Source organism: Hyla sarda, chromosome 3 (assembly GCF_029499605.1).
Source record: "Hyla sarda isolate aHylSar1 chromosome 3, aHylSar1.hap1, whole genome shotgun sequence".
Lineage (NCBI taxonomy): Eukaryota > Metazoa > Chordata > Amphibia > Anura > Hylidae > Hyla > Hyla sarda.
The window spans coordinates 332,963,700-333,035,788 of NC_079191.1; the positions used below are offsets into that span (position 1 = coordinate 332,963,700).

Consider the following 72,089-nt stretch of genomic DNA (forward strand, 5'->3'; position numbering starts at 1 on the left):
TTCTGTAGGTCCATATGATTAAAAAAGATACCCAACTCATATAGGTTTGATTTTGTTTTACTTGTTTTAAAAATTATAACTTTTTGTATGAAAATTAGTCCTTTTAAAATTGTCCTCTTCTGACCCCTATAACTATTTTACTTTTCCGTATATGGGAATGTCTGAGGGCTCATAGTTTCTGTAGTTTTTATCAGTACAATATTTGTTTTGATGTGACTTTGTGATTGATTTTTATACATTTTTAGGGTATACAAAACGACCACAGTGGCTATTTTTTAGTCCCCATGGGGGACTATTACATGCATAGCATTGATTAGTGCTATCGGTGCTCGATTGCGCCATGGCTGACTGGAGCACAGGAGAACCGATAGGACAGTCCTTTTAAGCTGAACGGGACAGTGCATGATCATTGTTTTTAAGACATTTAAAGGGTTAATGGCGGGCATTACCAAGGTCTGTGATGTCCGCTGATAGCCATCAGAACCATCTTGCTATAACGTGCACTCAGCTCCTAAGTGCGCGTCATAAAGGGGAGCGGGCACAGGTGTACATGTATGCCCTGTGTCCTTTAGGGGATTAAATACAAATATACATAAAAACTGCACATACTGGGGGAGTTTTATGAAAACTTGTGCAGAAAAAAAGTGGTGACGTTACCCATAGCAACCAATAAGCTTGTTTCTTTAATTTAAAAAAAGGCCCCTGAAAAATAAAAGAAGTGATCTGACCTCAGCCCACATATGAGTTTCCTTGGGTGACCGCCAGCACAAGCTGCAGCAATCAAACACCACACCCAAAGCCAGAGGATTCATAGAGGATGTAAGCAACTCTACAAAATCACTTCAAAGCAAAAAAAAAAAAAAAAAAAATCCTGTCCTTCATTATGTTTCTTATATATACCAGCAATGTACTGGTATAACATTTGCAAGGGAGTTTTGGAGCATATGTAAAGCTTATTTTCTTGTGTATTTGAAGCTTATTTTATCTTTATAAGAAGCATATTTAGTATTCCAATTGATTTCAGTAATAATGATAGTAATACACATGTACTACAAGCAAAGTAAGTACCGTATATGCTGCTTCTTATTTTACACACTGAAAGAGGTTTAAAACAATGACTTGCATCTTCCCTGGAGGTCAATGGGAAATGGATTAAAGGCATTTTATGTGTTTATTGTCTTTGGGCTGTAACATGAGTTCAGTGGGTGTGTGTGTGTGTGCGTGTGTGTGTGTGTGCGTGTGTGTGTGCGTGTGTGTGTGTGTGTGTGTGGGGGGGGGGGGGGGGGGGGGGTGTGTTGCATAAACACTCCCCTGCTAGAGCCTCACATAAGAAGGAAAGGCTCAGTGAAAGGGCTTTTACTTACTATTCCTTTTACACAGGAGAAACATGTCAGGATCCGAGGACCCAAAACAAACAAACCGGGAGAAATTCCAAGCAGAAATGCAGAGGACATTGGAGAAGGCAAAGACCATGACTCCTGAGGAGCTGAAGTTTTCTTATAAGGGGATTCTGTATCCCAGTATCCTATGCAGCGAGGCCACTTTTCAAGCTATGGAGGGTTTTGAAGCCAGAGAAGATGATGTATTGATCATAACATATCCCAAGTGTGGTGAGTGGGGGGAAGGGACTACATGGACTTTAATGAAACAGTAATGCACGATTCTGTCTCTAGTTCATACAATCGTCTCAGGGCTCGTTCACACTGTGCACTTTTAGCTGGCGGAAAGTCCACTTGCAGCAGGGTCAAGTGTATACCGGACAATACAGGAGAATAAAGCCCTGATCAGACCCACAGGCAGAACAAGTAAATGTGGTGCGGCACAGGGTGTGAAGGAGAGGTGTATGGGGCAGATGTTATTAACCCCTAGATGTTTGTGATGCAAGGGGGCGGTTTTCTCGGTAATCACCAGAACGGTAGCACCGCTATCCCTAGGTTAGGCAGAGTAATAATAGTCCAACACCAGGTTAGGGTTAACAGTAGGGTAAACGGTAGACAGATAGTAATAGTCTTTACAGCTAGGCCAGGATCCCAGAGAGGTGGCCAGTAACACAGAAGGACCTTGCAGCTTGCTGAGACTTGTAGTGACTTTGACAGACTTGCTGACTATAATAGACGTGACTATAGACTTGACTTGACAGTAGGTAGTGACAGCAGACATAGAAGACTTGACTTACTGACATGTGGCTGTAGGCTAGGCTTGAGGCCTCCAGATGTGCTGGACACTGGCTCTGAGAGGTCTGGTCTTTACTGTACCTCAGCAGAAAGAGTGCGATTGCAATGGCTCCCCCTCTTATAAAGGGGGCTGAGCCAGAAGCCCATGGGTCAGACTGCAGGTCACCTGGTTAGCTGGTGCTCTCTGGGTAATAAACACATCAGGGGAACACATTATCATGTGACTTACTCAAAGGTCCTTAAAGGGGTACTCCGCCCCTAGACATCTTATCCCCTATCCAAAGGATAGGGGATAAGATGTCTGATCGCGGGGATCCTGCTGCTGGGGACCACCGGGATCTCAGCTGCAGCACCCCGCTATCATTACTGCACAGAGCAAACTCGCTCTGTGCCTAATGACGGGCAATACAGGGGCCGGAGCATTGCGATATCATGGCTCCTCCCCTCATGACATCACGATCCCCCCCCCCTAAATACAAATCTATGGGAGGGGGTTTGCCACACCCCCTCCATTAGACTTGTATTGAGGGGGGGAGGGCTGCAATGTCACAAGGGGCGGAGATGTGACATCACAATGCTCTGGCCCCTGTATTGCCCGTCATTACGCACAGAGCGAGTTTTCTCTGTGCAGTAATGACAGCGGGGTGCTGCAGCCGGACCCCCGCAATCAGACATCTTATCCCGTATCCTTTGAATAGGGGATAAGATGCCTAGTGGCGGAAAACCCATTTAAAGGTCCTTTATACATAACACTCAAAACACTATACATAATATATATTATGGTGGGGGAGACACTGCAGGAGGGCCCCTAGGACACAGAAGAACTCAACCTGACAGGGCCTAAGTACTGTATGGGACTATATCCCGTACTGGAACATCTTTCAGCTCTCCTGACCTTTATTCAGTAAATACTTGTATTGCACATTAAATAATTGTAGATATCTGTCTTAGAAGTAATTCTTACTCACTCATGCATTAGCCCAGATTTTTTAATCAACTTAAAACCAAAATTGTCTGTTTTGGCCAATTCCAACCAATGCTTTGGTCGTCATGTCCATGGGCCTATTCACAGTCAACTAAACTGTTGCTCTATAGCTAAAGAAAGCTAGTTGTGTCATAAAACATCTCTGTGCAATCAAGGCACTTTAAAGGGGTACTCTGCCCCTAGACATCTTATCCCTATCCAAAGGATAGGGGATAAGATGTCAGATCGCCGGGGTCCCGCTCCTGCAGCACCCCGCTATCATTACTGCGCAGAGCGAGATCGCTCTGCACGTAATGACGTGCAATACAGGGGCCGGAGCATCGTTACGTCACGGCTCCGCCCCTCGTGACGTCACGGCCCGCCCCCGTCAATACAAGTCTATGGGAGGGGGCGTGACGGTCGTCACACCCCCTGCCATAGACTTGCATTAAGGGGACGGGCCTTGATATCATGAGGGGCAGAGCCATGACGTCACGCTGCTCCGGCCCTTGTATCGCCCGTCATTACGCACAGAGCAAACTCGCTCTGTGCAGTTATGATGGCGGGGTGCAGCAGCCGCGATCCCCGGGGTCCCCAGCAGCGGGACCGCGGTGATCTAACATCTTATCCCCTATCCTTTGGATAGGGGATAAGATGCCAGGGGCGGAGTACCCCTTTAAAGCCGCAATTACTGTCCACCTAACTGATTGTCAACCGATTTGGGGAGGGGGGGGTCTAATCGGTTTGGATGCCCCGTCGGAGGTCAGCTCATCATACCCAGGACCCTCAAGGAGCAGATCTGCTAATAGAGCCTACCTTACTGGGCTCTATCAGTAGATAGATGATACCACGTCGTCACGCTCCCTCCCATAGACTTGCATAGCGGGAGGTGACGTCACACGGGGGCAGAGTCGTGACGTCACGATACTCCGCGGCGTGCAGCTCAAACAGGTGGGTGGCTAATACAAGATTGCGGGGGCCCCCAGTGAGGGGACCCCCGCGGTGAGACATCTTATCCCCTATCCTTTTAAAATGGACAGAAATGTCAGCAGAGAGCACTGTGCTCGTGATTCAGCAGAGAGCTCTGTGTTCCAAAAAGTAAATAATTTACTCTGTAGTATTCAGCAGCTAATAAGTACTGGAAGGATTAAGATTTTTTAATAGAAGTAATTTACAAATCTGTTCAACTTTCTGGCACCAGTTGATTTACAAAAAAAAAAAATAAATTCCCCCGGAGTACCCCTTTAACCTGTTAAAGACCAAGGGCGTAAACTTACGCCCTTAGTCCCGCTCCCGTGATATAATGCGGGGTTACACGGTAACCCCGCATCATATCACGGCGGGCCCGGCGTCATAGTGAAGCCGGGACCCGCCGCTAATAGCGCGCGGCACTGATTGCGGTGCCGCACCCTATTAACCCTTTAGTCGCGCGGCTAAAAGTGAAAGTAAAATGTGCCGGTTAGCTCAGGGAGCTGTTCAGGATCGCTGCGGTATAATCGCGGCATCCCGAACAGCTGTACTTCAGGAGGAAGGTCTCTTACCTTCCTTCCTGCAGTCCGATCGCCGAATGAATGCTTCAAGCCTGAGATCCAGGCTTGAGCATTCAATCGCCGAAAACACTGATCCATTCCTATGGAGTTGCATCAATCAGTGGTAAAGATCAGTACATGCAATGTTATAGTCCCCTATAGGAGCTATAATATTGCATAAGAAAAGTGTAAAAAAAAAAAATCATTAACCCTTTCAATTATCCCTTCCCCTAATAAAAGTTTGAAACGCCCGGCATTTCCAAGAATTAAAAAAAAAAAACTGTCTAAATAAAAAAAACATGTGGTATCGCCGCGTGCGGAAATGTCCGAATTATAAAAATATACCGCTTTTTGAACCGCGCGTTCAATGGCGTACGCGCAAAAAAATTCTAAAGTCCAAAATAGCGTATTTTTGGTCACTTTTTATATCATGAAAAGATGAATAAAAAGCAAACAAAAAGTGTGATCAATGCAAAAAGTTCAGATCACGGCGCAAAAAATGAGCCCTCATAGCCCCCTGAACATGGAAAAATAAAAAAAGTTATAGGGCTCAGAAAATGACAATTTTAAACGTATAAATTTTCCTGCATGTATTTATGATTTTTTGTTTTTCAGTAGTAATACAAAATCAAACCTATAGGGTATAATTTAACCGTATGGACCTAGAGAATAAAGAAAAGGTATCATTTTTAACGAAAAATATACTACGTAGAAACGGAAGCCCCCAAAAAGTTACAAAATGGCATTATTTTTTTTTCAATTTTGTCGCACAATGATTTTTTTTTCTGTTTCGCCGTAGATTTTTGGGTACAATGACTGATGTCATTACAAAGTAGAATTGGTGGCGCAAAAAATACGCCATACAGATTTTTAGGTGCAAAATTGAAAGAGTTATGATTTTTTAAAGGTAAGGAGGAAAAAATGAAAATGCAAAAAACGAAAAACGCCTGGTCCTTAAGGGGTTAACCACTTAAGGACCAAGGGCGTACAGGTACACCTTTGCTCCCTGGTACTTAAAGGGGTATTCTGGGCAAAAACATCTTATCTCCTATCGAAAGGATAGGGGATAAGATGTCTGATCGCGGGGGGCCCGTCCCTGGGAACCCCCTGCGATCTCCCTGCAGCAACCCGCATTCTATGCGTAGCTGCGTCTGAAGTTTTGGAAACCTCGGGGGTTCCGAGACGGGGACGTGACGTCACGCCATGCCCCCTCCCATAGAAATGAAATGGAGGGGGCGTGGCGTGACGTCACGTCCCCGTCTCGGAAGCCAAGAGGTTTCCGAAACTTCAGACGCATAGAATGCGGGCTGCTGCAGGGAGATCGCAAGGGATTCCTGCGATCAGACATCTTATTCCCTTTCCTTTCAATAGGGGATAAGATGTTTTTGCCCGGAATACCCCTTTAAGGACCAAGGGCCCAAATGCCCAGGGGGAGCATCAGACCCCTCCATGAATTCACACCTGCGGTTTGCGGCGATTCTGGTGATGCGGGTCACGTGTGACCAGCTGACCCAGAGATAACCCCCCCCCCCCAGGATTGCTGCTATTGACCGGCCAATAGCAGCTGGCAGGGGAGGGGTTTATGGCCCCTTCTCGTGGCTCTGCCAGCTCACTGAGTTCATTCAGCGGGCAGAGCTGCAAGATGGAGCCAGGGACCCTCCTCTGTCAAGATCGGAGACCCTCAGAGAAGAAGAACCCTTGTTAGAGCAGGGAAAGAATACAGCAAAGGGACACTTGTTTATATACATCTTGCTCCCTTTGTAATGCTTTATATCTATGCGTCATAACAAGATGTTCTTTTTGTTATCTTTTCATATATTTGTTAAAATGCCAATAACAATCTTATTGAAAAGTTAAAAAAAAAAAAAAAAAGTTTTTTTTAAATCCCCACCCCCCCACCCGACCCCTTAATAGGACCTAAAGGGTCCGCAGCAATTTTTTTTTTTTTAGTGTAGCCCGGGCCCTATTAGGGGTTCAGGGCGCTGCATTTGGCACCCCATTTTTTTTTTTTTTTTTTTCCCCGTTACAGTTACACCAAGCACACACACCACATACTCCTCATACCATCATCCCTCTGTTCACATCCCTTGCCGCCAGATCCACGTCCGCTTGTGGGACCGTGCGGAAGAACCAGGGAGGCCTCTAAATTTGATCCAGACACCTATGCCCAAGGGTGAGTCCCGTGCCCTTAGCCATGAAAACCTGTTGCTGGTCAGGTATAAGGATAAGAGGGATGTCCTTATGCTGACCACTATTCATGGTAACGACAGCTCACCTGTCCCTGTTCGAGGTACCACACCGGTCCTCAAGCCTGATTGTATTCTGGACTACAATCGGTATATGGGGGGAGTTGATCTTTCTGATGAAGTCCTCAAGCCATACATGGCCATGCGGAAAACACGTGTATGGTACAAAAAAGTTGTGGTCTACTTGGTACAGGTTGCCATGTACAGCTCTTTCAGTACACTGGAAACACAGGGACATACCTTCAGTTCCAAGAAGAAGTCCTAAAGGCCCTGATCTTTGTCAACCGGGAAAGAGCAGGCCGGAGTTCCGAAGGAACTGAAGTTCTAGGTGTCAGGGTCGTCCCAGGCCAATGCTTTCCAGGTGAGGTCCCCCACACTGGAAAGAAGGGACGATCCCAGAAAAAATGCAGAGTGTGTAACAGGAGGGGGATTCGGACCACCTATCAATGTGACACTTGCCCCGATCATCCGGGCCTCTGCATTAAAAACTGCTTCAGGGAGTATCACACTTCCATGCAGTACTAAATTATAATTTAAATTTTCCATAATTTGACCCCAATGCACCAAGTCCAGAGTACATTCCAAGTTTTAACCCTATAAACCACAAAATTGGCCAAAAAACCTAAGACCTCTGGGGGTATTTTTTTTCTCTGGGTCATGGGTCACTGAGTCACTATCATCCGGGACTTTTTATGTTGCCTCAAATGTGCAGCGCTCTTACTCCACCTGAGCGGGTTGCGCATTTGAGGCAACAGGTTAGGGATGGCCACATACATCACATTTCCAGAATGATGATTCAGAGCATAGGGTTTGGGGTGGGCATATATTTTTGTTTTGGCTATGCTCTGGGTCATCATTCTGGGAGCATAACCTGTTTTACAATATTTTGTCCCACTGTACCCCATGTAACGCTCCTTGAGGGGGGGGGGGGGGAGGGTCCCGCTGTTCTAGCTCCAAAGGCAGCTATGCTTAAGCTCAAGGCACGCTGTATACGCCCAGACATGAGGTATATCCTTACTCCATGAAATGTATTGACAAAATTACAGGGACATTTTCTCCTTTTGCCACTTGTGAAAATGAAAAGTTTGGGGTAACCCCAGCATTTTAGTGTAAAAAATCTAATTTTTCATTTTCACATCCCACTTTAATGAACATTTATCAAACACCTGTGGGAGGTTAAGACTCACTGTACCCCTTGTTACTGTCACGATGCCGGCTGGCAGGAGGTGGATCCTCTGTGCCAGAGAGGGATTGGCGTGGACCGTGCTAGTGGACCGGTTCTAAGTCACTACTGGTATTCACCAGAGCCCGCCGCAAAGCGGGATGGTCTTGCTGCGGCGGTAGTGACCAGGTCGTATCCACTAGCAACGGCTCAACCTCTCTGACTGCTGAAGATAGGCGCGGTACAAGGGAGTAGACAGAAGCAAGGTCGGACGTAGCAGAAGGTCGGGGCAGGCAGCAAGGATCGTAGTCAGGGGCAACGGCAGGAGGTCTGGAACACAGGCTAGGAACACACAAGGAAACGCTTTCACTGGCACAATGGCAACAAGATCCGGCGAGGGAGTGCAGGGGAAGTGAGGTATACATAGGGAGTGCACAGATGAACACACTAATTAGAACCACTTGCGCCAATCAGCGGCGCAGTGGCCCTTTAAATCGCAGAGACCCGGCGCGCGCGCGCCCTAGGGAGCGGGGCCGCGCGCGCCGGGACAGGACCGACGGAGAGCGAGTCAGGTACGGGAGCCGGGGTGCGCATCGCGAGCGGGCGCCACCCGCATCGCGAATCGCATCCCGGCTGGAGGCGGAATCGCAGCACACCGAGTCAGTGGATCTGACCGGAGCGCTGCAGTAGCGAGAGTGTAGCGAGCGCTCCGGGGAGGAGCGGGGACCCGGAGCGCTCGGCGTAACAGTACCCCCCCCCCTTGGGTCTCCCCCTCTTCTTAGAGCCTGAGAACCTGAGGAGCAGACTTTTGTCTAGGATATTGTCCTCAGGTTCCCAGGATCTCTCTTCAGGACCACAGCCCTCCCAATCGACCAAAAAAAAGGTTTTCCCTCTGACCTTCTTGGAGGCCAGTATCTCCTTTACTGAGAAGATGTCCGAGGAGCCGGAAACAGGAGTGGGAGAAACAAGTTTGGGAGAGAAACGGTTGATGATGAGTGGTTTAAGAAGAGAAACGTGAAAGGCATTAGGAATACGAAGAGAAGGAGGAAGAAGAAGTTTGTAAGAGACAGGATTAATCTGGCACAAAATTTTGAAAGGACCAAGATAGCGTGGTCCCAATTTGTAGCTAGGAACACGGAAGCGGACATATTTAGCGGGGAGCCATACCTTGTCTCCTGGAGAAAAAATGGGGGGAGCTCTTCTTTTCTTATCAGCAAACTTCTTCATGCGTGATGAAGCCTGTAAGAGAGAATTTTGGGTCTCTTTCCATATGGTGGAAAGATCACGAGTTATTTCATCCACAGCGGGCAAACCAGAGGGCAAGGGAGTAGGGAGGGGGGGAAGAGGGTGACGGCCGTACACCACGAAAAATGGAGATTTGGAAGAAGATTCAGAAACTCTGAAGTTATACGAGAATTCGGCCCATGGTAGAAGATCTGCCCAGTCATCCTGGCGGGAGGAAACAAAATGCCGTAAATAATCACCCAGGACCTGGTTAATTCTTTCTACTTGCCCATTGGATTGAGGATGATAAGCAGAAGAAAAGTTTAATTTAATCTTGAGTTGTTTACAGAGAGCCCTCCAGAATTTTGACACGAATTGGACGCCTCTATCCGAGACGATCTGCGTGGGCAACCCGTGAAGACGAAAAATTTGTACTAAAAATTGTTTTGCCAACTGAGGCGCAGAAGGAAGACCAGGAAGAGGGATGAAATGTGCCATCTTGGAGAATCGATCAACGACCACCCAAACAACAGTGTTGCCACGGGATGGGGGTAAGTCTGTAATAAAGTCCATACCAATCAGAGACCAAGGCTGTTCGGGGACAGGCAGAGGATGAAGAAGACCAGCGGGCTTCTGGCGAGGAGTCTTATCCCGGGCACAGACAGTGCAGGCCCGCACAAAATCAACAACATCCGTCTCCAGAGTCGGCCACCAATAGAAACGAGAGATGAGTTGCACGGATTTCTTGATGCCCGCATGGCCTGCGAGATGGGAGGAGTGACCCCATTTGAGGATTCCGAGGCGTTGGCGTGGAGTGACGAAGGTCTTCCCTGGAGGAGTTTGCCTGATGGAGGCTGGAGAAGTGGAGATCAGGCAGTCAGGAGGAATGATGTGTTGCGGAGAGAGCTCTACTTCCGAGGCATCCGAGGAACGAGAGAGAGCATCGGCCCTAATGTTCTTATCGGCAGGCCGAAAGTGAATTTCAAAATTAAATCGGGCAAAGAACAGAGACCACCTGGCCTGGCGAGGATTCAGCCGTTGGGCAGACTGGAGATAGGAGAGATTCTTGTGATCGGTGTAAATAATAACTGGAAATCTTGATCCCTCCAGCAGATGCCTCCATTCCTCAAGTGCTAATTTAATGGCTAGTAGCTCTCGATCCCCGATGGAGTAGTTCCTCTCCGCCGGAGAGAAGGTCCTAGAAAAAAAACCACAAGTAACAGCATGCCCGGAAGAATTTTTTTGTAGAAGGACCGCTCCCGCTCCTACTGAGGAGGCATCTACCTCCAATAGGAAGGGTTTAGATGGGTCAGGTCTGGAGAGCACGGGAGCAGAAGAAAAGGCAGACTTGAGCTGTTTAAAGGCGTCTTCCGCTTGAGGAGGCCATGACTTAGGATTGGCATTCTTTTTGGTTAAAGCCACGATAGGAGCCACAATGGTGGAAAAATGTGGAATAAATTGTCTGTAATAATTGGCGAACCCCAAAAAACATTGGATAGCACGGAGTCCGGAGGGGCGTGGCCAATCTAAGACGGCAGAGAGTTTGTCTGGATCCATTTGTAGTCCCTGGCCAGAGACCAAGTATCCTAGGAAAGGAAGAGATTGACATTCAAACAGACATTTCTCCATCTTGGCATAAAGTTGATTGTCACGAAGTCTCTGAAGAACCATGCGGACATGCTGGCGGTGTTCTTCTAGGTTGGCAGAAAAAATCAGGATATCGTCCAGATACACAACAACACAGGAATATAAGAGATCACGAAAAATTTCATTAACAAAGTCTTGGAAGACGGCAGGGGCGTTGCACAGGCCAAAGGGCATGACCAGATACTCAAAGTGTCCATCTCTAGTGTTAAATGCCGTTTTCCATTCATCCCCCTCTCTGATGCGGATGAGATTATAAGCACCTCTTAAGTCCAGTTTGGTAAAGATGTGGGCACCTTGGAGGCGATCAAAGAGTTCAGAGATAAGAGGTAGAGGGTAGCGGTTCTTTACCGTGATTTTATTAAGACCGCGGTAGTCAATGCAAGGACGTAGGGAGCCATCTTTTTTGGACACAAAGAAAAATCCGGCTCCGGCAGGAGAGGAGGATTTGCGGATAAAGCCCTTTTTTAAATTTTCCTGGATGTACTCAGACATAGCAAGAGTCTCTGGGGCGGAGAGAGGATAAATTCTGCCCCGGGGTGGAGTAGTGCCCGGGAGGAGGTCAATAGGACAGTCATAAGGCCTGTGAGGAGGTAGAGTCTCAGCTTGTTTTTTGCAAAATACATCCGCAAAGTCCATATAGGCCTTAGGGAGACCGGTTACAGGGGAAACCACAGGGTCACGGCAAGGAGTACTGGGAACCGGTTTAAGGCAGTCCTTGAAACAAGAGGTACCCCAACTCTTGATCTCCCCAGTGGACCAATCCAGGGTTGGGGAATGGTGTTGAAGCCAGGGTAGTCCAAGGAGAATTTCGGAAGTACAATTGGGGAGGACCAAAAACTCAATTTTTTCGTGATGAGGTCCGATGCACATTAGGAGAGGCTCCGTGCGGAAACGTATGGTACAGTCCAATTTTTCATTGTTAACACAATTGATGAAGAGGGGTCTGGCGAGACTGGTCACCGGGATGTTGAACCTGTTGATGAGAGAGGCCAAAATAAAATTTCCTGCAGATCCGGAATCCAAGAAGGCCATAGTAGAGAAGGAGAAGGTAGAGGCAGATATCCGCACAGGCACAGTAAGACGTGGAGAAGCAGAGTTGACATCAAGGACTGTTTCACCTTTGTGCGGAGTCAGCGTACGTCTTTCCAGGCGGGGATGACGGATAGGACAATCCTTCAGGAAGTGTTCGGTACCGGCACAGTACAGGCAGAGATTCTCCATGCGGCGTCGTGTCCTCTCTTGAGGTGTCAGGCGAGACCGGTCGACCTGCATAGCCTCCACGGCGGAAGGCACAGGAACGGATTGCAGGGGACCAGAGGAGAGAGGAGCCGGGGAGAAAAAACGCCTCGTGCGAACAAAGTCCATATCCTGGCGGAGCTCCTGACGCCTTTCGGAAAAACGCATGTCAATGCGAGTGGCTAGATGAATGAGTTCATGTAGGTTAGCAGGAATTTCTCGTGCGGCCAGAACATCTTTAATGTTGCTGGATAGGCCTTTTTTAAAGGTCGCGCAGAGGGCCTCATTATTCCAGGATAGTTCTGAAGCAAGAGTACGGAATTGTACGGCGTACTCGCCAACGGAAGAATTACCCTGGACCAGGTTCAACAGGGCAGTCTCAGCAGAAGAGGCTCGGGCAGGTTCCTCAAAGACACTTCGAATTTCCAAGAAGAAGGAGTGTACAGAGGCAGTGACGGGGTCATTGCGGTCCCAGAGCGGTGTGGCCCATGACAGAGCTTTTCCAGACAGAAGGCTGACTACGAAAGCCACCTTAGACCTTTCAGTAGGAAACTGGTCCGACATCATCTCCAAGTGCAGGGAACATTGAGAAAGAAAGCCACGGCAAAATTTAGAGTCCCCATCAAATTTATCCGGCAAGGATAGTCGTAGGCCTGAAGCGGCCACTCGCTGCGGAGGAGGTGCAGGAGCTGGCGGAGGAGATGATTGCTGAAGCTGTGGTAGTAGCTGCTGTAGCATCACGGTCAGTTGAGACAGCTGGTGGCCTTGTTGCGCTATCTGTTGTGACTGCTGGGCGACCACCGTGGTGAGGTCGGCGACAACTGGCAGAGGAACTTCAGCGGGATCCATGGCCGGATCTACTGTCACGATGCCGGCTGGCAGGAGGTGGATCCTCTGTGCCAGAGAGGGATTGGCGTGGACCGTGCTAGTGGACCGGTTCTAAGTCACTACTGGTATTCACCAGAGCCCGCCGCAAAGCGGGATGGTCTTGCTGCGGCGGTAGTGACCAGGTCGTATCCACTAGCAACGGCTCAACCTCTCTGACTGCTGAAGATAGGCGCGGTACAAGGGAGTAGACAGAAGCAAGGTCGGACGTAGCAGAAGGTCGGGGCAGGCAGCAAGGATCGTAGTCAGGGGCAACGGCAGGAGGTCTGGAACACAGGCTAGGAACACACAAGGAAACGCTTTCACTGGCACAATGGCAACAAGATCCGGCGAGGGAGTGCAGGGGAAGTGAGGTATACATAGGGAGTGCACAGGTGAACACACTAATTAGAACCACTTGCGCCAATCAGCGGCGCAGTGGCCCTTTAAATCGCAGAGACCCGGCGCGCGCGCGCCCTAGGGAGCGGGGCCGCGCGCGCCGGGACAGGACCGACGGAGAGCGAGTCAGGTATGGGAGCCGGGGTGCGCATCGTGAGCGGGCGCCACCCGCATCGCGAATCGCATCCCGGCTGGAGGCGGAATCGCAGCGCACCGGGTCAGTGGATCTGACCGGAGCGCTGCAGTAGCGAGAGTGTAGCGAGCGCTCCGGGGAGGAGCGGGGACCCGGAGCGCTCGGCGTAACAGTTACGTTCCTTGAGGGGTGCAGTTTCCAAAATAGTATGCCATGTGGGTTTTTCTTTTGCTGTCCTGGCACCATAGGGGCTTCCTAAAAGTGACATGCGCCCCCCCCCCCCCATTTCCGCAAAATTTGCAAATGTTACTCCTTCTCTTCTGAAGCATTGTAGTGCGCCCGAAGTGCACTTGACGTCCACACATGGGGTATTTTCATACTCAGAAGAGATGGGGTTACAAATTTTGTGGGGCATTTTCTCCTTTTACCCCTTGTAAAACTGTAAAATTTGGGGAAAAACCAGCATTTTAGTAAAAAAAAAAAAAAAAATCCTTTACATATCCAAAGTCGTCAAACACCTGTGATGTTTTAAGGCTCACTGTAACCCTTGTTACGTTCCTTAAGGGCTGTAGTTTCCAAAATAGTATGCCATTTTTTTTTTTTGTTTGTTTTGCTGTCCTGGCACCCTAGGGGCTTCCTAAATAGGACATGCCCCCCAAAAACCATTTCAGAAAAATTCACTCTCCAAAATCCCCTTGTCGCTCCTTCCCTTCTGAGCCCTCTAGTGCGCCCGCCGAACACTTTACATACACATATGAGGTATTTCCTTACTCGAGAGAAATTGGGTTACAAATTTTAGGAAGATTTCCCTCCTTTTACCCCTTGTAAAAATTCAAAAACTGGGTCTACAAGAACATGCGAGTGTAAAAAAAAAAAAATGAAGATTTTGAATTTTCTCCTTCACTTTGCTGCTATTCCTATGAAACACCTAAAGTGTTGACACTTACTGAATGAAAGAAACTAGAAAACCTCTACATGTAGATCTAAAGAAAGGTCCCAACATATACAAAGTGTATTCATAGATGTCTATTGTCATCAAATGGCAAATGAGGGCCCTGCATAGTTCATATGTCCTTTTTCATACCCCTTCTTCCGCAATATTCCCAAGCAATAAACAGCAATAAAATAGTACACTAACAAAAAAACAAAAAAAACTGACCTAGTACAGAACCAAAAAACAGAACACACATTGTAAAAACTGCACACATGCTTCACCAGCCGATTATGACATTTTGCCAATGTATTTGTTGAACAGGCGGCCAAATTGTGATGTCAATGTCTGTATTTGATCCCATTTTACCAACATAAAAATAAAAGGCCAGGGCTGGGGACGAGGAGTAGGCAGCCATCCAGGGATATGTTTAAAATTGATAGATTTAGGATGAATTTACATGTAGTATTTTTAGCCAAAACCAGGTGCGGAATCAACAAAGAAATTTTGGAATGTTCGCTCATCATCATTGTTCAAGATAGGAAAAACATGGTTGCTCACTTTCAAAAACTGTATGGTATCTGTCCAGAAGGAGTGTGTGGTATTGCAATTAAGTACAATTTACTTGAATTGAAGGGGTACTCCGGTGGAAAACTTTTATTTTTTAAATCAACTGGTGCCAGAAAGATCAAAAATTCTTAATCCTTATTAGCGGCTGTATACTACAGAGGAAATTCTTTTCTTTTTGGATTTCTTTTCTGTCACGAACACAGTGCTCTCTGCCGACACCTCTATCCATTTTAGGAACTGTCCAGAGCAGGATAGGTTTGCTATGGGGATTTGCTCTGAATAGTTCCTGACATGGACAGAGGTGTCAGCAGAGAGCACTGTGGTCGTGACAGAGAAGAAATCCAAAAAGAAAAGAATTTCCTCTGTAAGGATTAAGATTTTTTTTACTAGAAGTAATTTATAAATCTGCTTAAAGGGGTATTCCAGGCCAAATTTTTTTTTTATATATATATCAACTGGCTCCGGAAAGTTAAACAGATTTGTAAATTACTTCTATTAAATCTTAAAGGAGTAGTCCAGTGGTGAACCCAGTGGTGAACAACTTATCCCCTATCCTAAGGATAGGGGATAAGTTTGAGATCGCGGGGGGTCCGACCGTTGGGGCCCCCTGCGATCTCCTGTACGGAGCCCTAACAGCCCGGGGTAAGGGGGCGTGTCGACCTCCGCACAAAGCGGCGTCCGACACGCCCCTCAATTCAACTCTATGGCAGAGCCGAAGCGCTGCCTTCGGCAATCTCCGGCTCTGCCATAGAGATGTATTGAGGGGGCGTGTCGGCCGCCACTTCGTGCGGAGGTCGACACCCGCTATCTGGCCGGAGAGCCTGGCCCCCGTAGAGAGATCGCAGGGGGCTCCAGCGGTTGGACCCCCCGCGATCTCAAACTTATCCCCTATCCTTAGGATAGGGGATACATTTTTCACCACTGGACTACACCTTTAATACTTTAATCCTGCTTCACCATTAGATGCAGTCAAGAGTGGCAATCGCTCAGTGATGCAGGGCACCAGGCCAAAAATCCTAGCCAGTGCTAGCAATCGGCTAGATGTGTGTTATCAGTAATATAGCACTGAATTATATTGATTCAAGAACATTCAACTTGTTGTACAGTACAAAGGTCTTTTTATTGAAGTATAACTACAAATTGTTTGGAGCTATGTTACAATTCCCAACACTGCTCTTTGCTGGGAGAGGACAGTGTTATAAAATAAAAAGATGAAGGAGATGTTTGTGGGGTCTTAACAGATTCTGGACAAGAAGACCTAATATATCTAAATAATATTCTAGAAATGACTCTAACTTCATACGTGATACCATTATAAGTGGGGTATAAGTAAAAAGATACAGTATGTTCGAACATAATGTCCCCTCCTGACTTGTGTAACAATAATCTGTACCTATGAAAGGCTTATAAGATATTTCATTCCTTTAGCGTAGACAGGGCCAGCCCTACTATGGGACCCGGTAGGACCATTGGTCCCAGATGGCACTTTTCAGGGGCAGCACTTTGCTGCACCCCCTGTTTTTGTGCCACCTAGCTCCATGGCCAGGCAACCTCCTACTGCTCTGCCACTGCTCATAAAGTGGTCGGCGCAGCCAAGGCTGCTTAATAGCACAGCAGCCACTTTAACTCAGTGAGCCTGCGGCCGGCCAGCCGGGGTCTGACGAGGGATGTCGAGCAAGTGACATTTCTATGCAGACCCGCGCGGGAGGACATCAGTGACGTAACTCGTCAGGCTGCTGGCAGAGAGAAGAAGCGCTGCGCAGGCCAGGTGAGTGTGTCTATGTGTCTGTTTGCGTCTCTGTGTGTGTTTGTCTGTGTGTGCTGGCGGGGGGGGGGGGATGTGTAGAAACTGCTACCTAATATGGGGAAACTATGCTACCTAATGTGGGGAAATATTTGATAGAATAATATGGCACTCACGATTACAATGCACTCCGTTTATTTCTTATTTCAGGCCAGGTGAGTGTGTCTGTGTGTCTGTCTGTGTCTCTGTGTGTGTCTTGTCTGTCTGTGTGTGTTGGTGGTGGTGGGGGGGGGAACTATGCTATCTAATATGGGGAAACTATGCTATATAATGTGGGGAAACTATGCTACCTAATGTGGTGAAATATTTGATAGAATAAGACATCACTCATGATTACTATGCAATCTGTTTATTTCATATTTCAGGTCTTCAGATACAGGTAAAAGCCATTACCTGTATCTGAAGACCTGAAATATGAAATAAACTGATTGCATTGTAATTGGGAGTGCCATCTTATTCTATTAAATATTTGGATGTCGTTGAATGCTTTTGGACTGGGCACCATGTATGCAGCAGAGGGGTTATTACGGGCAAAGGTGTATGCCGCAGCACACACAGTGCGATACCACATGTAAGCAGTGCCAACAATTTCAGTTCTATTGGGACTTTTTTCTAATGTGGAGAATCTATGCTACCTAATGTGGGGAAACTGTGCTACCTAATGTGGGGAAACAATGCTACCTAATGTGTTTTTATTTTTTTGTTTTTTTGTTTTTTACACTTTTGGACCCTGGCAGCACAATGTCTTGGGCCAGTCCTGAGCGTACAATACAACTTGCAAAAGTTAAATCCCTTTGTAACATATTATATAGTCTTGTGTTACAGTCTGTATTATATTTCAGATCTGCATTCACAGTTTTGCTGCAGCAGAGCTTACATCTTTAAAGGGTACCTCTCATCAAAAAAACTTTTGCTATATTATAGATTAATGTATGCAGAATAACTTTACAATTGCATGTTATTAAAAAATATGCTTCTTTCTATTTAATTTTCCACTTTGAAGAAATGACCACCAGGGGTCTCCCTACCAGTCCTGGCAGCAAGCATTTCAGACTCATGCTGGAGTCCTAAACACTACGAGCTGCCAGTCTGCTTTGTTCACAAAGGAGAACAATCAGAGCTGCCAGCCTGCTTTGTTCACAGCCTGTTTGGCTGTGAACAAAGCAGGCTGGCAGCTCTGAGTGTTTAGGACTCCAGTCCTGTCAGCAAGCATTTCTGACTCATGCTGATCAGGAAAAATACAATAGAAAGAAGCATATCTTTCATTAATATGCTATTGGAAAGTTATTCAACATTCATTAATCTAAAATATATCGAAAGTTTATTTGATGAGTGGTACCCTTTAAGAATTGTTTGATTCCTTATCATTTGCACTGAGCTTTATCTAGTGATTTTGCATTCTGAACGGTGTCATATTTACTCCAGACACAATAATCTGATGTTAAGAAAAGTTTCCATCCCATCTACTGTATACTCTAGGAGTTCTGCCAGTTGAAGTGTTAGACTATATTCACCTATGGCAGATTTGTTACAGACATTTCTGTTGAAATCAGTTTGGGGTTTATTTAAGCAACAAGCAGAGTGGTACTGACTCTGTGATCCACAACTTTTTGACAGTGAAGCTGTTTCTTTATTCAAAGCACAGGATCAAGACCTCTGATGCTAGGATTCCATTAATCAACAAATCCAGTGAAATACAGTAATTTGAATACAGCTTGAAATAGTACAGCTTAGGAGTCAGGTGAACAAAGACTTGATTAGTGCCTATTGAGCAGATATTCTGAAGAAATCAATCTATAGGTGCTTTCTTAGCACATGTAATACTGATAAAAAGATGTTAAAGGTTCTAGCTCTTAGGTCCGGCACTCTTAAATAAAGCCCCATTATTTAAAGACCATTAAAAAGCCATTACAATTATGTGGAATATAAACAAGGCAATTGTTGTGGACAAACAGATCAATGCATTTCTGGCTGTTCTAGACCTTAGTCATGATCACAGCCCATTTCATTTGCCCATACTTGTAATGGCGTTAAAACAGACTTTTAATTAAAGGGTTTATCCAGGTTTTAGAAACTTTTCACTATCATGCCTGTGATGTTAAGTTATGTCTTAAGCGCTTTACTTTTCTTACATGTGTGGGGTGGATTGACACTTGTTATCATCCCTCCTGGTTCAACATTCCTCCGGCCTGTGGATAACTGTTGTCTCAAGCCTTGCCCAGGATCCTGTTCAGCTCAAGACAACAGCTGATCACAGGGCGCTTGTTTTCTTTTTGTCTTCCCTCCCAAGCCATCCCCCTAATGACATGTATGGTCCAGTTGTACGTGCATCTACGCCGTTTAATCTGTCTCCCTCTGTCTGCAGACTGCAGAGATCATGTGACAGCGGGAGATGCATTGAATGTCGGTGTTGCGGCACGTACAGCTGGATCGTTCACATCATCAGGGGGCTGGCTTGGCAGGGAAGACTAGAAGAAGCCAAGCCCTCTGTGATTGGCTGTTGTCTTGAGCCAAACAGGATCCTGGGAAACCCTCAGGACAACAGTCATCCAGAAACCCAATGGAATGCTTAACTTGGGGGGACCATGAAAATACAAAAAAGGATCAATTCATCCCCACATGTAAGTAAAGCACTTAAATAGGCACAGTCACAAATTATTATTATTTTTTTTGCCTGTGAATATAAGTGAATCTCCAAGATACTTTTTTATAATATAAAACAAATATACTATATGTTATAAAAGTAACTATTTTTTTTGGCCATTTTGAAAATCCCCCCTAAAACAGTGGCCACTGGGGGTCCCCATATCCTTTTCCATACTGCTGTCCCTATGCAAACCAACTGAGGCAATTCTTTAGCTCAGTCAGATTACAGGAAGTTGGGGCAGGCTTAGCACTGTGCTGGCCTGTCAATCACTCTGCAGAACAAAGTGTGAGGCAGTGTGATGAGGCAAAGATGTCGGCTCTGTTCTCACTGACATAGCTGGGAGAGCAGACCCAGAGGCAGAGGCTGGCAGCAGTGTGTGCCATCTCCAACACAGACAACTATCTTCATAATGCTGTAGGGGGATGGGGGGGGGGGGGAATACATGAAGCCATATAATGAGTGTGTGAGTGTATGTTTGTGTGTGTTTACCACAGCTGAGTGTGTGTGTGTCCACAGAGTGTAGGAGAATAGCAGAAGCCTATACAGGAGACAAGGTGTGTTTACCGCACAGGGAAAAAAAAAAAAAAAGGCTGGACATGATCAGAGACCAATACCAAGTATGGCAGCAATGTTTATTATTTTTTTTGTTTGTTTTTGGCTCAGTGATGACAGATATGCTTTAAGGCATAACCTGACACCACAAGCACCATAGTGAAAATTTTATAAAACCTGGACAAGCCCTTTTAAAGTTTTTTCTTAAGAGTGCCAGACTGTTACTTTTTGAATGTCTACTGTGAAGGATCAGTGTGCTGAGCATCAGGCATGTGAGCTGATTTTCTGATCTGTAATAAATAACTTTAATGCAAAGTTGTCCTCAGCCTTTAATGAAGCTGTTAGTTAAAGGGGTATTCCAGGATTTTTTTTATTTGACTATGTTACAGGGGCTGTAAAGTTAGTGTAGTTTATAATGTAGTGTCTTTACCTGTGTGTGGTGGTGGTCTCACAATTCTTCTATGATTTTAACTCCAATATTTATTTTTAACAGCATACAAAATTACTCAGGTCATAGGTTTTCCCAGGTTACAGTGTGGCCAAAACATGACATCACTAGTAAGGTGTGCAAAGGGAGCCTATCTGCTTCAATGGGTGGAGCGACCGCTGGGTGGGAGATCATTCTGCAACTAATTGTATTTTTGCAACAGATGGAGGCACCCTGTTTAGAAAACAGTGGTCTTTTGAATGAAATGCAGCTAGAAGTGGGGAAGAGTAGACATACCCCTACTTGTATAGTTTTGTTGGGAGGCTTTACAAATGCTTATTCAGAGAGAATTGTGTTTTACAATTATTTCTTTATTGTTGTATTATATATGAACTGGCTTAGTAGATTCCAGACCACAACATGCTCCTTTTAGTATTTTATTATTATGACTACATGCTTGAGGCTAAGTTTCCACTTGTTTTTTCTTTCTGAAAAGAAAAAAAAAACCTCAAGAAACTGCCCTGTTATTTTGTACTCTTAAAGCGTACCCGTCAGATCCAACAAAACAACATGTACATCTAATTTTTGTGTCTAGCACCTTTATTTATTTATTTTTATTACACTTTTAATTTAGCTCACTAGTCTGAATTGCTCTGAAAGGGAGGGGGCGTGGCCTCACTGTGCAGGTCTCCGCCCCCTCCCTCAGTATGCTGTCTGCTCACATCTCCCCTAGCATTAGCAAAACTACAACTCCCAGCTTGTCCTCACTGACAGTAGCGGGACACAAGCTAACAGTGGGAGGATTTTTCCTCCAGCTATGAGCCCTGCGCTCACAGCTGTCAATCAAGAAAGTGTGTCCATGCCATAGGTGATGATGCATGGATACAGCAGGACTAGTATGTTTCCAAGCAGACGGGGGGGGGGGGGTGGGGGGGATGGGGTTTGGCAGTTGTTTGACTGGCTTTTTCAGTATGAAATACTGAAAAATTTCTAATGAAAGCAATTGCAAACCCTATTGGTTGTACATGCTTTACAACATATCGAAAGTTTTTGTATATGACAGTGCAAATAAAAGATCCAGTTTTTGTGTTTTTATTTTTTCAAAAATAGTGGGTTTTAGTCTTTTGGGGCATTTTTTTTCCAAGACAACCCTATCCACCCCCTTTCCCAAAACCCTCTCACACACACACCCTTTTTTATCATGCCAAGTTGTGTGATTTTTTTTTTTTTTTTTCTAATCATGTGCCTCAAGGCTTTCAGTTGAAGAATTTTGGCAAAAATGCCAGAACAAAAAAAAAAAATGCTAAACCCATCTGATTGTTTTTATGGCATTTTTTTTTTCTTCCATAGACTTCTACTGAAGAGAAAATATTGTGTCCAAAAAAGCCATAGTCCCAACATGCTGCAATTTTGGAAAACTTCCATTGGGCCCATAACTGCAGAAAAACATCAAAGATGAGTGAAAGAATGCTAAAGAAAAAAAAACACTAAGCGGGTTTGGCGTTTCATAAATCCCTATTGACTCTCAGTTAACACCTTGCCATGGCATTTTTTCTACATAAAAAAACCCAGCCCCAACAATATAACAATTGTAGAATATCAGAATACTCTTAGATGCTACTTTATTTAGAAATTATAGCCAAACACATTGATGGAATAAAGATTAGATAAGACATCAATGCTTCATCCAACCACTGGGATCTGTAGGCTGTAGTGGATGGTAAAGCAGAATATAATGTTTTTTTATATTGTGCATTGTATTAATTGGTATGTAGAATATTCAATGTGTACATTGACAGAACAAATATCCACAGATTTTTTCTGTTTTAGGAACAAACTGGGCAATAAAGATACTTCATCAAATGCTATTTGAGCTTCACAACAAAGAACCAACAATAGACCAAGCAATGTTTGAATTTGGAAAACCCGAAAAATACAAGGTTTGTTACATTATAGAAGATTATTTTGTCATTGAAACATTACTCCCTGGAAATAACTTTATTATTTCCACTTCTTCCATCAGCTACTTTTCCCTTTATTCTGATACTTTTAGTTGCTTGATGAGCCTGTCTCTACATTTCATTACCATTTGGACTATGCCGCTTAGGTTGCCTGTACATGTGGCCTTAGCAGCCATGAGCAGTGCTTGCCATATAGGGCTAATTGCTGGACTTGCAACTTAAAGGGGTACTCCGCCCCTATACATCTTATCCCCTATCCAAAAATTTCTCCCATAGACTTGCATTGAGAGGGCGTGGCTGTGACATCACGAGCGGGGCGTTCCCATGACGTCACGACCCTCCGCCCCGCATTGCCAGTCATCGGGCACAGAGCGAAGTTCGTTAAGTGCACCAGATTTCTGGGGTGCTGCAGCCGAGATCACAGGGATCTCCGGCAGCGGTACCCCAGCGATCAGACATCTTATACCCTATCCTTTGGATAGGGGATAAGATGTCTAGGGGCGGAGTACCCCTTTAAAACAATGACAAGTCCAGATGCAGTATTGAATATAGTAGTAAATCCCAAGTGCTTCCTTCCCCTGCTAACATTACATGCAGGAGAAGACTTATAATTTTCTTAATGTTCCACAGTTTGTTTTTCTTTTCAGTACCTGAATGAACAACCTTCCCCAAGAGTTATATCATCGCACCTCACTCATGAGAATATCTCAAAATCTTTATTTGAAAAGAAGACAAAGGTATAGTAGCTGATTATATATAGCTAGGATCTTTATCCAATATTTTTAGATACCGTATATCAGATGCTCTACATAGCTGTCAAATATATTTATGAACACGCAAATTGTAATTTCATTCAAGAATGTAATGACATACATGAGTATGAGTACTAATAGCAATGATAAAGGGGTGCTATGGGTATGTTTTAAGGTGCCCATACACCATAGATTTAAGTCTGCCATACCCTTCAACTTCCGCAGGTCCGGCCAACTGTCGGTGATGATTTGGTGTGGAGAAGGGTCATGCATGTTGAATTTCTGCTGGCCAATCCTTTTATTCTGTGCCAGAGATGTCTTTTTGTGGCTTACCCCTCAGCTCCCCATAGACCACACTTGAACGTTCAGCCATGATGAACAATCATGTGTATAGGGAGGGAGAGATAATTGTTGGCCTAGGAAACGTGACTTTATTTTTGGATTGCCAATTTTATGTCCCAAAAGTTGTTGGGCTCAGTGGAAAAATGTCTCTTTGTTTCTACACTGTTTTGCATTCATAATAGTTGAGAACATAACGTTAAGTGCCTTAGGCTATGTCCACATATAGTATATTGGCCGGTATTTTGCTCAGTATTTTTAACCAAAAAAGGAAAAAACTGCAACGGAAAATATTTGCACCTTTTCTGTGTTTGTTTGACTCCTGGTTTTGGTTAAAAATACTGAGAAAAATGCTAACCAAATATTGGGGGAGGTTTATCATAACCTGTGCAGAGGAAGAGTGGTGCAGTTGCCCATAACAACCAATCAGATCGCTTCTTTCAGTATTGAAGAGGTGTGGGAAAACAAAGAATCGATCTGATTGGTTGCTATGGGCAACTGCACCACTCTTCCTCTTTACAGATTTTGATAAATCTCCCCCATTGGGGGAGATTTATCAATACATATGCAGAGGAAAAGTTGCCCATAGCAACCAATCAGATTGCTTCTTTCATTTTGCCGAGGCCTTGTTAACCTCTTAAGGACTCAGGGTGTACTTGTACGCCCTGAGCCCAGTCCCGGTGTTTAAAATGGGGTCACGTCGTGACTTCGCATCACACCGGGTCGGTCCCCGCTGCTATTCATAGCCGGGATCCTGGGCTAACAGCGCGCGGCACTGCCGCGCGCTATTAACCCTTCAGACGCGGCGATCAAAATTGACCACCACGTCTGAAAGTGAAAGTAAACGCTTCCCGGCAGCTCAGTCGGGCTGATCGGGACATCGTGATAAAATCGCGATGTTCCGATCAGCTAGGATGCAAGCGGAGGTCTCCTTACCTGTCTCCGCAGCGTCCGATCGTCGATTGATTGCTCCAAACCTGAGCTACAGGCTTGAGCAATCGAGCCCCTATCTCGCTGATCCATGCAAAGCTATGGCTTTGCAGGGATCAGCATAAGAGATCAGTGTGTGCAGTGCTATAGGTCCCTATGGTAGCTATAGCACTCCAAAAAAAAAGTGAAAAACAAAAGTTAACAAAGGTCATTTAACCCCTTCCCTAATAAAAGTTTGAATCACCCCCCTTAACCCATTTAAAAAAAAAAACTGTGTAAATAAAACATACGTGGTGTCGCTACATGCGTAAATGTCCCAATTATAAAAATATATCATTAATTACAGCGCTTGGTCCATGCCGTATGCGCAAAAAAAATTCCAAAGTCCAAAATAGTGTATTTTTGGTCACTTTTTATATAATGAAAAAATTTATAAAAAGCGATCAAAAAGTCTGAGCAATACAAAAATGGAACCGCTAAAAACTTCAGATCACGGCGCAAAAAATGAGCCCTCATACCGCCCTGTACGCGGAAAATAAAAAAGTTATAAGGGTCAGAAGTTGACCATTTTTTACGTATACATTTTCCTGCATATAGTTATGATTTTTTCCAGAAGTACGACAAAATCAAACCTACATAAGTAGGGTATCATTTTAATCTTATGGACCTATAGAATAAAGATAAGGTGTCATTTTTACCGAAAAATGTACTGTGTAGAAACGGAAGCCCCAAAAATTACAAAATTGTGTTTTTTCTTCAATTTTGTCGCACAATTATTTTATTTTCCATTTTGTCATAGATTTTTGGGTAAAATGACTGATGTCATTACAAAGTAGAATTGGTGGCGCAAAAAAATAAGCCATCATGTGGAGAAAAAATAAGGAGAAAAAATGTAAGTGCAAATACGGAAAATCCCCTGGTCCTTAAGGGTTTAAACATAGCCTCAGCTGTTTATGTGCCTGTATGTCTGTATATTGGCACACATTTCAGAACTTAAAAATCCCATGAAAATCTAAATTTTTTAGCTTTTGCTGAAGCCCAAAAAAACTTCCAAGTAAATGAAAGTGTCCCAAATATACAGGTGAGGCTGAAAAGAACATCAGAAATTTTCAGACCGTTTTTGTTTAAAACGGCAGTGTTTTTTTGAAGGTCAAAATGAGCCATAAACGGTGAGGGTATGTACACACGGGCAAAGACCTAGCTTCCTCTGTGCTGCGGTCACCACAAGGGTAGTTTGTCTTGAAGCTCTCATTGGCTTCAATTATAGGAGCTTCAGAGTGGAGCTCTGTGAAATGAATGGCATGTCCCTTCCTATTCTCACAGTTCACCAGCTCTCATTAAAGTCAAGGGGAGATTTTTTTAAGCAAAACTGTTTTTTTAATATGGAAATCGCCACAGTTCTCATGTCAGAATAAGACAATCAGGTAATGCCCTTATGCATGATTCTTATTTGTGCATTTTTCTCTCTGTAAAAAGAAATTGTTAACAAATAGTACCAACATTAAAGGGGTTATCCAGGGAAAAACTTAATTTTTTTATATATCAACTGGCTCCAGAAAGTTAAACAGATTTGTACATTGCTTCTATTAAAAAATCTTAATCCTTTCAGTACTTGAGCTGCTGAAGTTGAGTTGTTCTTTTCTGTCTAAGTGCTCTCTGATGACACGTGTCTCGGGAACCACCCAGTTTAGAAGCAAATCCCCATAGCAACCCTCTTCTACTCTGTGCGGTTCCCGAGACAAGCAGAGATGTCAGCAGAGAGCACTGATGCCAGACAGAAAACAACAACTCAACTTCAGCAGCTGATAATTATTGAAAGGATTAAGATTTTTTTAATAGAAGTCATTTACAAATCTGTTTAACTTTCTGGAGCCAGTTGATATAAAAAATAAAATAAAATAAAAGTTTTTTCCTGGAATACCCCTTTAATACTACAAGCACTCATAATAACATACTTCTGTATTCTTTTATTGCAGATCTTGATAATTCTTCGTAATCCAAAAGATGCAGCTGTTTCTTATTACCATTTCTCAAACAACAACCCTGTGCTTCCCTCATACAGCTCTTGGGACGCATTTTTCAAGGATTTCATTACTGGAGATGGTAATTTAACAATACATGTATTATGTGTCGATTAAGTATACCAGTCTGTTACTTACCGTGCGCCACAATCTACGCCAGGAAGGAGCTGATGTAGATTCCTGTTATAATTTATGCAAATGTTGTGACTTGAATTATAATAAATGTGTTAGGCTACTGGAGGTCATGCTGTAGATGGTACATGCTCCATTCACTGCTGTAGGAGCGATGAAGATATGCAGTACTCGGGCATCTCCGGCGCTAATATAGAAAAAAATGGCGCGCAAGCCGTCAGCAGCGCATGCTCCTCACTGATAGCCTGCATTTTATTCCCGAGATTGTGGGGGGTCCAAGCGAATGCAACCCCTACGATCAGTTACTTATCCCCTATCCTGTGATTAAGGGATACAATAGTATTAAGCAGACAACCCCTTTTAAAGAAAGAACTTCTATTATCGGAAAAAAAAATAAGCATGCCTTAATCCACAGTAGTGCATTGTTATGTGTGCATAATGTATGTTTACAGGAACATCTTAATACTTTGAGGTGATTTAGGTAAATATTAGTACAGTGACCCCTCGACCTACGATGGCCCCGACATACAATAATTTCAACATGCGATGGCCTTTCAAAGCATTAACAAACGATGCTTTTGTATGTCGGGGCCATCGCATAAACAGCTATCCGACAGCGCAGACTTCTTCAGCTGCCACAGGATAGCCGTTTACGGTGCCCCGTGTGATCCGCTGGCAATCACTTACCTGCCCTCGGGGCTCCAGCGCGTCCTCTTCGGGATCCCCTGCATCGTCGGCGCTCTCCATCGACGTCATCACGTCGCCGCGCACGCTGTCCCGTTATCCAATAGGAGCGGCGTGCGTAGCGATGTGATGGCGGCGACGGAGAGCGCGGATGCCGGGGAAGCAGAGGCCTTGCCGGAGCGTCAGGGACACCCCGGGGACGCAGCGACAGCGATGGTCGGCGACATCCCAGGCAGCGGTGACGAGCGGTGACGGTCCGGAGCGGCGGGGACAGGCGAGTACAACTTCCTCTAACAGTGGTCTACAACCTGCGGACCTCCAGATGTTGCAAAACTACAACACCCAGCATGCCCGGACAGCCAACGGCTGTCCGGGCATGCTGGGTGTTGTAGTTTTGCAACATCTGGAGGTCCGCAGGTTGTAGACCACTGTCCTATACTTTACATTGCATGGATCCCTCAACTAGTGTTGAGCGGCATAGGCCATATTCGAATTCGCGAATATTCGCGAATATATGGACGAATATTCGTCATATATTCGCGAATATTCGCATATTCGTAATATTACCGTTTTATTTTCGCATATGCGAATATTCGTGCATGCGAAAATTAGGATAAGAGAAAATTCGCATATGTCAAAATTAGCATATACAAATCTTCGTATATGCGAAAATTCGCGCCCCAGTCTCACACAGTAGTATTAGAGCCTTCTTTACACCACATAAGCTGGAAGCAGAGAGGGATGATCACTGTTATGTGTACTGTGAAAAAAAAAAAATTTAAAAAAAAGAATATTCGTAATTACGAATATATAGTGCTATATTCGCGAATATTCGCGAATTCGCGAATATGCGATATTCGCGAATAAAATTCGCATTGCGAATATTCGTGAGCAATATACCCTCAACAGACGATGGTTTCAACAAACGATGGCCCATTTGGAACGGATTACCATCGTATGTTGAGGGACCACTGTATCTGTAACAAAATTTTTAAACTTGGACTACAACTAAATTGTTTTGCTTTCCGCAGAATTGTGTAATTTACTGACTAATAGTTTACTCTCTGTTTTAGTCATTTATGGATCGTACTTTGACTATGCTCTTGGCTGGGAAAAATATTTGGATGGTGGAAATGTCCTTTTACTTACATTTGAAGATATGAAAACGGTAAGTAAAGTATTTAGTAAATAGATAACAGACAGTAATGGAAATAAGCTCTGGTGTTTGTAGAAACTACCGTGAGAAGACTACTTCGAGTTGACTTTGCTCCAAGATAATAATAGCCTGCAATAATTTCGGTAATATGCTCCTTAATTTAATCCCGTTCACTAGAGATGAGCGAATTTACAGTAAATTCGATTCGTCATGAACTTCTCGGCTCGGCGGTTGCTGACTTTTCCTGCATAAATTAGTTCAGCCTTCAGGTGCTCCGGTGGGCTGGAAAAGGTGGATACAGTCCTAGGAAAGAGTCTCCTAGGACTGTATCCACCTTTTCCAGCCCACGGGAGCACCTGAAAGCTGAACTAATTTATGCAGGATAAGTCATCAACTGCCGTGCCGAGAAGTCCGTGACGAATCGAATTTACTGTAAGTTCGCTCATCTCTACCTTTCACATTGTGAATTTTAATAGTTTTGCATGCAAGTTTTTGCTGTAAGGCCAATGCAGATGACCATAATTTAGCCAAATTTTGTAAGGTGGTATAACAGGGCACCCCTTGTAGTGCATGTAGTCCTAATTCTACTTCAACTCCAAATATCTCTAACTTTAAATGGAACATACAATGTTTTTTTGGGGGGGATTCCATAGAAATCTAAGAAAAAATGGTGATCTGCTTGATTGCCTTATCTAGAAAAGAGTAAATGCTTTTGTACAGGGCACTCAAAGCGGTCAGTATAACAGCACATGAAAGGCATGCAGCACTTTACTAGGAGCTCTGCTGTGTCCATAAGGCTTAAAGGGGTACTCCGGCCCTGAGACATCTTATCCCCTATCCAAAGGATTACCCCTTTAATTTGTGAAAATAAGGCATTGTGCTGGATCACTTTTTTTTTTTAGTCCAAAGCAGAAAGAGAAGACCTGTCGCAAAACTGCAAACTGGGCCTTTTATTGGTGCTAGTCACAGGCACTACACAATGTACAGAGCTGATCCTTTCGCTGTGGTCATCTGGGTGCCATGGCTCTGCTGAAAAGATGAGTAAAGGGGGTACTAAGTATTTGCACCCTACCAAATAGATATTGATGGTCTATCCAGAGCATACGCCATCAATCACTAAGTCCTAGAAATCCGCATTAAAGGGGTATTCCAGGCAAAACCTTTTTATATATATATATCAACTGGCTCCGGAAAGTTAAACAGATTTGTAAATTACTTCTATTAAAAAATCTTAATCCTTCCAATAGTTATTAGCTTCTGAAGTTTTCTGTCTAACTGCTCAATGATGATGTCACGTCCCGGGAGCTGTGCATGATGGGAGAATATCCCCATAGGAACTGCACAGCTCCCGGGACGTGAGTCATCAGAGAGCAGTTAGACAGAAAGCAACAACTCAACTTCAGAAGCTAATAACTATTGGAAGGATTAAGATTTTTTTAATAGAAGTCATTTACAAATCTGTTTAACTTTCCGGAGCCAGTTGATATATAAAAAAAAGTTTTGGCCTGGAATACCCCCTTTAACCTCTAAGCACACGGCAGGTTTTGGGCCTTGGGAACACAGCCATTTTAAAGGGTTACTCCGGTGGAAAAAACATTTTTTAAATCAACTGGTGCCAGAAAGTTAAACAGATTTGTAGATAACTTCTATTTCAAAATGTTAATTCTTCCAGTACTTATCAGCTGCTGTATGCTCCACAGGAAGTTCTTTTCTTTTAGAATTTATTTTCTGTCTGACCACAGGGCTCTCACCTGACACCGTCCCACACTACAATAGTAAATGAAGTCTGACTCCTGTCCAATTAATAACAAGCTGTTAATAAACAAAAGTACTATACAAATCCTGGTGCCTAGACTGCTGCAGCCAGTCCAAAAAGATACATGTAGTAATCTGCCACCACAAGTGAGGAATAATACAGGCAAGATATACTTGCAGCAGACAGGAAGATCGGACCAGGCGAAGGAGTAATTGCTAGGTGAAAGGCAGACAGGCGACATATGTCCGTCACTATGTCCACGTTTTCCGTCACTTCCAGGCGTCCTATTGTTCTAATCAAGTCTTTATGTAAAAACTTTCTTTTAAAGGGGTACTCCATCACTTGATATGTCTAGGGGCGAATACCCCTTTAAATGTTTTTGGTGTTTGTTTTTCTAATTTTTTATTTCACTGTGTATATATTTTTCAAATAATCCTGACATCTAGCAGTTTTTATTTTGACCACTTAGCTGAAACTTCCTGTTCTCTACAGATCACTTTCTGGCAGTGTCCTCCTTAGGATCGGTTTCCACACAGGTTTTTTTCTGGTGTCTTTTGGACATCTGCCATTGCAGTTTTGGAGCCAAAGTCAGAAGTGAATCCCGTAGGAAGGAGAAGTATAAGTCCTTCCTTTATATTTCCCATTCCTTTTGAATACACTTCTGGATTTGGCTCAAAAACTGCAGTGGCAATATTCCAAAAACTGCCAGAAAAAAACTTGTGTGGAAACCTAGCCTTATTATCACAGGCAGAAGTACAGTGAACTTTGTAGAATAACCACTTACACAGGTTGCATAGCATGCCCAGACACCCCTGCCATTGTATTGAATTCGGTATGGGCCAGCTATGTGTGTCTACCTATAAACACTGTTAAAACAGTTCAGGTAAGATGGCAGCCCCCCATAATAATGCATTAAAATCAAATAAAAAATTACAATCAGAAAGTAGAAACATAAAAAAAAAAAAAAAACATTAAAAAATGTACAAAAAAATTAACACAAAATGCAACAGATGCTTTTCAGCTACATTTTATAAACCTACAGAAGTTGGAAAAGGGCTCATGGCTTATCAATTTGTTTCTTATTCCTTTTTTTTATTTTATATTCTTAAAGGATCTCATTGCGGAACTAAAAAAAATCTGTGACTTCTATGGGTTCAGTCTGACTGATGAGCAACTCCAGAAAGTTCAAGAAAACACAACTTTTCAGTCCATGAAAGATAAATCTAGTGAATCACATGGAAATCTTGGAAATGTTTTTTTCCGAAAAGGTAAGTAGTTTAATGCATTACTTCCAAATTCTTCTTTTTGTATCTTTCTTCTCTAAGGGTATGGTCCCACGTAGTGCTTATGCAGAGTATTTCACGCTGGGCAAAATCTTCTGCGCAGCTGGAAATATACTGCGTATTCTCCGATCTGCCACCTGGTAGCCCTGTGTTTACAGTGAGGTTTGGGGGCAGGGCTGCGCAGCTGCAGCGGGACTGTGACGCACTGCACCGCCCCCAAACCTTGCTGAACACACAGGGCTGCCACCGGGTAGCCACCCTATGTGTATGCTGATTGCAAAATATGCAGCATATTTCCTGCTGCGCAGATCAGGCACTGATGGGACCGTACCCTTAAAGTCACACCACAGCTGCACAGCCTTTAAGTACTGCTGTATATGATCTGTTAGATGTGTTTGGAGAAATTTACCCCTAGTAATTTCACAAAAGGGTGCCCAGATTAAGTAGGATCTAGTCTGAATATACATGTTTAGTAAGGACCTATAGGCTTCAAGCTACTTACATGGCACTTGTACTGTGTATAGACAACCTAATTAGTGACCTATTGTTAGTGTTAATATCTTTGCTGCCAGCTAAGTAAATAAAGTCACCACTGTTATTGACTCTGGTGTGTAATTGTCACATTTATCAGACTAATGGTAAAATACTTGCATAACTGTGCAAAGATACTCTATACAAATTACTTGAGACATCTCATACCCTATCCAAGGATAGGGGATAAGATGTCTGATCGCAGGGGTCCCGCTGCTGGGGACCTCCGCGATCTCTCCTGCCTATCCGCCCTTATATCTCAACCTCATATCCCATACCTCCACTAACTATTCCCTCCGTACCTCTACTATATATTTTTTGTTGAGAGAATATATATATATATATATATATATATATATATAAATATATATATATAAATATATATATATATATATATATATAAATAAATAGTAGTAATATGCAGCACACCGGAATCTAATGCAAAGTGCTTTATTCCATGTAGTACAAAAGCGACGTTTCGCCGGCCTCACGCCAGCATTCTCAAGTGATAATGAGTGATACAAACGGGCATATATACACACCGCCCACCATCAATTAGTGACATCATAAGTGTATTAGCATACATAAGCAAACATCAAATAGACATAATCGTGTTGTGATGATTGATATTCAATGCACGATTATGTCTGTTTGATGTTTGTTTATGTATGCTAATACACTTATGATGTCACTAATTGATGGTGGGCGGTGTGTATATATGCCCGTTTGTATCACTCATTATCACTTGAGAATGCTGGCGTGAGGCCGGCGAAACGTCGCTTTTGTACTACATGGAATAAAGCACTTTGCATTTGATTCCGGTGTGCTGCATATTACTACTATTATTACTAAGGAACCAGAGGACCGTGGCTCCAGCATGCGTGCACCCTGCCTACAGACCTTCATCTTTCTTGATGTGCTGCTTATTTTTGGAATATATATATATATATATATATATATATATATATATATATATATAATATTAGCTGAGTACCCAGCATTGCCCGGTTTTTCCTTCCTAATCCTTGTTGGGGAGGTAAATAAACAAAGGAGGAAGCTTTTGACTTCATATCCCGTCCTCATATATTGTTGTCATATCCCAACCCCTTATCCCGTCCTCCTATCTCACCTCATATCCTGTCCTCATATCCCGACCTCATATCCCGTCCTCATATCTGACCTCACATCCCAACCTCCTATCCCGACCTCCTATCCCATCCCGTAATATGTGTACCAGGTATTGAAATATGTCCAGCCGTACTGAAGTTATGTGGGAACATACATTTCCCATTGATTTACATGGGACTTTAAACAAAAACCCGACCCTCACAAATGGGGGTAGTTAAGGGTTCAATTAACTATCCTATATTTTAAGTGGACATATAGGTAACATGTGACCAAGTATTATCGAAATATCTCCAGCAGTTTTGAAGTTATGCAGTAACATATATTTCCCATAGACCCTGCCCCTGGCAAATGGGGGTGAGTAAGGGTTAAATCACCTATCCTATGTTTGTTGTTGACATATAAGTAACATGTGTGCAAAGTTTTCATGTTAATATCTTTAGCGGTTTGGACATGATACTGGAACATACACACATACATACACACACACAATGAGGGACATTTATCAATGTTTGCTTATGTATTCCTTTTTTAGTACTTTTTTCTTTACTTTTTTTTGCTTATGTGTGACTTATTTATCAACTGGTTTCAGCCTGTTGATAATTTTCTTTCACATAAGCAATTTTTTCTTTTTTTTTACTTTGGTAGTAGCTTTTTCTGCTCCATGTTTGAGCTGGAGTAAATTTAGTCAATTTTTAACCTTGTTCGCCGCGTCTGAAGGGTTAATACAGGGCATCACCGCGATCGGTGATGTCCTGTATTAGCCGCGGGTCCTGGCCGTTGATGGCCGCAGGTATTCGCAGTATAAGACGCACCAACTTTTTCCCCCCCAGAAAAAGTGCGTCTTATACGGCGAAAAATACGGTATATATAGATATACATATATATGTATGTATAAAACATTTGATTTGTTGTATTTTTTACCCCAGGAGAAATTGGGGACTGGAAGAGTCTTTTTACCGAGGAACAGAGCAAAGAGCTGGATGCCAAGTTTGAGAAGCATCTTGCAGGAACAAAATTTGGAGAGAAGATAAACTACCCTAAATATTGTACATATTAAATAAAAGCATTGCTTTAGATTTTCTATTCCTATGATTTGTGAAGGGTTTAATAAAATACATTGGTTTTGCTACATTTATTGTACATTGCATTGCTAGCACTGGGAGGATATTTTTATGAAGTTGTAAAATAGAGACAGGTATCATAAATACAATTTAGAGAATGTGGAAGAAGGCAGAGGCACTCGCCATGCAGGTAAAATACTGTACTTTATTCCAATGAAAGCATAAAATCAGCAGGTGCGTACACGTGGGATGCCAGCAGGAGTTGTGATAGCTATTTCGCGCCGGTAGCGCTTCTTCAGATCGCGCTACCTGCACGAAATAGCTATCACAACTCCTGCTGGCATCCCACATGTATGCACCTGCTGATTTTATGCTTTAGTTGGAATAAAGTACAGTATTTTACCGGCATAGTGAGTGCCTCTGCCTTCTTCCACATTCTTTCCTGATATCATCGGATTGAGCACCACCTTTCTTACATTTATTCCACGGATTACTCCATACCACTGCACCTAGGTACATGGCAACATAGCTGTATATATACACCAGTGCCAGCTATCTCTTTCTTGCAGCGGTATAAATACAATAATACAATTTTCTTCTATGGACGAAGTCCCATTTTAGTTCCTCTCTCTAAAGAGTACCTGTCATCAAACCATATTTTCTAAACTAACTCAGAATATATTCCCTAACTACTCCTAACACCCCTCCTGCCCTTAAAAATAAAAGCAACACACTCTGCTTCATGCTGGGAGCTGTAGTACCTGCATTAATAGACAGATTGCAACAGGTGTCAGGAGTGACACCTGTTGCAATATGCCTGTTTATCATACAGAATATACAATCCTTTTAAAATGCATAGCAAGTATACCATTTATCTATCATACAATATATGCAATCTTTCTAAAGTACATAGCGAATAGACCATTGCATTTGGCTGCCATTGAGCAGGTTGAAATTGCCTGACATACTTTGACTTATTATGATGATGACAACTCAATGGAAATAAGAACTCCTCTCCATAGTGATGCATAATCCACTGCCTGGAGGAGCAGGTAGTAATGTATCTTGTCAGTACCTGACAGCAACCTTCTGTCCTGTGCAGTGACCCTTATTACTTACTTGAGGATAGATCCACAGATAGATAGATAGATGGGTGCTGGATTATTAAACTGATACCTGTTGTGATCTGTCTATTAATGCAGGTACTACAGCTCCCAGCATGTAGCAGAGTGTGCTCAATGTTGGGAGCAGCAGTACCTGCAGTTAAGGACAGATCACAGCGGGTGTCACTCCTGACACCAGCTGTGATCCTCCTGTCTAATGTATTGATGTGGGCGTCACAACCTTCTCTTCTCTTGTCCCCTGTACTGCTGTGTGTGTGTGTATATATATATATATATGTAAGGTATGTGAAAAACAGGCACCCCCTGAAATAAACTAATGCATATTTATTACATGTCCAGCTTCAGCCATCTAGTATAGCTGTCATAGTAGGAAAGTTAAATCCATTGCAATTCTACTAAATCGCCAGTAGATAGCAGCAGAGTGTTTAAAGCCTGAATGACATAGTACTGCAAATAGAAGGGGGGAACTTAAATGATGAACCTTTTTAGTTCCTGGATTAAAAGTTCCTTTCTTTAGTTCCTAGTTTAAGACTGTGTTGCGACTACAGGGAGTTGAACCAGAAGTCCATCCCTGACCGTCATCCAATCCCACGGATACAAGACATGCTGGACAGCCTAGGAGGAAGTTCAATGGTTTTCGGTGCCATACCAAGGGAAAGCCTACCATCAAGGATTTGTGGAAGAATCCAGTCAACCACTGACTACCTTCATCACACCTTGGGGTCTGTATGAGTGGATCAGAATACCTTTTAACCTTACAGTAGCTCTGCGCCAGCTGAATTTCAACTCAGCATTGAAACTTGCCTAATGGGACTGAGGGATAACTAGATGACAACCTGATTCACAGCAGATCACTCCAAGAACATGTGGAGCATGTCCGGTCGGTACTGCAATGGTATCAGAAACATGGGCCCTCATTTACTATTGCAAACCCGACATGTTTTGTCAGGTTGTGCACCAGATTCTGTCGCATTGCGCCAGAAATTCTGTCTGCGCCAGATTTTGCGCCAGAATTTCCGCCAGAATTGAAAAAACCCCGACTAACTCTCTATTTTGCTAAGAAAACCCAAAAAAGGGGCATGGCCGCCTGGGAAAGGGGGCGTGGTCTCTGAAAAGGGGCGTGTTCCCGACATTTTCACAAAAAAACAACATATTTACTAAGGTTTCCACATGAAATGTGGTGGATTTGAGCTGAGAAAAACCAGACAGATCAGAGCATGTGTTAAAAAAAAAAAAAAAAAAAAAAAAAAAAAAAACAAAGTGTATGGAAAGTGGAAAATGTAGGGGGACCTTAGTAAATACCGTGGAAAATAAATTGTAGGGAATTAAAACACACAAAGAAACCTACACAACACTTTTAGTAAATAAGGGCCATGGAGTCAAGTTAACCGTGAGGAAATGTGAATGCTTCTGAAACAAAGTCAGATTCCTGGGCAAGCATGTGTCCAAAGATTGCCATTCCATGGATCCAGCAGACATTGCGTCTGTGCTGGCCTTGAGGAACAACCAGCCAAAGACTGTTGGAGAACTAAGGAAGTTATTAGGATTAATCTCCTACTATCATCTTAGATCCAAAAATTTTCCAGGATTGCAAAACCTCTGTATGAATTGCTATCAGCGGAGAAGACATCAGCCATTACGTCAGTACTGGCTCACCCACATAAGTAGAGGAAGAAGCCATTACCAAAACTAAAAGGTCAACGACCTTCGCATCAGCCTATCTGGACTGACCACCCCTAGGTAGTGCTGAACCAGCTTATTGAGGTCTTAACTCATCCTCCTGTTATGGGCTACTCGGATTACAGGAAATCCTTTGTTCTGCATTGTGATGCCTCGCAAGAAGGACTAGGAGCTGTGCTGTACCAAGAGCAGGAGGGAAAATTAAAAGTAATCGCTTACGGGTCCAGGACTCTCACACCTGCCGAGAAGAACTATCACATGCATTCAAGAAAACTAGAATTCCTCGCAATGAAGTGGGCCATATATGAAAAATTCAGAGGCTATCTATACTACTGTACATCGTTTGCAGTCTATACTGACAACAATCAACTAACTTATGTTCCAACTACGGCTAAACTAAATGCAACAGGCCATCAATGGGTTGCAGAACTAGCTGACTTTAATTTCACTATCAAATATCATCCAGGAATGAATAATACAGATGCGGACGTACTCTCTCGTATGCCACTAAGTGCTGAACAATACATGCAACAGTGTTCCCAAGAAGTCGACCCCAAAGTCATCAATTGCATAACACAAGCCCTTAAAGTATGACAGATAGAAGAAACACCTTGGCTGTGTCCCATAACCTTCCTGAATACCACATCAACAATAGATAGTACCCAAAAGAAGGTAGCCCAAATACCTAAAGAGACCATCAGGGCAGCACAAAAAGAAGACTCAGTGATCGGTCCAGTGTGGAAGTACAAAAACCAAAACAGGTTCCCATCAAAGCAGGAACGACAAAGTGGACCGCTTCATCTCTTCATACTAATGAAGCAATGGACCAAATTATACCTTGACGAAGATGTAATCTTGAGACGGTAAACCCTTACAGGTTATCAATTAGTGTTACCAAAGCTATATCATTCATTGGTGTTCAGAGAATTGCATGAAGAAATAAGTCACCTAGCAGTTGAAAGGACTGTAAATTTGATCAGAAAAAGATTATTTTGGCCACACATGCAGAGAGATACCGAGCAGCACATTAATCACCAATGTACCTGTCTGAAAGACAAACGCCCCAATAAGCCTACCAGAGCTCCATTGAACAATATTATCACCACTTAACCCTTTGAGACCGTCTCCATCGACTTCCTCCATCTGGAAACCTGCAAAGGAGGTTACAAGTACATACTAGTAGTAATAGACCACTTCAGGAGGTTTGCTCATGCCTATGCAGCCACAAACAAGTCAGCCAGGACAGTTGTCGATAAGATTTCAGTAACTTTGTCTTGAAATTTGGATTTCCTACCAGAATTCATCATGACATGGGGAAAGAATTTGAAAGTCAGTTATTCTTGGCCTTAGGAAAACACTGCCACATATCATCCAAAAGATAATGGGGAAACTATAGAAAAAAGAGGGAACAGAAAAAAAGCGCAGCAATGTGCCGTTACTCCTAATAACTGAGAGTAAATTTCCTATCAAGTTCCACATGACCTGTCAGACCAAATTTGTCATTTATCTTGTTACCTGTATCTGTGAAAAACAGTATGTGGACCGGACATCACAGCAGTTTCACATTAGATTAAATCAACATGGATGTAATATCAAAAAGAACTACATGTGCCATAGCCTCTCCAGGCACCTGTCGACAAAACATGGAGGAACCGAAGATAGCATAACCATTTTACCTATAGACCATATCCCCAAAAATTGTGGGAACCGTTTGGAAGCTCTGGCAAAAAAGGAAATGTATTGGATCTACCATCTCCAAACGTTACAACCTCACGGGCTTAATGAAGCGATCGAATTGATTCGTTAAATCTGACAGCGCATGAAACTAAGATAATACTAAATTTCCTGGAGATACGATATCAAAAATATAAATATCAAAAATATAAATAATCATACATAAAAATATGAATGTGTGCAATATAGATATACAGCTTTTTTTCTCTTTTTTCTCCCGGAGTCTCCCCTACTAAGAATGGACAGGTCCCATTCTGTTGCACTAAACATAGTCCGCATTTTTCCTAGCATACCAGTACACCGAGGTTCTGTACGAAGAGAGGGCTATCAGTAACTGTAGTATTGAGTTTATGCACAATCTTATAAATATAATTGCATATTTTATTCAATGTTTTTTTTTATAACATCAAATTGTTTTGTTAAAATCCTTTTTTATTAATTTTCTACTGTTTTAGAACTAAGGATATGTCATTTTAAGAGATTTACTGTTCCGCAACACCTGTGTATGATTTTAGCGGTCTTTTACTCACCAGTATAAATGATGACATCTCCATCTGCATAACCATTGGACCTGACGAAGAAGGGATCACGCCCTTCGAAACGCGTTGTCCCACCCCCCATGTTACAGCCTTTTTCACTATCCTCATTTTATTCTTTTATGTTAAATAAAATCCTTTTGCCTATATATCATTTCCCATCCTGGATTTGATTTGCATCCGACCTTGGATTGATCTACACTTGCGAGGAGAGCGCCTGAACGCATCGGCATTTTCTGCTGCAATGCAGACCAAAGTTCCCAAAAGATAATGGGCAACGCGAAAGATTCAGTCGTACTCTGTTGTCTATGCTTGTCACCATATTCCAAGAAAGACTGGAAGAACTCACTTGCCCAGGTAATACACACCTACAACTGCACCAAAAGTAACGCTACGGGATATTCTAAATTTTTCCTACTGTTCGGGAGATATCTAAGACTACCAATAGACAGTATGTTTAACACCCCAGTAACAGAAAAATATAAGAATCACTCTGAGTATGTAAAAATGTGGACAGATAGGATGACTGAAGCCTATCAGTTGGCTTCAAAGGTAGCTACCCAAGCTGCGCAAAGAACACTACAACAGAAAAATTAATGGAATAGAACTCTCAAATGGCAGTAGAGTCCTTGTAAGAAACCTTACTGAATGAGGAGGACCAGGAAAACTGAGATCGTTCTGGGAAGACACTGTACTTGTGGTCCTGAGAAAAAAATGTGTGGTATCCCGGTACCGTATTTTATACGTTACCTATGTAGAGGTCCCCATAGTCAGAGTCCCTAGGACGTCGGGGTCCCTCTTTTCTAGTCTTCCCCTTGTCACCTCTCATATAGTAGTTCTATCTGATATTTATACAGTTATAAGTATAAAAGTGTATATGTTGAATTGTCTACCTGTTTGTGGTGTAACAGGACCTGCGGGTCATGTGATCAGGTGGAAAACTCTATGGTTTTGCTTTTGGACCTTAGGAGGTCCCAGTGACGTGTTCACCCACCATGCCTTGTAACGGTGAGTGACAGCTGACATGGACCAATCCAAAATGGCCCTGCCCATATAATGGAGCGGCGGCCATTAATCGCTCTCTTGTTCCTGCGCTGCTGATGAGGACGGATCTGCGCAGCTATCTTCCGCAGTGACTAGGCCCAAGCCTTGCGGCAATGGCCATTCATACAAAACTGTGAGTTGTCTCAATCCCTGTTAACTCCGCAAGATCACCGGACCTAAACGGACCCCTAAATCCGGACGGATCTCTGCACAAATCCTAATTCAATTAATCATTGGATAAGTCAATGGTCCGCAGCATCTGTCAATCATTGCTGAGCTGTATAGAGACTGTATTACTAAGACTGTTGCTGTTAATTGGATGTACCACAAGTACTTCAGTAAAGTTTATGCAAGTTCAAGTTCATCCCCATTGTGGACCTTCATTCATTTAAGCACGCACCTATCGTTTCTGGGAAGGGTGGCCATAGGCCGAAGATTTACCTCTGCGTCTTAACCCTCACCCTGGCGTCACGAGTGACAGGGGTTAAATGAACCCCTCATATACCGAAGCAACACCCCCATTGTATTATATCCCCCCAAGGGCTACCACAAATGTGAATATAGCCCAGTGTATGAGGTAAAGCCAGAAACCAGAAAAGGCCAAACCAGAATTCTACATCGCAATTTGTTATTGCCTTGCGATTACTTACCCGTCAACCAAGGTCAGCAGATACCTGACAGACCCTGTGCCAGAAGACGAGGTCAAGGTTCAAACACTCCTCAACCAGTGACACAGATATCGGAGGGAATATCAGAAGGTGAATCGGACCTTGAACAAGAGCAATGGAGATCATTCATCCCTGTAACCCAAACAGATTACACTAGGGAAGACATAGAACTGAATCCGGAAGCAGCGGAATTCTTCCCTCGCCAGTTGGAAACAAGTGAGGAAAAAACGAGGAAGCTACAGTGGAAACTACTGAGGATGAACCTGTGATTCAGCTGGAACACACTACACGTCCATCAGAGAACACAGAAGAAAACTCCTCACCAGAAAAATCCACAGAGAGAGTTGACAGTGACAAAGGCGAGTTTGAAGACGCTTCAGATGCCTTTCTGCTAGACAGGATACAGCCCAGCAGGAACAGGAGACAACCAAATGTTCTGACTTATGAGACTTTGGGTCAACCCAGTAGTTTTGCCAGGAATGCGGCAGTACAGATAATAGACGATGTTGATACACCACCAGTTTGCCCTATTTGGTACCTAAGTTCAGACTATTTTACTGAGGACTCTAAAAGTTGGTAACCGTATTCAGGCCTATAATGCTATTGTTTATTAATGTCTACTTATGTTGAAAATGTTAGATGTTATGTTCTATGGTTACCAAAAGGAAATTTTTTGCAGACATTCCAGGTAAAATACCTGTGATGGAACTAGTTAGTAGGGAAAGTTGGATGACAACCAAAAGTAGAGAATAATAGTTGGTTATGCTGTATTGTGTCAATAACGTACCATGGGTATTCCACCTTGTTAAATGAAAACATTTCCCCTAGTTATAGGACATTACATCTCACATTTTCAACTCTTATCTTCACAATAAAGTACACAACCCTGTGTTAAAGGGGTTTTATTAGTTGGCTAGAGACCACACTATTTCTCCAGGCTTCATAGCGCTAGAGTATAGTGAATGTGGCTGATTGATCACAACTGGCTTGAGAAGGAAGACATGGAAAGAATTTGGAATGCGTAGGGAAGAAGGAAGATGAAGTTTATAAGAGACCTGATTAATCTTTTGTAAAACCTCAAACAGTCCCAGGAAACGAGGGCTCAACTTGTAGCTGGGAATCTTGAAATGGATATATTTGGAGGATAACCAGACCTTATCACCGGGAGAGAAAGATGGAGGAGATCTTCTTTTCTTATGCACCTGAGATTTCATATGGGAAGAGGCTTGAAGCAGAGAATGCTGAGTTGCCAGATGGACGTGAAATCCTGAACAAGTTCATCAATGGCTGACACGCCCGAGGAGACTGGAAGAGGAAGAGGAGGATGAGGATGAAGACCGTAGACAACAAAAAAAATGGAGAAGACTTTGTGGCCTCAGAGTCTCTAGGATTGTAGGAGAATTCCGCCCAGGGTAAAAGATTGACCCAGTCGTCCTGTCGGGCCGAAGAAAAGTGACAAAGAAATTCTCCCAGAACTTGATTTACTCTCTCAACTTGCCCATTGGATTGAGGGTGAAAGGAAGATGAGAAATCCAACTTCATTTTTAGACGAGAGCATAAAGCTCTCCAGAACTTAAAGACAAATTGCACACCACAGTCTGGGACAATGTGAGAAGGGAGGCCATGTATGTGGAAGATATGCTGAAGGAAGTGTTTGGCCAGTTGCGGAGCAGATGGTAAACCGGGCAATGGAATAAAATGAGCCATCTTGGAAAACCGATCGACCACCTCCCAGATGACCATATAGTTATAGGATGGGGGCAGATTGGTGATAAAATCCATAGCGATTTGTGACCAAGGAGTGTCCGGCATAGGAAGAGGCTGTAGAAGGCAGGCAGGTCTCTGCTGAGGAGTCTTGTCTGGAGCACAGGTAGCACAGGAAATTACAAAGTCTGTGACATCTCGTTTGAATCTGGGTCACCAATAATGGCGAGAGATTAATTGAAAAGACTTACACACACCGGAATGGCCAGCTACCAAGGAAGAATGACCCCAGCTCAGCACTCTGTGTCTCAATAGAGGTGGTACGAAGGATCTTCCAGGTGGAGCTTGCTGGAGGACTGCAGGTGCTACAGGAACCAAACAGGTAGAATAATATAATGAGGAGTAGAATCTTACCAACCACATCTGAGGACCTGGAGAGTGCATCGGCTCTAATGTTTTTGTTGGCAGGACGGAAATGAATTAAAAGTTGATCCTGGAGAAATAGAGCGACCATCTTGCCTGGCGAGGATTCAGATGTTGAGCTGACTGAAGATACAAAATGTTCTTGTGATCCGTAAAGATGCTCACCCCAATAGAGTAATTCCTCTCTGCTGGTGAAAAGGTCTTGGAGAAAAAAACATAGGTCATATTCTTGCCTTTGGAGGTTTTCTGAGTTAAAACTGTGCCAGCTCCTACGCAAGATGTGTCTACCTCCAAAAAGAACGGCTTTTCAGGGTCAGGTCTTGAGAGAACAGGTGCTGAAGAGAAGGCAAATTTTAACTGAGTGAAGGCCTCCTCAGCCTCAGGAGACCAGTTCTTGGGGTTGCAGTTCTTTTTGGTGAGGGCTATAATTGGGGCAACCAAGGAAGAAAAGTGTGAAATGAATTGACGGTAGTAATAGGCTAACCCCAAAAATCGTTGAATAGCCCATAGACCAGAAGGACGTGGCCAGTCCAATACCACAGAAAGCTTGGCCGGATCCATCTGTAGACCTTGGTTGGAGACTATGTATCCAAGAAATTGAAGACTTATTCTCTGAAAGAGGCATTTCTCAAACTTGGCATACAGATGATTCTCCCGAAGACGCTGAAGGACCAGACAGACATGATCGTAATATTTTTGATTGTAATATTGTTTAAACCCCGATAGTCAATACAGGGACACAGAGATCCATCCTTTTTTCCTACAAAGAAGAATCCAGCCCCGGCTGGAGAGGTGGACTTCCGGATGAAACCCTTTTGTAGGTTTTCTTGGATGTATTTAGCCATAGCTTGCGTCTCAGGTACTGACAGGGGGGTAAATTCTTCCCCAGGGAGGAGTAGTGCCAGGTTGATTATCAATGGGGCAATCACAGGGATGATGTGGAAGGAAGAGTTTCTGCCTGCTTCTCGCAGAACACATCAGAATAATTTCGATAAGGGAGAGGTAGGCCCGACTTAATAGAAGAAGATGGGGCCGTCTTAGGCTGGGTGCCATATACCTATAGATAACCAGGGTGATAAAAAAAAATACCCTATTTCCCATATATAAAAACTTTTATTCTTTATTATTTCTCAAACAAATTGACCAACAGATAAAAAATGCAGTGTTGTTCTCTCCATATAGCTATCTCTATATGTGAACGGTGCCAGCCTGGCTACCTGACACTAATTATGCAGTCACCGCATGCACCTGCAGTTTGTTGTGCGGGCAGGGGACAATACTATGTTTAAAATCAATTCTCAGCCCCCCTCAACATGTTAAGTTACAAGACGCAGCTTTGTCAAGAGAACAACAGGCACTGAGCTCAGGAACGCCAGACCGGGGTTTTTTTAAAACCTCCCTTGATGACATCACCATCCAGGACATACTGAGAGCGGATTGGCTGCCACGCTATCCATCCAATCCACATGCCATCACTCAGATTGATGTTATAATTCACCATCAGATTGTCAATATTCTGTCTTCCCAGTCTTAGGCTGGGTGGACCCCAAACAGTGTCCATGACAGAAAGTTCTCCAACGAGAAACCTCTCCAGTGTTCCGGTCAAGTTGCAGAGAGCGACGCTGAAGCCAAGGAAGTCCTAGAAGAACTTCAGAGGTACAATGAGGAACACAAAGAACTCTATCTTCTCCTTATGTAACACTCCCACCTGCATGATGAGAGGTTTAGTGCGAAACAGGACCCTTCCATTCAGGTTCTCTCCATTAACTTAAGAAATATATAGAGGCTTGACAAGCCAATACACAGGGAGATGATGCTTTTGGATCAATGAAGCATCAATAAAATTTCCTGCAGAACTGGAATCCAAGAAGGCAGAAGTGGAGAAAGAAGTCTTCATGGAGGTCTAGACTTGAACAGGCATGGTCAAACATGGAGAGGTACTATTATCACCCAAGGACACCTCTCCTACGTGCCCTAGTTGCGAGCGTTTCCCGAATGCTGCGGACAAATTGGACAGTCTTTAAGGAAGTGCTCCGAACTGGCACAGTAGAGACACAAATTCTCCTCATAATGACGAGACCTCTCCTGAGAAGACAATCTAGTCCGATCCACCTGCATAGGCTCCTCCTCTGTTGGCATTGGAGAAGAATGAAGCGGACGCTGGAACACTGGTGCCAGGCAAGGACACCGACGTGTTCGGACAGGTTTTCTTTCATGACGAAGCTCTTCCTGTCTCTCAGAAAATCGGACATCAATTAGAGTAGTCAGGTTGATTGGGTCACTCAGGGAAGTCGGAAGGTCTCGTGCAGCAAGGGCATCTTTGATTCTGCTAGTAAGTCCTTTTTTGAAGGTAGCGCACAAGGCCTCATCATTCCAAGCCAGTTCGGATGTCAGGATGTGGAATTGTGCCGCATAATCCCCCTACAGAAGAGTTCCCTTGACAGAGATTCAACAGAGCTGTCTCAGCCGAGGAAGCCCGCGCCGGTTCTTCAAAGACATTGCAGAATTCTGCAAGGAAGGACTGGAGGTTAGCAGACACTGGATCATTACGATACCAAAGATGAGTAGTCCAGGCCAAAGCTTTGCTAGACAGAAGACTAATGATGAATGCCATTTTAGCACGTTCCATAGGGAACTGGTCAGCCAAGAGTTCCAGATGCATAGAGCACTAAGTGGCAAAACCTCTACACAACTTTGGATCTCCGTCATACTTGGAAGGCAAAGATAAACGAATCTTGGAGCCACCGGAAGCCACTGGAGCTGATGACACTGAAGGTTCCACTGAAGACGGTTGTGGCTGTTGTGAGGTGAGAAACTGCTGCACCAGAGCGGTAAGCTGAGACAACTGCTATGCTTGCTGCTCAATCTGCATGGACTGCTGTGCGGCAATTACAGAGAGATCAGAGACACTGGGCAGAGGAACCTTGGCCTGATCCATGGCCTGATCTTACTGTAACGGCTGTAGTTAGGTGGATCCACTTACCTGTTGAGGAAGATGGCTTGGGCCATACCAGGGAGCGGAATCTAAGGTGCCGCTGTTTTTTACCAGAGCCCGCAGCAAGGTGGGAATAACTTGCTGCGGCAGGCGGCACCCAGGTCGTTACCCCTGATACGCCTCATCCCCACAGGAAGCAGAGGTATAATGTGGCACAGGAAGGATGAGGCACAGACGTAGTCAGTACAGGCAGGAGGTCAGGACAGGTGGCAATGAAGCAGAGTCAGGTCATGTAGCAGGAGGTCAAAAGGCAGGTGGCACAGGAGCAAGGTCAGTATATGTAGAAATGGATAAGATACACGGCAAGGCAAGACACAAATATACACTTTCTTTTGCCAACTAGGGCACAAAGATCTGTCAGGGAACAGGAGGAAGTGCCGGAACTAAATAGGATTGGTTTGGGACAAGCACCAATTATTGGTGCACTGGCCCTTTAAATTTAGAAAAGCCGGCACGCGGAAGGTAAGCGGCACGGAAGAGGACCGGGCGGAAGGTAAGCGGGCACGTCCACTGCCGGAAGCAGAGGGCAGAGCCCTAACAATGAGAATGGGATATGAAGTCAAAAGCTTCCTCCTTTGTTGATTTTCCTCCCCAACAAGGATTAGGTAGGAAAAAACTGGAAACGCGGGGTACACAGTTAAATAAAAACACTTCTGGTTTCACCCAGCCCGTTCCCTTCGCACATTGGAATTATTGACCATACTTTCAACATATGTGCAACATATACACCTATTCATATTTACCGCAGAGAGTTGTGATTGGCTGGAACCAACTGGCCAATCTCAGATCTCTGTGGGAAATATGAATCCTCATGAATTCACATCGCAGAGTACAGTGCAGGGAGCGGAGAAGAGCGGCCCGGGGCGATCTGTCTATTAGTACAGGTACTACTACTCATTAGAGTACTCTTATCATATAACAGTCTGTTCCATGCTGGGAGTAGTAGTACTACCAAAAAATTTAAAAAATAAAGAAAAAAAGTGTAAAAAGTTAAAAACACACATTTATTAAACACATTATTAAAGTCCATTACTAATAAAAAGTTTTACTAAATTAATTATAAAAAATATATTATTTTAACATTTAACATTTTCTAAATTTTTATTATTGCCGGCTACATTTTTAGTTCCCTGCCTCCCCACATAAATTGATTCCTGTTTAAAAATGAATAAAAATTTAATTATAAAAAATATAAATATCTTTAAATACTACTACATCCTTTATTTTTATTTTTTTATTAACAAATTTTGAAAAAACGCCAAAGGGGCCAAAAAAACATTTTCCACTCAAAGGCAAAAGTGCCAGAAAAAATGCAAGAAAAATAAGTGGCAGTTTTTCTGGCTTTTTGGGGGGAAAGAAAAATGCCAGAAAAAAACTTTGGAAACCTAGCCTCATTACAGTTATAATTAGAGATGAGGGAACTTACAGTAAATTTGATTCGTCACGAACTTCTCGGCTCGGCAGTTGATGACTTTTCCTGCATAAATGAGTTCAGCTTTCAGGTGCTCCCGTGGGCTGGAAAAGGTGGATACAGTCCTAGGAGACTCTTTCCTAGGACTATATCCACATTTTACAGCCCACATGAGCACTTGAAAGCTGAACTAATTTATGCAGGAAAAGACATCAACTGCCGAGCCGAGAAGTTCGTGACGAATCGAATTTACTGTAAGTTCGCTCATCTCTAGTTATAATGTGTACCTTTCGTCAACAAAAACTTTTTACATAATGTAGATAATACCATTACAGTGGTCCCTCAACATACGATGGTAATTCGTTCCAAATGACCCATCGTTTGTCGAATCCATCGTATGTTGAGGGATTCGTGCAATGTAAAAAGTGCATTTAATACTCACCTGTCCCCGCCGCTCCGGACCGCGTCCTCACCGCTCCCGATGCTGTCCCAGGGGCTCCCGATGCTGTCCCGCTGCTCCGGCGTCTTCTTCGGGATCCTCTGGCTTCTTCCGCATCTTCCCCGGTGTCCGGGCCTCGCTTTCTGTTGACGTTATTACGCTGGGACGGAGTGCGCACAACGTAATAACGACGCCGGAAAGCGAGGCCTGGACCCCGGAGAAGATGCAGAAGACGCCGGAGGATCGCGAAGTGGACCCGGAGCAGCGGGAATAGGTAAGTGAACCTGTCCGGGATGCTTAAACTTCTATCCGACAGCAGCTTAAGCATTTTGCATTGTCGGATAGCAGTTAATGCGATGGCCCCGACATATAAATGCATCATATGTCGATGCTGACATCGACATGCGATGGCCTCTGAGAGGCCATCGTATGTCGATTTGATCATATGTCGGGCCATTGCATGTCAGGGGGTTACTGTATATGTATATTTGTAATATACATTGGTTAAAAAATGTGTATATTTTTGGGTGACAAAATGCTGTCCCTTCAGCTATTGCCCGTGTGTCTCTATGAGAAGTCCAAATACAGGAAGTAACTGCATGAAAACCAGGGCTCTGTGCAGGCTCCTGGCTTGTCAATCATCCTCATGTGTGAGACGGGGCATGTCACAGATCCTCAGAGTACAGGGCCCTGCTGGTCCTCACTGCACAGAGCCCTGCTTGTCCTCACTGCACAGAGCCCTGCTTGTCCACCCTCATTTCCTGTATTTGGTCTCCTCATAGAGACACACAGGCAATAGCTGCAGGGACAAAAATATTTTTTAAACCAATGTATATTACAAATATACATATAATGGTATTATCTACAGAGAGCACTGTGGTCAGACAGAAAAGAAATTTAAAAAAAAAGAACTTCTTGAGCATACAGCAGCTAATAAGCACTGGAAGAAGATTTTTTAAATAGAAGCAATTTACAGATCTGTTTCTGGCACAGTTGATTTAAAAAAAAAAAAATTCACGGGAGTACCACTTAAAAAACATATACAAGTTGGGTTGAGAATTTTAGCAGCAAGTAAGTTTCTTATAATAACATAAGGAACAATATATTAAAAGTTTTGGTGACAGGTACTCTTTCGACCCCTTAAGGACAATAGACGTAAATGTACGTCCTGATGCGCTGGTACTTTCGCACACCAGGACATATGTCCTGTACATGACAGTGCTCGCGTCATGCACAGCAGGACCCAGCTGTTATCAGCAGCCTAGGACCCACCGGTAACCCCTCAGATGCTGGGATCTATACAGGTCACGGCATCTGCGGCAGTGCGGCTATTGCAATGGCTGATCTGATTGCCTGCAGCACGGCCATGGGGATCAGATCATCCAAGATGGCAGACGGAGGTCCCCTCACCTGCCTCCACCGCTCTCCCCGGGTCTTCTGATCTGCCTTCCAGCAGACAAGAGCAGAAGATTGCCGATAACACTGATCAGTGCTATGCCTATGCATAGCACTGTTTAGTATCTGCAATCTAAGGATTGCTAAAAAAAATTGTGAGTTATAAATAAAAGCAAAAAAAGTAAAAAAAAAAAAGTGAAAAAGCCGTTCCCCCAATAAAAATTTCAATCACCCCTTTCCCAATTTTACTTAAAAAAGTATCAAAAATAATAATTAAACATATTTGGTATCCCTGCATGCGCAAATGTCCGATCTGTCAAAATATAATTGTAACACTTATGGTTCAGTAGACAGGAACACTTGTGATAGTGGATCCGCTAGACCTGTGTGACAGATGACATGGACCGTACCCAGGAGCAAAGTCTAAGGTACCACTGGTTTTCACCAGAGCCCGCCACAAAGCGGGATGGTCTTGCTGCAGCAGGTGGCACCCAGGCCCAGCTCGACCACACAGGTGGCTGAGGAGATACGAGGCACAGGTAGGATATGGCAACACGTGGTCAGGATAGCAGATGGTCAGGGCAGGCGGCACAAAGGCATAGTCAGGGACGTAGCAGGAGGTCAGTAGGCAGGCGGCAAAGGAGCAAGGTCAGGTCACAGAACTAAGGGTCAGAAACATGGCAAGGCAACTCTCAGGAATGCTTTCTCTCAGGCAATTGGGCAACAAAGATCCGGCAGGGAAGTGTGGGAGGTGGTGGAACTTATAACTAAGCCACAGGTGTTCACTTAATTATAGGGGACGGGGGACACGTACGCCAGAGCAGAAAGGCAGAGGAGGAGGCAGAAGGAGCACTAGGTGAGTGACGGGCTGGGATTCGCATGCGGCACATCCTGTGATGTGAATTCCAGACCCGCCAGCAGCAGGGGTTAATGGGGCCATGCGCTCATGGCCAGCATGTGTGGCCGGAGCGTGGAACATAACAGTACCCCCCCCCCCCCTTTGGTCTCCCCCTCCATTTACAGTTCAGAAAACTTCTCCTCTGGCTCCCAAGATCTCTCCTCAGGACCGAAACCCTCCCAGCCCATCAGAAATTTTTTTTTACCTCTCACAGTTTTTGTGGCAAGAATCTCTTTAACCTTGTTGATGTCAGAAGAGCCAGAGACTGGCGTGGGTGGCGTGGGGACAAGATTCTTTTGAGAAAACCGGTTTATGACAAGGGGCTTGAGGAGCGAGACGTGGAAGGAATTGGGAATATGCAACGTAGCAGGCAGATGGAGAAGACTGGGTTAATTTTTTACAAAACCTGGAAGGGGACAAGGTAGCGAGGACCAAGTTAGTAGCAGGGAACCTTGAAGCGAATGTATTTGGATGAAAGCCAAACCATGTCACCAGGAGAGAAGGAAGGAGGAGGTCTTCTACTCTTATCAGCCTGCACCTTCATGTGAGAGGAAGCTTGAGATAATGACTGTCAAGTTTGTTGCCAGATGGTAGAGAAGTAGGGTACCAGCTCATCAACAGCAGGCACACCGGAGGAAACTGGGAGTGGAACTTAGAAACAAACTGCACTCCACGATCCGAAACGATATGCTGTGGAAGACCATGAAGACAAAAGAAATGAAGCAGGAAGTAATTCGCCATCTGTGGGGCAGATGGAAGACCAGGTAGAGGGATGAAATTAGCCATCTTGGAAAACTGATCCACCACGATCCAAATGACGGTATTGAGAATGACGTCAAAGCCAGGGAAGGCCAAGAAGAAGCTCAGAAGTACAGTGAGGCAGTACATAGAATTCAATCCTTTCTTTATGAAAGATACCCACTTGCATGACGAGAGGTTCAGTACGGAAAAGCACCTTTCAGACCAGATTTTGTCCATTAACTGAGGAAATGAACAAAAGTTTGGCAAGTCGAGTAACAGGAAGAAGATATTTGTGGACCAAAGAGGCATTAATAAAGTCCCCCGCAGATTCAGAATCCAAAAATGCTGTAGCGTTGAAGGCAGACTTGGCCAAAGCGAAGACTTGAACAGAAATGGTTAAGTGAGGAGATGAAGTATTCACACCTAGGGATGCCTCTCCCACATGCCCTAGGTGCAAGTGTTTCCCGGACGCTGTGGACGAACAGTACAGTACTTGAGGAAGTACTCCAGGCTAACACAATACAGACACAAATTCTCACTGCGACGTTGTGTTGTCCCCTGTTGTGACCAGCAAGAACGATCCACTTGCATAGCCTCTTCGGCAAGAGGCTCAGGGGAGTGTAGAGGAGGACATTGGAACATGGGTGCAAGACGAGGATATCGCCTTGTACAGGCAGGTTCTCTCTCCAAACGAAGTTCCTCCTGTCTCTCAGCAAAACGCACATCAATACGTGTAACCAAGTGAATAAATTCAGACAAAGAAGACGGAGGATCACGTGTAGTGAGAGCATCTTTTATCCTGCTAGACAGTCCTTTTTTGAAAGTTGCAAACAAGGCCTCATCATTTCATGCCAGTTCTGAGGCTAGAGTGCGGAATTGAACCGCATAGTCACCAACAGAGGAATTCCCCTGGTAGAGATTAAGTAGAGCTGTCTCGGCAGAAGAAGCACATGCGGGTTCCTCAAAGACGCTGTGAAATTCAGCCAGAAACACAGTCAAGTTGGAGGTAACCAGGTCACCGTGGTCCCAAAGAGGAGTAGCCCAGGCCAAGGCTTTTCGGGATAGCAGACTGACCACAAAGGCCACCTTAGCTCTTTCTGTAGGAAATTGGTCCGACATGAGCTCCAGATGTATGGAGGAGTGTGTGACGAAGCCTCTTCACAGCTTAGGATCACCGGGGTAACTTGGAGCCAGAAGATGCTGCAGGAACAAGTGGAGACACTGGAGCAGGCTGCGGTTGCTGCTGCTGTTGCTGCATGGCTAGAAGTTGTTATATCATAGCAGACAATTGTTGCTGCACTTGTCGGGCCAACTGCTGAGATTGACGCACCACAACAGAGGGAAGATCCGAGACATCCGGCATAGGTACCTCAGCGGGAGCCATGGCCGGATCTTACTGTAACACTCACAGTCCAGTAGACAGGAACACTTGTGGTAGTGGATCTGCTGGACCTGTGTGGCAGATGACACGGACCGTACCAGGGAGCAGAGTCTAAGGTGCCGCTGGTTTACACCAGAGCCCGCCGCAAAGCGTCAAACTAAGGGTCAGAAACACGGCAAGGCAACTCTCAGGAACATAGAAACATATAGAAACATAGAATGTGTCGGCAGATAAAAACCATTTGGCCCATCTAGTCTGCTCAATAATCTGAATCCTATCAATAGTCCCTGGCCCTATCTTATATGAAGGATAGCCTTATGCTTATCCCATGCATATTTAAACTCATTCACTGTATTTGCAGTGACATCTTCTGCAAGAAGGCTATTCCATGCATCCACTACTCTCTCAGTAAAGTAATACTTCCTGATACTACTTTTAAACCTTTGACCTTCTAATTTAAAACTATGTCTTCTTGTGGTAGTTTTTCTTCTTTTAAATATGCTCTCCTCCTTTACAGTGTTGATTCCCTTTATATATATAAAAGTCTCTATCATATCCCCTCTGTCTCTTCTTTCTTCCAAGCTATACATGTTAAGGTCCTTTAACCTTTCCTGGTAAGTTTTATCCTGCAATCCATGTACTAGTTTAGTAGCTCTTCTCTGAACTCTCTCTAGAGTATCTATATCCTTCTGGAGATACGGCCTCCAGTACTTTTCACAATATTCCAAGTGAGGCCTCACCAGTGTTCTCTACTGCGGCATGAGCACTTCTCTCTTTCTAATGCTTATACCTCTCCCTATACATCCAAGCATTCTGCTAGCGTTTCCTGCTGCTCTATTACATTGTCTTCCTACCTTTAGGTCTTCTGATATAATTACTCCTAAATTCCTTTTCTCAGATACGGAGGTCAGGATTGTGTCAAATATTCTATAATCTGCCCAAGAGTTTTTATGCCCCAGGTGCATTATCTTGCACTTATCCACATAAAATTTCAGTTGCCAGAGTTCTGATCATTCTTCTAGTTTGCCTAAATCCTTTTCCTTTTGGCGTATCCCTCCAGGAACATCAACCCTGTTACATATTTTTGTGTCATCAGCAAAAAGACATACCTTAACATCGAGAACGCTTTCTCTCAGGGACTAGGGCAACAAAGATCTGGAAGGGAAGTGTGGGAAAGGGTGGAACTTATAACTGAGCCACAGTTGTTCACTTAATTATTGGGCATACTGGCCATTTAAATCACTGAGCTCCGGCCATGTGCTCACGGCCAGCGTGTGCGGCCGGAGCGCGGAACATAACAATAATGTTAATGATCCCATACAGATATGTTGAGAATAGTCATAGACATCATAAGGGTCTGTTTAGTTTAGCTTTAGTAATGGTGGGACGCATGCTGCATTTTAGTGTGTGTTTTTATATGTACATAAGCTAAAAGTGACAGCACAGTGTCTGGAAGTTACATCAAGGTGTCGGCACGCTCTTAAAGGGGTTCTCCGGTGAAAACCTTTTTTCTTTTAAATCAACTGGTGGCAGAAAGTTGAACATATTTGTAAATTACTTCTTTTAAAAAATCTTAATCCTTCCTGTACTTATTAGCTGCTGAAGACTAAAGAGGAAATTATTTTCTCTTTGGAATGCTCTCTGATGACATCACGAGCACAGTTCTCTCTGCTGACACTATTATAATAATAATTATGCTTTATTTATCGTTGTCCTTAGTGGGATTTGAACCCAAGTCCCCAACACTGCAAGGCAGCAGTACTAACCACTGAGCCACCATGCTGCCCTTATCATACATCTGCTATGCATGGTTGCTAAAATGGACAGAGATGTCAGCAGAAAGCACTGTGCTTGGGATGTCATCAGTGTTCCAAAAAGAAAGGAATTTCCTATGTAGCATTCAGCAGCTAATAAGTACTGGAAGGATTAAGATTTTTTAATAGAAGTAATTTACAAATATGTTTAACTTTCTGCCACCAGTTGATTTAAAAGAAAAAAGGTTTTCACCGGAGTACCCCTTTAAATCAGGTAGTGTGTGAAAGGTCATAGGTGTTCCACTGCATCACATTGAGCTGCAGATTTCAGCAAAACACTATATAACCAATGCAATGGCTCCGTGGCCCTCTAATGGACAAGAATAATATTGCAATCTTATCCGTGAGTTTTTCATGGCTAGCGCACACACACCTTAGAATATGTGTGTATATTATGAATTTTTGTAGTTTTTACACATGGTTTTTAAGTATCACTAATTATTTGTATTTATTATTTATGGATATATATATTTTTTAATCTTCACTTTACATTATATATGTAATATAGAATTCACTTTCAACACATAATATTTTATTATATTATATTTTATTATATTATTACTTTTCATATTACACTTTCACATTAATTGCACATATTCTAATACTAATGATTTTTTATATTCACTTTACACTTGCATATACATGGATAAAATAAGTTTCGTAAATCACACACATTATAATTTAGGGATCTTATACGTATTTTATATCTATGTACCTATTATTCTTATCTATAAAACATTTTTAATTTATTATGGTCACCAATATGTTAACAATATTATTATTATTTATTTATTATATTATGTAATGCTACTAACTTGTTGCTTAAGACCACTAATATACTATGTATGGGTTAAGTTCTTTTCTTTGTTATGATTGGGGCCGGCCCCTAGGGGAAGCATAGAGCACTTTTTACTATATTCACGATGTGTGGCGTAGTGCGCGTGCGCCGGGCTGCAGGACCCATGGCTGCGTGTGTGCGGCGTCAGGTGACCCGGTCATGTGACCAGGTCCGTGATGCGGCACCCGGAAGCTGGCGGTTATCCGACATCCAGAGGCGCACGCGCCGACATTTCACCGCACAGATGAGATAAACTATAATATATGGATCTGGCAGCTCATTGGTGGATGCTCATACAAAAGGTAACCCCCACTGGATGCACACCACTCCTCGTCAAAGGCTTTCCTGCCGAAACGCCAGCGTTGGAGTGGTGTCGCTCCGATCTCCTCCTGCCTAGGATATATTTTGTATGTATACCCCTGTAATCTTGTATGTATACCCTCGTGGTGCTGTTTTGATTTTGTAGGACACTGGATAGTGCGATCTTTCACTGTGTTATGTAACATTGTTTGCACTTTAGTACTGCTTTGCATTATTGCACATATAGGTATCCTGATACTTGATTCACGCATATGCACTTTATTGGAGACTGTGATATTTTATAGTTACATATTGTTAAAAGGTTACTGGAGGGGCTCGGAGTCACACCTTTTTTTGCCACTTGTTTTTTCTCCCTGTTTCCTCTCTTGTTTTTCTGTCATAAGTTAATAAAGAAATATATCATTTATATGAATTAGTGAAATGACTCCTTTTTCTTTTGTGTATACATTAGTGGATTTATCAAAACCTGTGTAGAGGAAGAGTGGGGCAACCAATCAGATCACTGCTTTTATTTTTAAAGCGGCTTGTGAAAAATAAAAGAAACAATCTGATTGCACTACTTTTCCTTTACACAGGTTTTGATTAATCTCCCCCCAGTAAGACTACAAGTGCCCTGGGGCACCGCACAAGTAACTCAATGTCACCTTATCTTATATGTTTGCCCCTTTCATTTACAGTTACTGTTGTGAATCGAGTGATACTCTCCATGAACCAACCAAGTCTCACACTTAAATGGGCGCTATCAGAATCAAAAACATTTTATATGTTCTGAGTCTTGGCACAACATTAACCTTTCTAATATACTTCATAAAAAATGGTCTCCCTTTTATAAAGATCATGGCTTGCTTATAAAAAAAAAAAAAAAAAGATCACTAGGGATCCCCATTGTCCTGATGCAGCATCATCTTTGTGACAGCTGGAGCACAGGCTGGGACAAAGGGGAAGAGTCATCAGAGTCATCAACCAGTTGCCCATAGTCAGAGGCTGGAACAATTTACCACCTTCTTTACGGTCAGAGGTTTAGTGTCCTAATTCTTGGTATGCTTAATGCTTTGTACACACATTGGGGGATATTTATCAAAGTTGTCTATGTCCCGCATCAATATAGACCAAACTACAGAGGGTTATTCTGGTGTATTGTGCACCTAATTTATCAAAAGGCTCACGGCTCTTGATAAATTCTGTGCACAGACTTCGGGATCTATGCTTTAGTTTATATTTAAACCTGCTCCAACATGGTCTGACATTTCAGCGTACTTTCAGCCTATGCGACGTGTCGCTGAAAAGTCGCTTTTGATAAATTCAGCACCAATGCATTTTTCAATGCATTTCAGTCTCAAATAGACTGGAATGCATCAAGTTCTAAAAATCCTCTAGAGCAAAAGTCGCAGAAAAGTCGCACATATTTAGACTGCGACTTTCTGTGCGACAAATTTAGACAAGAAAACCAGTCTAAATCCTTTGATAAATCTCCCCCAATGTTTTGTAAACAACTAAAAAAAAAATAGGACCGCCCCCCCCCCCCCCCCCAAAAAAAAAACAACTGTTGTGAACAGAAAAACAGCGATGTATAGTGGTTATGTGTTTTGTTGTCCTAGTGTATGGTGTTTAGTGGGTTTGGTACTGTCTGTTTGTTCTTGACTTGTATCTGTTTTGTTAATATTTACCAATGATACCACTTCTATAAAGGGGCATTCACTTCAGATTGTGTGATAGCTGGATCCGGCGGGGAAATTTAAAAACCATCTGCTGTCATATCCCCAATGGACCTGTGCAGCAACCCATTCATTTATATGAGCTGAACGGAATCAGATAAAGACTCCAGCAAATTTTTGAACCGTATCAGTTTTATTGGAAGTCCAGCAACAAAACCGTATACAGTCCAAAAATGAGCCGACCGGCTAACTCTATTCAGCTTATTTAAATGAATGGGATGCGGCACGGGTCTTGCGGGAATACAGCAGCAGACGCTTTTTAAATTTCCTTGCCAGATCCAGTTGCCACATCACACACACGTGATGTGAATGTAGCCCAATTCTGCAGGACTTTAACCCCCCTCCCCCCCCCCTCCCTTCCCCTCTGTAAACCACTGAGTTTTGCACTTGAAGTCCTGGTGGATGCCAGATTCTTCAAATGTGCGAAATGTCCTCATGTGTTTTACGCGCAGACATTCTGCACAAATAATGCTGTGTGAACATGGCCTCAGGATGGACAACAATGATTGGAGGTTCCTCTAATCTTAGCCATTAGGACAAGCACCTGACTGTCATTAGACTCCCAAGCATCTACTCCACCAGACAGAAGTTCCCCTGTGCAGTGCTTATTCCACAGCACCGTAAATATGGTGTTATAAAATGAAGCGTCTTCAATAGTTCCCAAAGAGTGCATACTGGCAGTTCTTAATCCTCTAAGGACAGGCACGTATAAGTACGTCCTGGCACCCTGGGCTTTAAGGACCAGGCACGTATTCATACTTCCTGGCGATTTCCGGTCCCTGTCGCGCGCCGGGCAGAGATCGGAAGCGGATGCCTGCTGAAATGCTTCAGCAGGCATCCAGGGCAAATGCCGAGGGGGGCCATATCTGCCCCCCATGTCGGCGATCGTCGCAAATCGCGAGGGAAATCGCCCCTGCGATCTGCGGCGTTACCGGGCTGATCGGGTCTCTGGGACCCGACCGCCCGGTAATTTTGCATGATCCCGGTTGTCACAGACAGCCAGGACCATGCTAAAGTATAGGAGCGAGGTGGCAAGCCTGCCACCTCCTCCTATCCCCTGCGATTCCTCGGTTAGCTAACCGACCAATCGCAAGGGGGGGGGGCGGTTACTTCCTCCCACCCTGCCCGGCCCCTGGAAGTCCGGAGAGAACGGGAGGAAGACCGGAGGACGCGGCGGGGGACGGTGGAGTGCTGGGGACCGGCCCCGGTACTTATCTCGTCCCTGACGACCCCGATCCTGGCGGCGGAGACGGCGGCAGCGGCGACAGGCGAGTGGATCTTCGGCGGCGGTGCGGGACCTTTGCAGCAGTCCAGACCGCCGTAAAGCGATCTGGACTGCTCCATCTGGTCCCCTTACACTACAACTCCCAGCATGCCCAGACAGCCCTTGGCGTCTGGGCATGCTGGGAGTTGCAGTTTTGCAACATCTGGAGGTCCACAGTTTGAAGACCACTGTATCCTTCCAGATGTTGCAAAACTACACATCCTCAGCATGCCCTTACTGTCCTGGCATGCTGGGAGTTGTAGTTCTGTAACATCTGGCTCTTCAGATGTTGCAGAACTACAACTCCCAGCATGCCTGGACAGTTTTGGCATACTGGGAGTTGTAGTTTTGCAACATCTGGAAGGGCACAGATTAGGAACCACTGTATTAGTGGTCTGCAAACTGTAGTCCTCCAGATGTTGCAAAACTACAACTCTAAGCATGCTGGCTCTAAAGATGTTGCTGACCTACTACTTCAAGCATGCCTGAGAATGCTGTGATTTGTGGTTTTGCAACAACTGGAGGCACACTGGTTGGGAAGCATTGTCTGTTTCCTAACTCAGTGTTTCCCAACCCGTGTGCCTCCAGCTGTTGCAAAACTATAACTACCAGCATGCACTGATAGACCGTGCATGCTGGGAGTTGTAGTTTTGCAACAGCTGGAGGTCCCCCCCTGTGAATGTACAGGGTACATTCACATGGGCAGGGGGCTTACAGTTTGCGATGCAGCAAATTTTGCGCAGCAGCTCAAACTCGCAGTGGGAAACTCGCTGTGATCCCCCACCCGTGTGACTGTACCCTAAAAACACTACACTACACTAACACAAAATAAAATAAAAAGTAAAAAACACTACATATACACATGCCACTACACAGCCCCCCTCCCCTCCCCAATAAAAAATGAAAAACGTCTGGTACGCCACTGTTTCCAAAATGGAGCCTCCAGCTGTTGCAAAACAACAACTCCCAGTATTGCCGGACAGCGTTGACTGTCCAAGCATCTTGGGAGTTTTGCAACAGCTAAAGGCACCCTGTTTGGGAATCACTGGGATAGAATACCCCTATGTCCACCCCTATGCAAATCCCTAATCCTTGTCGTATTTCAAGGCAACAGTTTAGGGCCACATATGGGGTATCGCCGTACTCGGGAGAAATTGCCTAACAAATTTTGTGGGGCTTTTTCTCTTTTAACCCCTTATGAAAAGGTGAAGTTGGTGTCTACACCAGCATGTTAGTGTAAAAAAAAATTTTTTTACACTAACACGCTGGTGTTGCCCTATACTGTTCCTTTTGACAAGAGGTAAAAGGGAAAAAAGCCCCCAAAAATATATTTGTAATGCAATTTCTCCCGACTACGGAGATACCTCATATGTGGGCGCAAAGTGCTCTGGGGGCACACAACAAGGCCCAGAAGGGAGAGTGCACCATGTACATTTGAGGTGATTTGCACAGGGGTGGCTGATTGTTACAGCGGTTTTGACAAACGCAAAAAAAAAAAAAAAACACATGTGACCCCATTTCGGAAACTACACCCCTCACGGAATGTAATGAGGGGTGCAGTGAGAATTTACACCCCACTGGTGTCTGACAGATCTTTGGAACAGTGGGCTGCGCAAATAAAAATTTTTGTACAGCCCACTGTTCCAAAGTTCTGACAGATACCAGTGGGGGGGGGGGGTAAATGCTCACTGTACCCCCTTGTTACATTCTTCAAGGGGTCTAGTTTCCAAAATAGTATGCCATGTGGGGGGGGGGTTTGCTGTTCTGGCACCATAGGGGCTTCCTAAATGCGACATGCCCCCTGACCAAAATTTGCTCTCAAAAAGCGAAATATGACTCCTTCTCTTCTGAGCATTGTAGTTCGCCCGTAGTGCACTTCAGGTCAACTTATGGGGTACCTCCATGCTCAGAAGAGATGGGGTTACAAATTTTGGGGGGTATTTTTTTTTACATATGCAAAAGTCGTGAAACACCTGTGGGGCATTAAGGCTCACTTTATTCCTTTTTACGTTCCTCAAGTGGTCTAGTTTCCAAAATGGTATGCCATGTGTTTTTTTTTTTGCTGCTCTGGCACCATAGGGGCTTCCTAAATGCAACATGCCCCCACAAAAACCATTTCAGAAAAACGTACTCTCCAAAATCCCCTTGTCGCTCCTTCGCTTCTGAGCCCTCTACTGCGCCCGCCGAACACTTTACATAGACATATGAGGTATGTGCTTACTCGAGAGAAATTGCGCTACAAATACAAGTATACATTTTCTCCTTTTACCTCTTGTAAAAATTAAAAGATTGGGTCTACAAGAACATGCAAGTCTAAAAAATGAAGATTGTGAATTTTCTCCTTCACTTTGCTGCTATTCCTGTGAAACACCTAAAGGGTTAAAACGCTGACTGAATGTCATTTTGAATACTTTGGGGGGTGCAGTATTTATAATGGGGTCATTTTTTGGGTATTTCTAATATGAAGACCCTTCAAATCCACTTCAAACCTGAACTGGTCCCTGAAAAATAGTGAGTTTGAAAATTTTGTGAAAAATGTAAAAATTGCTGCTGAACTTTGAAGCCCTCTGGTGTCTTCCAAAAGCAAAAACTTGTCAATTTTATGATGCAAACATAAAGTAGACATATTGTATATGTGAATCAAAAACAATTTATTTGGAATATCCATTTTCCTTACAAGCAGAGTGCTTCAAAGTTAGAAAAAGGCAAAATTTTCAATGTTTTCATCAAATCTTGGATTTTTCACCAAGAAAGGATGCAAGTTACCACAAAAATTTACCACCATGTTAAAGTAGAATATGTCACGAAAAAACAGTCTCGGAATCAGAATGATAACTAAAAGCATTCCAGAGTTAATGTTTAAAATAATGTTCAAATGGTCAGAAGTTCAAAAAACGCTCTCGTCCTAAGGTGTAAAATGGCTTGGTCCTTAAGTGGTTAAAGGAATACAATTTTTTTTTTTTTTTTAAAGAATACTTTTTATTAAAGATTTTCAAATTATTACAAACAAGCCAGGTATACCCGGCAGAACCATAGTATAACAACCATAGTAATAGAATAGTACATTCGGTGTACAGTCGATGATCCATAATCCAAGAAAACTGACCATAACAAAGAAGAAATTGCCATAAAGGAATAAAGGAATATGTAGCAGGTGTTTTAGCAAAAATGGGGAGGCCATAGATTGCTCTAGTTGTATCCAAGGTGTGTTGGTGTCTGTGTGATGCCAGCCCTTCAGCATAGATACCAATGCAGTGATATAATTTAGTTTCAAATCTGAAAGTGCAAGGACCCCAGAATTTCTCTCTCTCACCAGGATATTTTTATTTTTATTAATCAATTGGTGCCAGAAAGTTAAACATATTTGTAAATTACTTCTATTTAAAAATCTTAATCCTTCCAGTACTTTTCAGCTGCTGTATACTACATAGGAAGTTCCTGACATGGACAGAGGTGTCAGCAGTGAGCACTGTGGTCAGACAAAAAGGAAATTCAAAAAGAAAAGAACTTCCTCTGTAGTATACAGCAGCTGATAAGTACTGGAAGGATTAAGATTTTTTAAATAGAAGTCATTTACAAATCTGTTTAACTTTCTGGCACCAGTTGACTTTAAAAAAAAATAGTTTTCCACCGGAGTACCCCTTTAAGGAGTTAATATATAATTGGTCATACTGTATATGTGTTTAGAAATAAGATTGTGAGCACCTCATGGTGATGGGACAAATATGAGTGGTGACAATCTCTGTTCAATACGTTGGCATTATATAAACATCTGCATGTAGACTTATAGGTTTACATCACTGCTCATGTTGGGCTTATGAGTTTGGACACAGGCCCATTCAGTTTTTGACAACCTTTCTTGTATGATCATGCAATGGAACATAAAGCTTACCTAAAGTATCATTTTAATTGAATATTTAGAATCAGCTATCATGTGTTTATTTAGTAATATGCTTAGTAATGAGTTATTGGACACAGTATACCCTGTATGGTCCTTTTCTCTGTAGTTTCTTCTTTCTGTCTAGAGTTTCTGAACTTGGCGTTTTATGTCTATCACCCAAAAACATTGTTCACTTTTCAACAGAGCATCCTATTAATTGAATCAAATCACAATCATGTACAATGATCAGAAGCCTTTTGTGGCATTTTTTATTATAGTGTTGACAATTTTACAATACACACTTTTATAATATTTCTCGATTCTTCTATAAGCCAATAAGATAGTTTAGTTATATACTATATGAGCTTTTAATATCAGTAACCATCAAACATGACTTCAGCCAAGGGCTCCTTTATTCTCTCTTCTGTAAGTGTCTAGAACTTGCAGTACTTGTCATAGTTCAGCATCTTTCCCAGCTTAGTTCCAGCAAGATATTTTTCAAACATTGTATCCACTACTTTGCTTTGATCCTCAGTAAAATAATTCTTCCAATCTCCAATTTCACCTGTTTAGACAGATAAAAATGCAAATTGTCATCCTCATCATTAAAACAACAATAACACAGTCATAACCAAATGGCCGCTTACATTCTAACAACTGGTACACAGATCAAACGGGAGCAATTTCAAATGTATTTTATGCCGAATTCTCATTCTGAGAATGCGCCATATGAACAAAACCCTTCCAATGTGTGGTTTTCAATGGCTGCACAATTTTGGCATTAAATGGGCATTGTCAGAATCCAAAACTTTATATAATAGAAATATATTATAGAAATTATGGTTTATAAATAGAAATGACCAATAGGGGTCCCTATACCATCCAGAACATAGTCCATGTTCTTCTGTAGCATCATCTTTGTCCCAGCTGAAGCACAGGCTGGGACAAGGTCCAGTAGGTGAGGGCAGGACTAACACTCCTCTGTGCTCACTCCTGTCCTGCTCAATGGACTTCTTCCTGAATACAGAAAGCAAGAGGTTACAGAGCAGCCTGCAGTGATTGGATAAAGAGACCCAGCATAGCACAGCAGACTCAGGGAGGAAGTGAATGCATAGTGAGTGAGGGCAGGCTCAGTGCTTGACTCGGACACGACCCTTTCTGAGCAGTGGCTGTCAGAATGAGTAAGCAGCAGAAAAGAGGAATTTGTGATTTAATACTGAAGCTAGACACATAAAAATATATAGAATAAGAAAGAAGTCGGCGACTCACCGGAGCTGATTTTCAAGCAGTTTCTTCTTTATTAGTACTCACATACATGGGAGAGAAAGACGTACAGGGGGTACAGCTGTCTGGCTACGGGACCGTTTCACATGTTCCACATGCTTCGTCTGGCCTGAGCTGGATAACTAACACGTGACTCTAAATACAGGTAAGGACCTCCTATTAACCTATCACCTGTTGACACGTAGTCAGTGACGGAAAAGATGGGTGGTAACTATAATAGTACTAATCCATCTATGGAAGTTAAAATCATGTAATACAAAACTGTGTAGAAAAATAACTTTAAAAACATGGGGCTAGATCAACTCGATCATTCAGACCCAAAGGGCCAGTTGCTTCCATTTTTAAAATCCAATAGGTTTCTCTCTGAAGTAAATACTTGTCACATGACATACCTGGTCTATGCTCCACTCTTTCTATTCCTGCAAAGGATATGGCTTCTGGGTTAGCTCCGTGCGCTTCGACTATGTGGTTAATCAGACGCGGCACACCTTTTTGGGTGCGTAAAGAATAAATATGTTCGCGTATGCGATTAAATAGAGGTCTGATAGTTTTTCCCACATAGAAAAAGCCGCACGGGCAGAATATTACATACACAACATATTTTGTGCGACAAGTAATGAGGGTATTTACCGTATGTGTTACGGATCCTATGCGCATAGTTTTTAGACCATTGTTCAGTTTACAATAATTACAACTTTTGCATTGGTAGTTACCTACAGGGACAATATCATTAAACCAAGATCCTTTTGTAATTCTGGATTTTTTTGTGTGATTTTTCAAAGCATCTCCAAGTGTTTTATTTTTTTTATATGCTATAAGTGGTTTCCTTTTAGCTACATTTCTCAGGTCCTCGTCTCCTTCTATTATAAACCAGTTACTCCTAATAGCTTGCTCGATCACTTTATTCACTGGTGAATTTTTTAATGTAAATATAAACCTCTTATCATCCTCATTTTTCTTTCTTTTATTTTTCGACCTAAGTAGCTCCTCCCTTTTTAAATTGTCTGCTCTTTTTCTAGCTGTTATTAACATTGTATCGGGATATTTCCTTTCTTTTAGTCTACTTTGTAATTCATCTGCTTGAACTTTATACATGTTTTCTCATGTATTATTTCTTTTAAACACTTTTACGGTACCCTTCACTTGTTATTTTGTTACCTGTTGCTAACAAGCGAACATCTAGGAATTCTATTGATTCTCCCCCTACTTGGGACGTAAAGGACATATTCATGAACATGAACATGAATATGTCTTTTACGTCCCAAGTAGGGGGAGAATCAATAGAATTCCTAGATGTTCGCTTGTTAGCAATAGGTAACAAAATAACAAGTGAACGGTACCGTAAAAGTGTAGCTAAAAACACAATACTACACTATGAAAGCTCACACCCAGAATGTGTCAAAAAGGGAATTCCGTATGGACAATTCGTCCGGCTTAAAAGAAATAATACATGAGAAAACATGTATAAAGTTCAAGCAGATGAATTACAAAGTAGACTAAAAGAAAGGAAATATCCCGATACAATGTTAATAACAGCTAGAAAAAGAGCAGACAATTTAAAAAGGGAGGAGCTACTTAGGTCGAAAAATAAAAGAAAGAAAAATGAGGATGATAAGAGGTTTATATTTACATTCAAAAATTCACCAGTGAATAAAGTGATCGAGCAAGCTATTAGGAGTAACTGGTTTATAATAGAAGGAGACGAGGACCTGAGAAATGTAGCTAAAAGGAAACCACTTATAGCATATAAAAAAAATAAAACACTTGGAGATGCTTTGAAAAATCACACAAAAAAATCCAGAATTACAAAAGGATCTTGGTTTAATGATATTGTCCCTGTAGGTAACTACCAATGCAAAAGTTGTAATTATTGTAAACTGAACAATGGTCTAAAAACTATGCGCATAGGATCCGTAACACATACGGTAAATACCCTCATTACTTGTCGCACAAAATATGTTGTGTATGTAATATTCTGCCCGTGCGGCTTTTTCTATGTGGGAAAAACTATCAGACCTCTATTTAATCGCATACGCGAACATATTTATTCTTTACGCACCTGAAAAGGTGCGCCGCGTCTGATTAACCACAAAGTCGAAGCGCACGGAGCTAACCCAGAAGCCATATCCTTTGCAGGAATAGAAAGAGTGGAGCATAGACCAGGTATGTCACGTGACAAGTATTTACTTCAGAGAGAAACCTATTGGATTTTAATAACGGAAGCAACTGGCCCTTTGGGTCTGAATGATCGAGTTGATCTAGCCCCATGTTTTTAAGGTTATTTTTCTACACAGTTTTGTATTACATGATTTTAACTTCTATAGATGGATTAGTACTATTATAGTTACCACCCATCCTTTCCGTCACTGACTACGTGTCAACAGGTGATAGGTTAATAGGAGGTCCTTACCTGTATTTAGAGTCACGTGTTAGTTACTCAGCTTAGGCCAGACGAAGCATGTGGAACATGTGAAACGGTCCCGTAGCCAGACAGCTGTACCCGCTGTACGTCTTTCTCTCCCCATGTATGTGAGTACTAATAAAGAAGAAACTGCTTGAAAATCAGCTCCGGTGAGTCGCCGACTTCTTTCTTATTCTATTGTTATAAGACTACAGCTTCACGTTCAGTCAGAGCACCACCAAGGTTTCACAGAAGCAGCCCAACTAGTTAACCTTTTTCCACGAGTCCCACGATTACAGACTGAGTAGTGCCGATCTCACCTGTCTATTTTACATAAAAATATATGTAAAGATTCTGCATGACCTAGTGAGTAACATATATAAGCATTTATTTAATATTTTTCTGAAATGTGACAGGTATGGGTTTTTTTCTTCTTCTGCGGGGGGGCGTTGCGGGGGTAGTTGTATTTTCCTCCTCACCGTCTAATAGCCAAAATGCTTTAAATTTTCCATCTACAGACCCATTTGCGGATTTTTTTGTGATCGACCAATTATAAGCACATACCGTATATACTCGAGTATAAGCCGACCCGAGTATAAGCCGAGACCCCTAATTTCAACCCAAAATCCCAGGAAAAGTTATTGACTCGAGTATAAGCCTAGGGTGGGAAATACCTCATCCCCCCTGTCATCATCCAGACCCGTCATTAACATCCTCATCATCATCCCCTTGTCATCATCCCACACATCCCCCCTTCATCATCCCCTTATCATCCCACACATCCCCCCTTCATCATCCCACACATCCCCCCTTCATCATCCCCTTATCATCCCACACATCCCCCCTTCATCATCCCCTTATCATCCCGCACATCCCCCCTTCAATCCCCTTATCATCCCACACATCCCCCCTTCATCATCCCCTTGTAATCATCCCACACACCCCCTTCATCATCCCCTTGTCATCATCCCCACCCCCCTTCATCATCCCCTTGTAATCATCCCACACACCCCCTTCATCATCCCCTTGTCATCATCCCCACCCCCCTTCATCATCCCCACACCCCCCCTTCATCATCCTCTTCTCATCATTCGCCATCAGTGGTCTTCAACCTGCGGACCTCCAGAGGTTTCAAAACTGCAACTCCCAGCAAGCCCGGGCAGCCATCGGCTGTCCGGGCTTGCTGGGAGTTGTAGTTTTGAAACCTCCGGAGGTCCGCAGGTTGAAGACCACTGCGGCCTTCAACATCATCCAGCCCCCTCTCACCCCCTTTAGTTCTGAGTACTCACCTCCGCTCGGCGCTGGTCCGGTCCTGCAGGGCTGTCCGGAGAGGAGGTGGTCCGGTGGGATAGTGGTTCCGGGCTTCTATCTTCACTGGGGGCGCCTCTTCTCCGCGCTTCCGGCCCAGAATAGAGGCGTTGCCTTGACAACGACGCAGAAGTACGTTGGCAATGAACGCACCTCTGCATCGTTGTCAAGGCAACGTGACTATTCTGAGGCCGGGCCCGAAGCGCTTAGAAGAGGCCTCCCCGGTGAAGATAGCAGCCCGGAACCACTGTCCCACCGGACCACCTCCTCTCCGGACAGCCCTGCAGGACCGGACCAGCGCCGAGCGGAGGTGAGTACTCAGAACTAAAGGGGGTGAGAGGGGGCTGGATGATGTTGAAGGCCGCAGTGGTCTTCAACCTGCGGACCTCCGGAGGTTTCAAAACTACAACTCCCAGCAAGCCCGGACAGCCGATGGCTGCCCGGGCTTGCTGGGAGTTGTAGTTTTGAAACCTCTGGAAGTCCGCAGGTTGAAGACCACTGCGGGTGGGGGAGTTCACTCGAGTATAAGCCGAGGGGGGTGTTTTCAGCACGAAAAATCGTGCTGAAAAACTCGGCTTATACTCGAGTATATACGGTAACTTATTTTAACAAAAAAATTTACAGTACAACAAAAAAGTGGAATTTAGCAAAAAAAAAATTCTTGGGGGGGGGGGGGGGGTTGTTGTTTCTGTGCAGTGCACTTTTCTGTAAAAATGACAAGTAATCTTTATTCTGTAGGTCCATATGATTACAATACACGGTTGTTCCCGACTGCTATCAGCAGCCAGGACCCACGGTTAATGCCAGGCATAGGAGCCAATGCCTGGAATTAACCCTTTGGACACCGCAATAAAAGTTGATTGCGGCATCTAAATGTGGGATCTAATGTTGCTGGTAGCTCAGGAGAACTGATTGGGACACCTGCGCCAAAATTGCGGGTCCCGATCAGTGGATGGCGGGAGGCACTTCACCTGCCTCCTCACCATCCGATCGGTCCTCTGAACCTCCAGCCAGCCATGGCAGGCTAGAGCAGCAGAGCACTGATAACACTGATCAATGCTGAGCCAAAGCTCAGCTTTAAACAGTGTATGCATTTGTAAGATTGCATGTTACAGTTGGGGACTAAAAAAGAAAGTGTAAAAATTTTAATAAAAGTGAATTCACTCCTTCCCTGATAAAAGTTTGAATCACCCCCATTTCTAATTTTTAAATAAAACAATGTAATAAAAATAAACAGAAACCTATGTAATAGCGACACGTGGGTAAAAGTCTGAACTATTAAAATATAAGGTTAATTCAAATGTACGGTCGATGGCGTATATTTAAAAAAAAATACCATAATTGTGCATTTTTGGTCAGGTCATATACCATAAAATAATAAAAAGCGATCAAAAAAGTCCCATCAAAACAAAAATGGTACAGATAACAGCGCAAAAAATGATCCCTCATACATCACCGTATGCAAAATAAAAAGTTATAGAGGTCAGAAGGTGACTATTTTCAGCATACTAATTTTGGTGCGTGTAGTTTACATTTTTTTTGAAGTAGTAAAATAAAATAAAACCTATATAAATTGGGTATCTTTGTGACCGTATGCACCTACAGAATAAAAATAAGGTGTAATTTTTACCAAAAAGGGCACTGCATAGAAACGGAAGCCCCCAAAAGTTACAAAATGGAATTTTTTTTTTAAATTTCACCCCACAAATAATTTTTTTTAATGTGTGATGCCATTACAAAGTACAATTGGTGATGCAAAAAGACAAGCCCTTATATGAGTCTGTAGGTGCAACATCGAAAGCGTTATGGTTTTTAGAAGGGGAGAAGGGGAAAAAAACGAAAGTGCAAAAATTAAAATTGGCCAAAATGGGCTTCATCCTTAAGAGGTTAAAAGTGTTCTCTTCTAACCCCTTTATCACTTACATTTTTTTGGACACTGGGCTGTGTGAGAGCACATTTTTTGTGCCATAATCTGTAGTTTTAAGCATACAATTTTTTTTGAATGGGACTTTTTGATCACTTTTTATTATTTTTTCTGGTATGTGAAATTACCAAAATCCACAATTCTGGACTTACATTTATGCCACTGATTATGCAGTTTCAGGGAAATGAAATGGGATTCTGCTGCAACAGAATTTCCGCCAGAATTTTTGTGATGGATTTTGCTCTGAAATTCCATTGTATAAACATACCCTGGGGATTCAACCTGTTGGCAATATGGCTCATGAGAGGGAAATTTTCTAAATGTTTTATGGTCATTTCTCTCACTCTCAAGGTTACACACATAATTCGCTGGGTTACCAACCTTACAATAGATATGACTCCTGCTGTCTTCACTCTACATCATTGCAAGATTTCCACCAAGGCATACATGACCTTATTGTGGAAGCAAATGATTACTCGCACAATCTCCCTGAGGGTTTCCAAAGTAAATGATCAATGGCGAATAGAATACCTAACTTCCTCTCATATGACAGCATCTATTAAACTTGGTTTCTCTGAATGAAATTTCAGGACACCCCAGAGTACGCTGCCTGAGGTCAGCCCCTCCTGAGTAATGTCTACCCTGTGTTTACTTGTGGGTTTCCCCAATGCTATGCTATTAGATGCCTGATAACCTGGTCTGTATGCCTGGTTCCCATTGTACCCTACCAAAAGGGTTGTTGTTCTTGTGGCAACCCCTTATTATTTCTCTAAAATACAAAGGAGGGGCAGGCAGGGGTTCTATGCCCTCTTGAGTTTCTTGTAATTGTTACCTTCTGGCCACTTGTGTTTGTCAGACTCTTCTGTTATCACATTCTAATTTGCATATTTTTTCCTGTTTACTGTCTTGTAGGTTGGACCTCATGCTGTGTGTACCTCATTGGTTCTTTAAAGGGTAACTCCCACCATCCTATATTTTTTTTTCTGTCCCTGCCTATTGCAAATCTATCCCTAAATATTTTTTACTATATTAAAAATAACATTTTGTCTGCCTGGTAGTGTGCTCACTACCAGGCAGACTTCCCCAGCAGGCACCACGTCACTGATGCCTGCTGGGGGGGACTTCAGCCCTTAGTTCATCTACACAGGGTGCCTCCAGCTGTTTCACCACTACAACTATTGGCTGTCAGGGCATGCTAGGAGTTGTAGTAGTGAAACAGCTGGAGGCACCCTGTGTAGATGAACTATAAGTTAGTGCCATGCGGCGCTACCCTGTTCCCTCCATCACACTGCTAATCCCCCACCCCGTTCAGAAACCTGGAACTCCGCTCTCCTTACTGATACTGCAGAGTCCGGCAGCGGGCGTGCAGGGGCATCGGCGGCGACGACATGTGCGGGAGGAGTGGCCTCCCAGCCAGTGGCTGGGGAGCCAACGTGCTCACTCCCGCCTGTATGATTGACAGGCAGGGAGCGAGCGCAGTGTAAATGAATTAGGAATGATTGCTCGGCCGCAATCGGTCCGAATTCAGGCGTGGAGTCACGCCGTGCTGCAGCCGGCCCCTAGGAGGGAGACCCCTAGTGGCCGGATTTCAAGCGTAAAAATCCCCCTGATAAAGAAAAAATATATAATGAAAATATATTACAAATATGTTGTAGTACATAAGTACTACAACATATCAAAAAATAAAGTTGGTGACAGTGCCCATTTAAATAAAAAATTGAAAAGCAAGTCAGTCACTCTTATCTTGAGTGTAGGGGAGAGTAGGATAATCTTTAGTATGCACAAGAACATCATATCCCTGAACTAGGTCATTGACTTCTAACTTGGTCTAACAAAACTCGCAGCTCACATGTTGCATGCCGCTTACAAAAACATGTTGTACACAGGTCATTTCCTAATGACACATTCCTTTTAAGTATTTAACTTTGCAATTTCCATTTGACTTGTTTTGTATTTGTGACCCACCTTTTCTAAAGAAGGAGTCACCCAGTTTCCCATGGGTGTTTTCAGATTTTTCTTTCATAGAGTTAAAAGTAGTACGGTTCGCGACCAAATGAATTTGTTCCTCAGTTAATGAAAATTGAAAGAATTCAGATATTTTTTTCACTGCGCTTGGAAAATCCTTTAAAAAAAAATCAAATTAAGAAAAATTGTTTAATATATCATTTAAGTAAATTGTATTGCCACTTATATTTTCTGTATATATTCTGTATTTTATTCCACTATTTAATGGTTTAACAGGATTTTTTGATGGCTGCTTTTAACCCCTTCATGACCCAGCTAGTTTTTTCCTTTATGAACCAGTCCATTTTTTTCAAATCTGAAATGTGTCTCTTTAAGTGGTAATAACTTTGAACTGCTTTTACCTGGCAAAGTGATTCAGAGATAGTTTTTTCGAAACATATTGTACTTTATTAGTGGTAAACTTTTGTTGATACATGAAGCAATTTTTGTGAAAAACTAAAACATTGTGAAAAATTTGAAAAATTCTCATTTCTCTGTTTGAAACTCTGTACTTGTAAGAGAAATAGTCATGCCAAATAAATTTAGTTATTAATTCACATCCACAACATGTCTACTTTATGCTGGCATCATTTGTTAAACATTATTTTACTTTTTTGCAACATTAGAAGGCTAATAATAATATGAAATTCTTTTTCAAATTTTCTACGAAAGTTAAAAATTTTATTTTTCTAGGGTCCACTTGAATTCTGAATATATATGTGTATATGTATATATATATATATATATATATATATATATATATATATATATATATATATATATATATATATATAGTAAATTTGAGTAGCCGTATTAGTCCAGTGATGCAGATGCAAATCATGAAATGTTGCAGTATCTTGTAATACCTTTTTTATTGGACTAACAGCATTTTGCTTTGGACAGATTTGGACAGATTTGCT

At 43.2% G+C, this 72,089-nt stretch overlaps 2 protein-coding genes across 8 annotated transcripts in view; one reads left to right on the top strand and one right to left on the bottom strand.

The window, feature by feature from the left end:
• Window positions 1-1,293: 1,293 nt before the first annotated feature.
• LOC130360801 (sulfotransferase 6B1-like) lies at window positions 1,294-34,304 on the top strand. The gene is made up of 7 exons (XM_056563365.1): window positions 1,294-1,610; window positions 22,340-22,449; window positions 23,118-23,207; window positions 26,468-26,594; window positions 28,402-28,496; window positions 31,352-31,508; window positions 34,109-34,304. The coding sequence occupies exons 1-7, from the start codon at window positions 1,388-1,390 to the stop codon at window positions 34,237-34,239; spliced, it is 933 nt and encodes a 310-aa protein (XP_056419340.1). The 5' UTR covers window positions 1,294-1,387; the 3' UTR covers window positions 34,240-34,304.
• Window positions 34,305-62,145: 27,841 nt separating this feature from the next.
• LOC130362585 (sulfotransferase 6B1-like) overlaps window positions 62,146-72,089 on the bottom strand; it is a 121,734-nt gene continuing 111,790 nt past the window's right edge. For all 7 annotated transcript variants that reach the window (XM_056567331.1, XM_056567332.1, XM_056567326.1 and 4 more), the window contains 2 exons: window positions 71,131-71,287; window positions 62,146-62,813 (listed from right to left, as the gene is read on the bottom strand). In XM_056567331.1, the coding sequence (XP_056423306.1) occupies window positions 62,683-62,813; window positions 71,131-71,287 (288 nt within the window). In that variant the 3' untranslated portion in view covers window positions 62,146-62,682. The remainder of the gene's footprint in view (window positions 62,814-71,130; window positions 71,288-72,089) is intronic.

What these genes read in the sequence shown, in the direction of transcription:
- LOC130360801 (XM_056563365.1), top strand. Translation starts at nt 1,388, where the DNA reads ATGTCAGGATCCGAGGACCCAAAACAAACAAACCGGGAGAAATTCCAA. An exon ending in GAAAACCCGAAAAATACAAG is followed by an intron (nt 22,450 to 23,117) that starts GTTTGTTACATT and finishes TTTTCTTTTCAG; the next exon opens with TACCTGAATGAACAACCTTC. An exon ending in GGATTTCATTACTGGAGATG is followed by an intron (nt 26,595 to 28,401) that starts GTAATTTAACAA and finishes TCTCTGTTTTAG; the next exon opens with TCATTTATGGATCGTACTTT.